The 72,089-nt window shown below is 40.5% G+C and overlaps 2 protein-coding genes across 2 annotated transcripts; both read right to left on the reverse strand.

The window, feature by feature from the left end:
- Positions 1-333: 333 nt before the first annotated feature.
- On the reverse strand, positions 334-51,802 carry grin3a (glutamate receptor, ionotropic, N-methyl-D-aspartate 3A). Its single transcript, XM_031298157.2, has 10 exons — positions 50,353-51,802; positions 40,442-41,178; positions 26,715-27,384; positions 25,344-25,727; positions 24,680-24,825; positions 18,344-18,459; positions 16,590-16,741; positions 11,855-12,016; positions 11,391-11,461; positions 334-1,595 (listed from the first exon to the last, which is right to left on the reverse strand). Exons 1-10 carry the CDS (start codon positions 51,118-51,120, stop codon positions 1,028-1,030), a joined length of 3,774 nt encoding a protein of 1,257 aa, XP_031154017.1. The 5' UTR covers positions 51,121-51,802; the 3' UTR covers positions 334-1,027.
- Positions 51,803-64,078: 12,276 nt separating this feature from the next.
- Positions 64,079-67,455, reverse strand: LOC116048919 (zinc finger BED domain-containing protein 4-like). Its single transcript, XM_031298231.2, has 2 exons — positions 66,743-67,455; positions 64,079-65,809 (listed from the first exon to the last, which is right to left on the reverse strand). The coding sequence occupies exon 2, from the start codon at positions 65,566-65,568 to the stop codon at positions 64,717-64,719; it is 852 nt and encodes a 283-aa protein (XP_031154091.1). The 5' UTR covers positions 65,569-65,809; positions 66,743-67,455; the 3' UTR covers positions 64,079-64,716.
- Between the last annotated feature and the right edge of the window lie 4,634 nt (positions 67,456-72,089).

A 72,089-nucleotide genomic window follows, 5' to 3' on the forward strand; every position in this document is an offset into this window, starting at 1 on the left:
GTCAAGAGGTTGCAAGAGCACCGAGGCTGGGTAAAAAGGTCCTGTTTTTGGATCCCTGACGGAAAGGCTGAATTCTCTTGGATTTATTATCATTTAATGTACTACTTCTTCACATCCCATGTTTATAACCCCTAAGCCATTATGAAGACGTAAAACATCCAGACCATAAGTCAATCTCTGACAAGTTAAGCAATGTTTGTATGTGCAGCAGAAACTAGAAGTGCATTGGTGAAGTGCAGGACATTATACATTGATCTCTAAAATTAGATTTTGTTCTATGATCCACCACAAGATGCCAACCAGATATTTGTGATAAATATAGGTGTCTTGCTGTCTTTTCTTTCCTCCTCAAACATAAAAGGTTTCAGCATGAGGCTATACAGACTTAACTGGATGGGTTCACCTTCAGGTCATTTACACTCTCAATGAGTCTCAATATAAGACTTAGGTGAATTAGCCCATTAAGCTTAAATACCATTCTTTATATCAATGATCAAGCTTATCATCACAGCAAGTAAATCTGTAGCCTTGAAGAGACGAGGCTTAGAGGGAAGGGATGAGAGGGACAAGATGAAGCAGTAGAGGGGAGCAGGAATGGAAGTAAAAGGCAAAAAATATGAAAAAAATGAAGGGATCAGTGAGGTGAAGAAAATGGGGTAAGGGAGGTTACGAAGAAGGAAGGTTTGCACAGCTCTTCAGTGACTGCAACAAGCTAGTGAAAACAGATTTGGTTCAGGGTCCCTGGTTCACCTTTGTCCAATGCCTCTTGTCTAAGTGATTTTCACGTTCCAGAAGTCAGGAAATGTTCTACTGGAGGTACACAGCAGGATCTGATCCCTAGAGAGTGTATCAGTCCAGCGCTCATGGGAACTCCTGAGCCAATCGGAGGATTCAGCATCCAGAAATCTGTGAAGGTTCCAACTCCAAAACTCAAACAAGGATCGCTTTCCAGAACCTATACAGAAGGATTTAGAAACTAGTCCCATGTCTAACCAGGTTTCTCTGGGCAGAACAAGGGAGAAAAGCTTCAGAACTCCGGGAGCGTGTTTGTGTGTTGGTTAGTCTGCTGGTGGGACTGGCTATACTGAGCCAACTGGTTAGACCGATGCGTAGTGGGCTGACTTGGTGCAGTCTGGTTTGCTTGCTGGTTTTCTGATTGGTACTGTTCTAGCTCTCGCTTCCTCCTCATGGCTGACTGCAACTGCTGCTTGATTAAGAGGATTTGACCCTCCAGTTCTGACAGCTCCTGAGCCAGCGGGCTTCGACCCACACACAGGCTGAGGCCGAAATCGCCCACACCCAAACGTGTTATGCCCTGCCCGGAGCCCCCCTGCCCTGGCCCCGGTCCTTGGCCCAACCCCCGCCCTAACAGGTCGGAGCGACCGTTAGAGTTGGTCACTGTGGGCAGGTGTTTCGCCAGTAGAGGAAGAGAATGGGGATGTGGCTGGGGAGATGGGGGTGGTGGAGAAGGAAGATCCTGGGAAGATGGGCGTTCCAGGTCATTCTGCATCTCTTGTGGAAGGACCCTACGCCTGTTGCAGTGAGAGGACTCTGCAGGATTCCAACATGCTGACTGGTTGTTTCCCTCATTGCACCTTGAGATAAGACAGATACAAAGAGAAATATGAAGTTGCAATTCCGTTTTTTTTCCTCAGCCTATGTGGGAGATTGTGGCTCATCTGACTGCATGTTTCAAGACTGAATGCTACGTTAAATCAGTGGCGCAGAGGGTATCTCTCTCTGCCCGACTATTGCAGCTGTGTGCAGATACACAGATGATGCTTCCACTCTTAATTGTGGCTGCACATACACTATAATAATATGCATGTTGTATGACAATGTGCAATTTAGGGAGAACCAGACTTTGATCAAGAACATTAAGTGAAGACAGATTTACCTTCACTGCTATATGGGAAAGTTCCAGACATTATTGTTAAGAGGCTCATGTTGAGATTCTTGGAGGAATACAACAACAGTGTGAATGCTTGCCAAGACACAGTACAAGTGTTCTTGTACTAAAGCAAGCCTGTTTCATGTGTGTCCTTGAGTGTATTGTTCTGCTATTTATTATGTAATATGTCATATTTTTTAGCTACACTAGTGGCTTGGCTCAAGTGCTGGCAATATCGGTGTGTCAGTCAGTCGGTTGGTCCACCATTTTGTTCCAGACTGAAATATCTCAACAACTATTAGACGGAGTGCCATGGAATGTTTTACATACCTTTATGGACGTCTCATGATGAATTGTATTAACTTTGGTGATCGCTTAACTTTCCCTCTTTAGGTCAGATTGTAATTTGTGTATTACAAAAACGGATGACATTCCCATTAGCCTGAGCTGTATTTAGTGCTAATTAGCTTATCATAGCTATCATGCTAATATGCTCACAACATTCTTCCAATGACAACTATGAGCATGTTAGCACGCCGACATGAGCATTAACTCAAAGCATTGTCTATGTCTATGTACAGCCTCACAGAGCTGCCATCCTGGCTGTAGATTTAGTCTAGTTTTAATCCAAATCCCATGCATTTTCCTGTCAAAGTAGTCTGAGAATTAATTTTCCACCTGGGAGTGTTATGGTGGGCCCATTATTTGATCGGTCCCTATAATGACATGTTGCAGCACATCTTTATTTAAAGTCCTCATGGTGTGACTAGCTGGCCTAATGGTCACACCTAACTATTTGGTCAGAACACTGCCATTATAGTTTAGTAAGTTAGTAAACATTGTGCAGCTCTTGATGAGGACTGTCTACAGGCAGAGCTGCCAATAATAAACTGCCTGATGCCTGGTTCCAGTCTTAACAACGTCATAATCATGTCATATATAATGCAAGTAAGCATTAATGAATGCCCCCTCCACAACATGCAGGTATTCATGACAAAAAAAAAGATCTTGACTGTCAAGGCTTACTGGTATAAATCAAATTCATGTCCAATTAATTTCCTCCGGAAACAGCACCCCGCCAACCTCTGCCATCCAACCTGGAGGTGTACCCTCGTCTTCAAGCTAATGAGCACCAGTATCAGTACCGTGGGTTGGAGATGTCAGCTCGACACAACGTCACTAATGTCACATTTAATCACGGCTTAAACATATGTTACCTGACAAATCATTTCTCTTGGGGCAGCATTTGTCCTGCCTTCTCTTCAACCCATTCATCCTGCAAAATCATGTTTCAAGTACGAAGTAAATATATATATGAAAAATATAATCCCAAAGCTATTTCATTGGAGCGTTAAAGCTACACAAACTTAAAAAACAGCCGGCTGTGGTTGTCCTTGGCCACATATCACTTCCTTTGATTGCGCTGACCAATAAAACTCATGCAACATCAAGTTACTTTGGACCTTTGCCAACAGCTTCGCCCTTATTTTTTATTTTATATTTTTTTACACAGCATCAGCACTTGATAGCGAGAAGAAAGTCGCATCTGCAATACATGATTGGATATTTCACACTGCTGGTTTCATGTTGGGTTTAGAGAAAATACCAGTGAGTGTCCTTGCTTTTATGCTTCCCCAAGCCATGGGGATGTTTTGGTGGCGGCAGACCTAGCTTCTGTCCGGATAATTGATTCCAAATATGTGGTCATGAAATATTGTTATGGAAATATTTATCTTAAAACATAATCAACTTTATGGCATTTAATTTGCCTCACTCAGTGTTGAGTTAGTTGACATTCTGAGTTCTTATTCAAACAAATCAAACAATAAAAGATTTTTACATTTTAGGGCAAAATTATATTCATAAGAATGGTAGAGTAGTAAACAGATTACTATTGGATTTCAATGGTAGAGTTATGATACAATATCATTTTAAAGAAAGTTTTTACAAACATAACCGCTTAGCATTATTTAAAGCCCCTGAGATCACTCTGTGCTCTCTATCACAAATGAAAACACAATCCAGAATGACAACTCTAGTCTATATCCACAACCTTCCACTTCCGGGATTGCTCCGTTGCTGCCGGAAATTCCATCGTATGTCCTTTTTCGGCCGAATGTCCATTACCTTACGCTTTCTTTGTTTTGGAATTTTAAACTCCAGTTTTTCCGGTTTTTGAGGACTATAGTTAACTGCTCCTCAGATCTCTGCAGGGTAAATCCAGACAGCTAGCTAGACTATCTGTCCAATCTGAGTTTTCTGTTGCACGACTAAAACAGCCTTTGAATGTACACGTTCCACCAAAACAAGTTCCTTCCCGAGGCTATTGTGCAGAGGCACCATTGCTTCGCCTGGCACTTAGCGCCGCCCATGACGATTGTGATTGGTTTAAAGAAATGCCAATACACCACAGCATGTTTCTCTCCCATCCTGGAATGCTGTGTGGACTAGCCAGACCCTCCTTCACAGTGCTGTGGAGGAAGGTCTGGCAAAGCGAGACTATGTCAACTCTAATGACCCCTGCAGTCATTTGACAGTTCTGACTTGCCAGAGAAAATAACTTCATTTGGTTTCCTCTCTCAAAAGGAAACGTTTCAAATTGGACCAGATCTGCAAGCTGAGAAATAACCATGATTTCATTTAAGAAATAGAGAGAATATAGATCCCCCTCATATGAACTGAAGCCTAACTGAAGAACTCTCTGAACCAAATGTGTTTTCACCGGTGATAAAAGAAAGTGACAAGAAGAATCTAATGAGATACTCCTGACATCAAAAGAGACCTTCTGCTGAAGGATGGGACATCAGAATATAAGAACATGAAAAGCATCTTATCTTAAAATGATACGTGCACCTTTTGACAAGAAGGTGCCTGTGCCTACATCATGGCTGCAGTGAAAGAGAGAATATTTTGTATTGTGGTTATCATTATCAGATCTCTTAAGCCTTACGTTTTAATTAAGATAATCCCCCCAATTTCAGCAAGTATTAGAAACATTAGGTATTGGTGTTAGTGTGCTAGACTTTAGAGTGTAGATGTTCTTTCAATAATTATCACAGCTGCAGCCTGATGACCTCAGCCAGGTCCCTGGTAGGCGTTCCAACATCTAGATTGAAAACAATTGCTGGCTGAGCTTTTGTCCCATTATATTAGAAATGTGGAAATGTTGGGCTTTAAAATCACTGCAAAAACTGAAATCTCAGACTTGCTTTTATGCTTTTCTTAATTATTATTATTATTATTTTTTTTACATTGTTTGCTTTGCGTGCATGGGTTTTCCTTTTATTGATGAATTATCTTTTGTTTCTTTTATTCAAAAGCACTTTGTGGCTGCTCTGAAAAATGTGACGAAAATATAGAAGATTGTTATCATTAGCAGAGCCTCTAGTTGTCCCCCATAAATTAGAAACCCTATTCATTTGTTGTTCTTCCATCCAGCCTCTAACTTGTTTTTCTTAGCATTTAGGAATCCATGTGTCACATATGAGAGAGGAGCTCTTTCAAATTCCTTGCTATGAATGGAAATGATGATTGAGACGGAGCACCTAATTTCAGCGGTAAATATATAAACACCAACTCATTGTTTGCCGGGTAGAGATTCCCACAAGAAATAATGACATCAAGGTCAGAAAGAGAGGCGTTGGCGAAGTGTATTCAGCAGATGAAAAGCATGCTGAAATACAAATCATTATCACTTTCTGCAATGTTAGGATGTCCTTAACATCATCATTAATTTCCAAGATGGCAAAAGAAGAAGTAAACATATAAGGTTTTAAATGTAAAGCTCATTGTTGTGGTCCCTTTAAGTGACATCAGAGGACGTCTCCATTTTTAAGTCTAAAAACAAATGGAGCTCTTTGTTTTACATTCTGTATGTGAAGAGGCTAGGAGCCTATAAACACAGCTGAAAGTCAGCCTATTTTTCTTTATCATTTACCAAGAGATTATTTATTACTGCTGAGGGTAACCCTGCTCCTTTTCTTCAGAGACCAGATCCCTCCTTCTCCACACCAGTTTTTAGATTCCTTAACATAATTTCTAGCGATATCTGGTCCCTCCTACTTCCAGTTTGCAGATAAATATACAAATGAATAAATATAGATTTTTTTTCTCCATAAGCAGTGGTTTTACACATGTCCTTTGCAACCTGCTGCAAAGTAGTTCCAGATTTGTTAGACACATGACAAATACTCACAACTTCTAGATACTTGTCTATCTCATGTCAACCAGTGCATCTTAAGAAGACATCTCATGTTGCCCTGCAGCAGTTCTCTACGCTGCATTCTTAGGCTACATTTGCATTGCTACATTTTGGTTTAAAAATAAGTATCTTTTGCTACGATTACACCACTCATTCACACTGCTCTGGCGTTTCAGGCCCCTAAACCGGACACATTTGAAAACACTTCTGACCCCATTTTGGTTTGGAATCTGCGGGGTTGTGTTGCTGTCTCAATGGCAGCAAACAGAGACCATTGGCAACACCAACCAACTGATTCCAACTTCCACCGCCTGATTGGGTCTTATCGGTTATGCCAGCATAAGTTTACATGCTGCCTCCTGTTTATGCCCAGTATACAAGAATGTTCATGAGATATGAGGTTTGGGGTATGTTAGTTTGAATGGAGATTAGTTCTTCTACTGGAGCTAAAAACACTTGTGTGCAAAGAGTTCACTTTTAACTCAAAACTCAGCTTAAAAAAAACAAAAAACATAGCAATGTAAATGTACAGTAGCCTTAGAGTGAAATTAGAACAGAATATATTCAATTCAAACAACTTTATTTATCCCTGAAGGCCAAGTCAATTAACCACTGATCAGTATTTACACATTGTAATTTGGGTATTGTTTTATGATCAGACTATTTTCATGATCATATTATTTATTTTTACTGTAATTGAGATTGTTCTTTTTATTTCTTTTTATTTGTGCTGTAACAGGGCGTCCTCGGAAAAGAGAGCTTGCTCTCAGTGGCCCTCCCTGAATAAATAAAGGTTATAATTTCCCAACCCATCTGTCAGTACAGATGTCTGTCAGCTTGTAGCACAGTGAAAAAGGCTGTCCTTCAACAAGCATGGGTGCACCAGAAAGACATGCACCCTGCTAAAGTGTCCTAGAGCAAGATATTGAATCCCGCAGGCTTTACAGTTTGGAATGACCTCTTGGCCACCCTGTGGAGGGTGTCAACGTTAAGGTCTTCTAGACTATAGGCGTTGATTCCATGGGTGCTTAAGAGTCAGAGTGTAACCTATTTTTTTCTGTGTGATGTGTGGTTCTCATCCATCATCAAATGAGCTGTTGATTGTCATATTGACATCAGTCTTGCATTGCCAGACCTGTGCTTGCAGTGGTGCACTATAGCAGCTGTGTACCACAGCCACAGTGGTCTCGGATTGAGTTGGATTGTTAACAAAATATTATCGGTGGCATTTATTACTTTCCCTGTGTTTTAATGGTGTGCATTTGTAGTTAAACTTTTGATCTCCAATCCCTGTAAATATTTTGTGTGTAGGTCGTCACTGTTAAATTCCTATGAGGCTGAAATACGTGCTTTTGACTACTTTTTTCCAAATCTGCATAGCCAGTCATGTAGGCTATGGTTATTGCAGTAGGTTTAGCTTGTGCGTGAGGCATTTGATTGTTTTGAGCCTCCACCAGCAGAAATATACATGACTGTTACTACTGTTACTATACAGTAGATAGATGATGTTAGTGATTACACTTCTTTTAAACTGTGGTGTTGATGTGCAATACAACAATCACACAGCAGGACAGACATAGGGAAGCACAATCCCTGCCCAATTATCTCGACACAGCAGCGCTGCTCTGGTTGCCTGGAAATTGAACTCTTGAGGGTGAATGTATGTGCCCTCAGAAGTGAGGAATCAAAAGCACAATACAAACTGTTTCCTAGACAACACTGACTATATTACCTTGAGAATGACACAGCTGGAATGGTGTACAAAACAGAACAAATAAAAAAAAAAAATATATATATATATATATATATATATATATATATATATATAAATACATGTGGAATCAAGGGCAATCAGGAAACGTAGGCCTACTAAACAAAACAGGAAATAGTAAAACAGCAAAATTGCTTTAAAATGGAAGGAAATATAATGTGAAAATGCTAACGTTAATAGTTATAACAAGTAATGTAAGTACAAACAGTGGGAGCAATGGTCCTATCCCAAATAATTTCTCTATCAAAAAGAGTATAGCAGCTGAATTGTAACTGATATTACTGATCTGCTAGAAGTGACAATTTATCTTGTTTCAGTGTCGGTTAAAGGTCTTTTCTAGAGCAACATGACCTTTCCACAGCGTTTGATACTAAATCAAAAAATTTTAATTGGACATCGGAGAGTGTTTCATTGTATTACAGACACTGCTTCTAATTCTCTCATTCAGACAGTTCTCTGATGCCTTTGGGCTTTTCTACACCCTTGTGAGTGCAGTTAGGAAATGAAATACTTTATCCTAAGTAGTCCTTTTAAGCCAATTCATTTTTTACCCATATGGTCCATTTGGTAACACAATGCCTCCTTTTATGCTGATGAAACGCAGGTGTATATACAGCACTTTTCTGTAAGATGTACTGTAGTGGTATATCTTGGTGTATTTTCTTGTAACCGACCCCAAGCTGGAAGATTTTACAGCACAAAATCTCATACACATGAATGGGGCTCATCCTATTTCAGCACAGTGCTTGCAAAACAGACATTTCTGACAACACGAGGGTTTGGCGGGACACTGACAATATGACGGTAATAACTTCTGACTCTTAGACAACGTGCAGGCACGATGTAGAAGAGCTTGATTGAATGAGCCTAATTATGCAGCAGTAGGCAATCTATCCTCATTACCACAGGCATCCCTCACATTGCCTTGGCTCCATAATTATTACGTGTATTTAATCCCCACTTTGAGTGCTCCACCTGAGTGTCCCCTCAGTGCGTGGTGCTAAGTAGGCATAGGTGTGAGGTAGAATAGACAGCAGAATCAAACAGAGAAAGATGAAATGGAACTCTTTTGCTGAGTAAAAGCCAGAGGAATGGTTTTTGTCCCCTCAAAATGAGTAATACATTACATATGTTGCTTGCCTTAATATCAGATATGCTTATCTGATGGCAAAGCTCCAAAGTGAAATGACAATTTGAGCAGTGGACAAATGTGAATAATAGGGGCTATACTATGACACACACTGTATAGTGGTGTCAAAATAACGGTCCAGATTAGTTACATAAAGTGCACCCATGCTATATTTGAAAAGACACGACATGATTTACCAAATCTCTCCCTTTTTCACCCACTGAGCCAAACAATACTCATCATGAGATTATTTCCTCAATTTCCCTTACTGATAATTAGCTTCCAACAGACAAAAATGGGTCCCCTAACTGCCATTTGGATGTTAATTGATGTCACTTATTCGCAGCCTGATCATTTGGCCAATGGGCTGTTTGGAAAATTGGCCTCTTGAAATACTTTTTCGGTGTGAGCGAAGGTTACGGCACATGTGCTCATATGTGATATGAGCACACTCCGACGCTCCATTGTTCCGACCTCTCAAGAATTCCCTTTGGTCCTACAGCCCACTAGTCTGACGTCCCTTTGGTGGTGAAATTACGAAACCAACTATGGCCACGCCAAGACCCGCCCTACGAAGCAGCTCGATTGGTTGGGGTTAGGCCTTTGACCTTGAGTGGTTAAGGTTAGGATAGCCGATTGGGCTGTAGGACCAAAGGGAATTTTTCGGGTTATTGAGAGGTCGGAACAGTGGAGCGTCGGAGAAATGACATGGCACCATGTGATATAGTGATACCCTAGTCTGGCTATCACCAGACCAAGCTCAATCTTTTAAGATTGAACATTAGTCTGGGGAGTCTGCTCTGTATTTTCTACTGCACAAGAGGCATGATCAACGGGCATAGTTCAAATGACTCTGTACGCAATTGGATAGTCCTTCAACCAATTAGACCAATCCGGTTGACGTACTTTGCAGAGCGAGGCAGAGGGAAAGCCGGTCGGTAGTAAAAAAAATTAATAAATAAAAAGAAGGCGGTCGCTAGTAAGGCAAACACATCCTTCTTTTGTAGGAATTGTTCCCGGGCAAGTTTCAGAGAAAATTTGCCTTTGAAATCTTTTAAAACAGCAGCGACAGGTTGCTGCGCTTCGGTGGCCGCCATGTTGAATGTTACATTACATTACATGTCATTTAGCTGACACTTTTATCCAAAGCGACTTACAGTTGCTATATATGTCAGAGGTCACACACCTCTGGAGCAACTAGGGGTTAAGTGTCTTGCTCAGGGACACATTGGTTGATGTATAGCAGTGGGAATCGAACCCCGGTCTCCCACACCAAAGGCATGTGTTATATCCACTGCGCCATGACCACCCACGTGTAAATGTAAATGAATGCTTGCCGTCGCTTCTCTATCGTCATCGTGTTAAACCCGCCAATAGCGTGCCAGGTGGATAAGCCAGTTTGTGATTGGTTCCCGCAAATGTGTAACGGAAGCAGGATAGATAAATGTACAGGTTTCCAGCCTGAGCTGCAGGGCGAAATCAAATCGCCGGCAGATCGTGATACCCTGGAATCAGCATGGCAGTTTTCTTGAATCTAAATAACTTTCTTTGTTTGTGTGCTATCTGTAATGTAGTTATGTTATGGTATTTTAAGATTTGAAGTGGTGGTAAAATAAATTGCATTTCTTACAGGGTGCAGTGGTTTGATACCACTCTGGGAGGAGTAAAAACACACAATAAAACAAGGAACACAGCATGTTAAATACATTTTTCCCATTCACCTTTATAATGAGCTTCGTCAATTTGAGTATTAAAAACCTGAGTGGAAATGCTGAAAATTCAAAAAGAAAATTAATCAAGAAAACACATTTTTACGCTTGGCTGAGGAGGACAAGGGTTAGGGTTAGGGTTAGGGGGTTAGTATCAATATGAGAGTTGTGATAGACTTTAGTACTGAACACAGGCATTTCAGTTTTTACTTTAGTGGTTAGGGTTAGGGTAATGATGCTAATTATTCAGTCAGACTATTATTACTTGTTGAGCCCTCTTCTTCTGCAGTGGTTTAATGGCACTTGTTTGCAGAGTTAGCGCCACTGACTGTGAACAAACAGTGGTAACCAATGGCAATGGATGGAAACATAAGCTACTTACATTTTGGAGCTGCAGTAGGTCAGTGGCGAGCCTGTTACTGATGTGTCTTTATGTAACAAGTTTTAATGAGCCTAAATCCCAAGTAACAACAACAAAATGTGCTAAATGGGTCATAAATTATTACAACACTACTGGGCTCAGTTCATATTAAGTTCAATCCATTAGAGATGGGATTTCTCTCAAATCAATCTCATAAAAAAACATTACGTTAAGCATGAATATATTGCAGCCATGTACTTGTCTGCTGGATTTATTTGATTGAAGTGAAATTGAATTGAGCCCAGCCTTCAATGATTCAGGACAGTACCTCTTCTCGGGCTTGGTAACAGTCGGTAGTTTGTCATCAGTGAAGACTGAGTTGAGGGCCCGGTGTAATCTCTGGAAAACAAGCACCACATTAGCTATCACATGCTGAAACGATTCCCTCTGTTTCCCTGTGATTATACTGTTTTATTTGGAACATATATTTGTGTGTTTTGCACGTGTGTGTCCATAGGAAATAGAGAGAGCGAGAGAACTATAAGAACCAAATATATCACTAAGTACAAATTGACTGCACTAGTAAGTAGGCTACACTTTGCTAAAGTAAAAGTACATAACATATACTTGCAATGGAGTATTTTGACATTCTGTTAAGGCTACATTCACTTACTGTAACAACATAATCAGTATACCTCTTCCAGTGATTATAATGTGGTTGTTTGCCAACTTGTGATAAAAAGGGTGCTTCACTGTGTTGTACATGTATGTATCTGTGTGTGAGTTCAGTACCTGGCTTGTGTGCAGCCAGTATTTGAAGCGTGGCTCCTTGACCCTCGGGATCACCAGCTTGTACACAATGTGTTCAGCTATTGTGGTCAGTAGAGATAAGGCCACGCCCACACAGAGCATCACAAACAGACCGGAGAAATGCTTTATCCCCATCTGCAGCGTCTGGGGGGGGGGCACAGGGTTAGAGAGTGAGAAAGAAGGAGACACAGAGAAGAAGAGATCTGGGATGCATAGCCATCTCTTCTGATAGAGAAGGAGGAGTTGTCTGAAAAAATCTATCCGGGAAGTACAATGATAAAAAGTCCCTCAGGTTGTGCTGCATGATTGTAAAACAGTCAGATAACAAGACAAGCCCTTGTTTGTATTTAATTATTGATCAAACCCTTTACCTTGAAAATCCCATGCTCTGTTTACAGTATGTGTATTATGCAAGCCACACCATACAATATATACAGCAGGTACAGGTTTAAGCTCAATGGATGCTGTGGATTAGCCAGACTCTCCTCCGCAGCGTTGTGGAGGAAGGTCTTGGAAGACTATTTTTAATGTAACGGGTGCAGTTTTAAACACGTAATTAACTTTGTGAAACGGAACTAGTTACGTTTAGGCAACACAAATAGTTCAGGGATTGGCTTAGAATGAGTAACGTTAAACTACCCAAATGATGACTCAAAGTGACATGATTGCGTCATGGACTAAGGTCGGTAAAAGTCGGTTCAAAAAGTGACAGTTGACTTATGGTTTCACACAGGACACAAACCTTTGTCTCCTGAGTAAATGTCCTGTGTTTGTTTGACCCATTCACCAGCCCGAACTGCGTCCCTACACGGAATTTGGCGCTCTTATACTAGTCTGAAAATGTTATTTTACCGTATGCTATTATTTTTCTTATGTTACGTTATTAGCAATCTACTGTCTTGTGTACTTGTGTTTTATGTTTGTATTGTTATAAGAAAATTAATTGAAACAATACTAGACGTTTTTAGTAGTAGGTGTGGCAGTAGATTTTGGTTGGTGTATGCAAAATTAACATTTTAACAAGATAACACTATAGTGTGATTGTATAATTCTTTTCCGTTATTTCCCATGGAATGTGTGAACCCGTTGATGTACTGTATTCACCACAGTCAAACATTCCTATCCTGTCTCTATTACATGTTTGGCTGACCTCCCAGGAGTCATCTGCATTCTTTTCAAAATTCCATTAAAAACAGCCCGCATAGACAAAACGCTGCATTGACAAATGTAATGTGCCATGTATATTGTCCCCCCCATTACTTGACTTTATAACACCACAATCACTGCAGATGCAGTTCTAAAAGCTTTCTGCAACAAAACAATGAGTGCGAGGAGACATTGCTCCTGCAGGTTTGCTTTAAACTCTATTTTCACTCCTATCAGAAGTAAACAACACCATGAAGCAGTGGAAAAGTGAGATTAGTCTCCAAACTGAATAAGACACAATTATAAAGTCACTAAAGTAAAAACAGCACTTTCTGTGTCCAGTACTGAATTCAGCATTGTCTTTCAAAAAAAGAAGATAGACTTTTCCAGGGAATTGGACATCTGAAATAAGTTATAACCTTCCTTCAGTTACTTCCCCTCGAAAAATACAGTTTCATTATTTACTTTTTTCAGATTTTCCTCAGAAAACCCCTCAGATTGTCTCATGCTGGGATATATCACACGTTTCCCCCCCTCACATCTTAATTGTCACTCATTGTATTCTAAATTTGTCACTATGGACAAACCTCTCCGAAATGTATCAAGAGTCGGCAAGTGCGGCCATCTCCTATTGTGATATCACACTTTTCCGAATTAAGCGGCCCATGCAGTTACTGCAGATATACATTCTCATATGAATATCTTTATTGCTGAGTATGGAACAGCTTGTGATACAGCAGCAGCTGCAATGATTGCATTATAAAGTCATGCTGGTAAAAAAAAAAAAAAAAAAAATACATGATGGATTAAATTCGTTATTGCAGAGTATTGTGACTTGGCGAGCTAGCTGTAATGAAATTTTGGAGAATGGGAGCTGATGATTCCTGGGAATTCAAGAAATACAGACTGTTGTCACATCTCACTGCTGGGGAAGACATTTTCAACTTTGTGGGAATTAATTGGGATAGGAAAAGATAAAATGTAAGTGGTATAATATAGTATAGTAATTATCCTTTAACAGCAAGACAAGCTCACCGAGGATAAATTACATGAATCTAATCTAATACTTTGCTCCAGTAAAAAGAAGTGTAAGTTATTGTGCATCAACCCACTCCAACATTCCTCACAGCTGAGGGCGTTCCTTGGATCAGCACATTTAAGCACGTATTCTACCAAAGTTTTGGCAACACACACACACACTTCCTGTCTCTTTTCACTGCACGCTACAATATAGAACAATCATTTTTCAAAGCAATATTATAATCCAAAACTCCACTTCTATTTTTTACAATTTTTTTTTATTACTTTCTTTGGTTCACTACACTCATTGATTAGTTGCATAAATTTGCTGCAAAAATCTATGAATAACGTCAATAAAGCACATAACACATTCATAATCTTCGTCCCTTTGATGGCAATTTATTTCTCGGTAATGTTAAGTTGGGTCCTTTTAATGTTAGGTAATTGAATAATATGTCATTTATTGGTATTGATTTTATTACTTCAAATGGGATCAACTTCTTTGGGGTGACAGAGAGCTGGACGGATGCCATAGAGTTTGGCTGACATCGCTGAAGCCAATGCGTCAGATTTTTCATCTTTTCAGAATCACAGGCTTGTTGCTGCCGGTGGTGATGTAGCAGTCATTTATCGGAATAAAAGATTGCAAAAAAAAACAACAAAAAATGCTGAGCAGGACTTTACTGAACCAGCCTGGTCAGTAATTCATATTGCTTATATCACATAAATTTCCCTCTGATGTTGTCCAGTGTTCTATTTGACAGCACATTGTAACTGTGCAAGAACATGCTACTCAGAGTTTAGGTTGATTCAATGTAATGATACATACTTTATATCACTTATTGTACAACATTATCTTTAACATGAAACTAGAAGTGTGTACATTATCATCACTCTGTGATTTCTGCACAGCACCTGACTGATATATAAAATTAAACGACACACAGGTGAAGCAAAATACGGGTCAAGCAGCTTTCTCTACTGTCACTGATGGCAGGTGGAGGCATGATGCTGCAAAATGAAAAGCACCTGGAGCAATTTAAATGTCTGCAACAGTAGATAGCATCTGTGACACGTCCAGCTGTTACACGGTGGAAAATGGTTCTCTTCAGCGACACTGAATCTGTTGCACTGCAGTGTGCTACTTCTGCTACTCGTATGAGACTCAGAAGTCATTAAATTTATGTATTTAGGTGTTTAGGTAATGCTGTCATTCAAAGGCACACACCATGAGTGCTTCTTAATTAGACATCATAATGAGCAACCGACAGGGATTTATATGCCTTTGCACACAGAAGTAGAAAAGAAGAAAGAAAAAATAAGGTAGGGAAAATAATTCCTTTTTTTGAAGACGAAGTTAGTGCATTCTTGATAATAGTGAGTGTGCAGTCAGCACCAAGCTAGGAGCCACTTTTGGGGATTCCAGAGTCACAGCTGGGTGGAGAGACGGCCAGCCTGCTAAGAGAGCTAAGTGCTCGGTAATAGCAGAACAGAATGGACCACGGAGCCTGGGCTGTTTGGGACTGAAGTTATGGGGACACAGCTTGGTTAGCAGCTGGAGGGTCTGGGGCTGCCGTCTGAATTAGTAAGGAGCAATCACTGTACATGGAGGTTGTGGAGGCGGTGCAGGAAAAGTATTCTGAGAGAACAGCCAGGAAAACGGCGAGGTAAGGACAGTGACAGGAAAGCTACTTCTGTACAATGATCAGGGGCGTCGGACTGGGGGGAAAAAGGGGACTGAGTACCCAGGGCCCTCATGTGAGGAGGGCCCAAAAAGATGCTAGAATGAATAGCTGTGGATGCGGGGAGGGGCCCATAGAAAATGCCTTTCTACAGGGCCCAGAATTTTGTGCTACCCCCCTGACAATGATGATATGTTAAGTTATGAATTCTGAATAACCAGAGAGAGAGTTTATTTAAGACAAGAAGTCCCTTTTTCTACAAGATGCTACTTGTTGCCTATTTACACATCCAGCAAAGTCTGAGCAACATTAGCATTTAGAGTGGCGATTCTGGCCATCGAACAAATATGTCCAGTTCTAACTCTCACTTTGATCTCCACTAACTCCTAGGGGGAATCTCTGGCTTTTTAGCTGCTAAATCCTCCGAATGTTCATCGGGTAGTCACTAACTTGTCTGTCTGCTCCTTTTTTGGGGAAAACAGCTGCCTGCTGCAGCGGTAGAAGAGGATGATGAGAGCAGTGAGACAAAAACCAAACAGAAACCAATGAGCTCGAAGATGCTAAAATGCTCTGTAGAGCTGAGGGGAACTAAAGAGTTGGGGGATAATGTTCTGCAAGGTTTGTTATGAGCGACCCTTTTCCCATAGTGAATAGCCATTTGATCCATTGTTAATATAAGAATATTGAGGGCAGCTTTAAACCAGTTTTTTTTTGTCTTTGACATGCTTGGCAAGAACTAAAAAAAAACCAATACCCATGGTTGGTGATATAACAATTTTATGTCAAAACACAATATGTATTTAAATGTGTCCATCATACACAACAATACAACTGCTGCTGTTGTTTGTAACAGGTGGGTTTGTTCCTACCTCAGTCACAGCGAAGCTGCGCTTCCCGCAGGGCACAACCTTGTACCATTTGTCATGCAGCGTGTCCATGAAGCCATCTGACTTGTACTGACTAACAAGCTCTGAGATGTTGGAGGTGAGTGGCGAGTTCTGAGGGAGTCCAATCCCATAGCCTACCGATGTACACACACACACACACACACACACACACACACACACACACACACACACACACACACACACACACACACACACAAACACACAAACACACAATGCAATTATTCCTCTGTCACAACATGTCATGTGCTCCCATTACATGTCTTCACCAGTTTGTAGCTGTGCACACAACTAAGGAAAATAACAGCTGATCAAAAAGAAGGGAGTCTTGGTAAATGTTGCCAGTGTTTCTCAAAACAGCACCATTGTCTCTCGAAAACAAAGCAGGTACCTAATATCGTGAGTAAATGTCAGAATTCCTTAGCATGCCGGGAAAGTGGGACAAATTCAGCAACAGAAGTACCATGCCTCGGTAGGAAGTACACTGATTGATTTGTATCGCGTCCTGAAGGCTTAAGGGTGCATTAAGTAATTAACAACAACACTGGAATCTTGGACTGTGGTGGCCTGTAATGGAAGCAACCACCATGGGAACATCTTCACAGTGGGAGGACGGAGATTGCTAAATGGACCAGAGATTAACAGCAGACAGTTAGAGGATCTAAGCTGTTGAAAGCAAGAAGATTAACTGCTGTGCAAATGTTGAGTGATATTGTTAAATTCAGGGCTGTCCTAAAATGATCATGGTCAGTTAATCTGCGGTCATGCAGAAATACCTCTTAAAATATATCCATATTTCAAATAACATCTTTATGAACACTGTTGTGATGCCAGAAATTGTATATACAGGGTGCGATTTGTGAAAAAAGCAGAAGGGGGAGGGGTTGTTTGGTCATGCACAACAAAACAAAACATGCAAGAATTAAATCCCCCTTTCAATACCATGGATAGTGGTAGCAAGGCATGCCAAAACACTTATTTATGAACTTTAATATTCAATGGAAAATAATCTCTAAATGAAAAAGCATAACGTGGTGTCAACATAAAACACACAGCTTTCAAGCCGGAGAGCGGAGTACTAATCACCCAGGAAACGCTCGTTTGTTCCTCGGGAGTATTTTCATCCAAACCACGATCTTTTCTCTAAACTTAACTAGTCGTTTTGGTGCCTAAACTTAACGATCATCGCCGCATGACGCTCACTTTTCCGGTTTAAATTCAACTAAATTCAAAACTTCCATGGCTCCTGAACGGACCGTCATCTGGCGGTGCCTGTAGCCGGCTTACAGTCACCTATCGGCGGCTAAACAACTGCCGCTGGTAGCCGGCATCCCGGAGCTAAATACAACCAGCAACTGACACTCAGATTTTATCATTCTATGGCACTATAGACTGTTTACGTTAAAGCGCTTTACTTAGTTTTAAATATTTCTATTTTAGGTATATAATAGCCTATGGTCTATTGGTGAAGTAGCATTGATTACTTTGAGCGGGAAATACATTTTGTCCCACCGGTGATAAAAATAATTCGGAGAGGGAGAAATCCCACGCATCCCCTTCGGCAAATCGCACCCTGTATATATACAGTATATATATATATATATATATATATATATATATATATATATATATATATATATATATATATATATATAAATAACATTTTTTTCTCCTAAATAAGCAGGATATTTGTCTTATAATAAGCTGCCATGTGTTACCTTCTATAGCAAAGGGTTTCCCGACCGTTAGTGTTTTACAGTCTGCATCTATGGAGACCTCATAGTCCAACAGAGCTTTGTCCATGATGAATGCATCCAGCCTCTGAGGGTCAGCCCTGTAAACACACAACAGATGTACTGAAAGTGCAAAGCAATTAGCAGATGTAGCAAAAAATGTCACACTTTTTCAAGTGTTCAGCTGAAATGCAATGACGGGTTCTTGATTGAGATGGTGAGAGCTCAGCTTTAATACTTAACAAACTATACAGCATTCATCTAATTAAACTTTTTTTTTTGTGCAACCACTCAGTCATTCCACAAAAGAAAGATGGAGTGTCAACCTAAAGTATGCCCTTGAGCGTTCTGACAATCTGATCAGTGGCATTTGAAATGTTTTTGACGGATGACTGGACAGACAAACACATGGACGGATGGACTGGGACTGATCCACAGTCACTCTTCCAAATTCATTGGGATGACAGATGTAACCATGGCACTAAGACAAATCTTACATCTTCTGGGGTTTTTCTGGGATTGACATTTTAAAGCAACCCTCTATAAAACTTTTTAAACCTCCTGATGCGCAAACTTAAATTAAACTTACTTTGTCATCTCACTCCTGCTCTGCTACCCTGAGGTTTATTTTCTCAGTTGTTGTCCTCATGTCATACCTCTGACCTCACAGAGTGTGTTTAAAGAAAAAGAGAAGTTTGTTTTTTGTCTGTTTGTTAGGTGTTGGATGAAAACTGTATATGCTTTCACTTCATTTTATGGGTAGGGTAAAGCTGAATGGATTAGTGATGGGTGGACTGACTCTTCACAGAATCGGTTCCGTCAAGTTGATACTGATGTAAATGTATCAAACCTTTCGAGTTTCGATACTTTTTGCAAACTATGGTTTTCGTTTCTCTGTGACACAGTCAATTATAGTACATACACTTCAGCTTCTACAACACAGCTGCTCCCCGTCCCACAAAACAACTCTTCAATGCATTTACCAGTCCTAATGAGGTTCATGAACACACCGAAGTCTGAAAAACAACCATCCGAGGAGCATGTGAATGCACCATTAGCAGTGACCACTACCCTACGATAACGGCAGCGAGTGGGACAAGTGAGGAATTTGTGAGCACTAGCACGTTCGGACAGTTTGACAGGATAACCCCATACATACCGGACACTAAAAAGAGTTGTTGAAACATAATTTTTTTGTTCATTTTTCATCATCACTTGAAGAGAGAGAAACACCGCTAAGAGGTTTCTATGTTTTGTGTCCAATAAACAAATTGGTTAAACAGTCCTTCCAGAAGGAGTTTTTTTATGATTGTTGCGGGCAAAAATCCTTGATTATGCGGCACGTTTTCTTAAAAAATGCGATGGAATATGCGGGATATTTATGGAATTTTATGCGATGAAATTGCGGGAACTTGCAACAATTGCGGGAACTTGCAAAAACTGCAGTTTCATCATGGCTTCATCGCGGGGTTTGCAGCTTTTCGATGATGTTCACGTCGCGTAATAACGTCACTTCATAACGTCACTTCATAACGTCACTTAATAACGTCACTTCATAACGTCACTTCATAACGTCACTTCATAACGTCACTTCATAACGTCACTTCATAACGTTCCAGTGGCAACAGGGGAAAATGGCTGCTCTTGTGTGAAGTAAACGCAACATTTTCAACTTTCTGCTAAGATATATGTGACTATATGGCAACGAAAATACGGGGATTATGAAATCATGCAAGCCCCGCATATTTGGCGCGGAAATCGGCAATTTATGGGGCGAAAGTGTGGCGTATTTGTAAAAATGCGGCCCCGCTGATTATGCATTGAATTATGCAATCGCATAATCGCGTTTTTCTGGAGGGACTGATTAAAAGTGAGGAAAAAAATTAAACTGAACACAATGCTAAGAGAATGAAGTATTTTGCTTTGTGCTTGTGTGTATTTTACAGAGACTTTCAGAAGGCCATTTACCACACTGAAAATGGGATGTAAAAGATTCAACAAACTTCTCCCTCAACCTTATGCCAGTGGTTTTCCAATACTTTTACTGGCCAAAAGCCAGTAAAATCACTGCCTGTCTGCAAGTTTCTGCCAATTTACCCACATTCCGCGCTCAAAGTGTGTTATACAGAGGTGAGATAATAATTCACAACACTTTCAGTGAGGCTTTTACAAATCAACTCAAAATGTCTTTACTGACAGGTACAGCCTACTGGGATACAAATGCGGCAAAGCCCTTTCTCAAGATATTCGCTTTATTTTTTTGCTTGTTATCAAGGACAGTGTTTGAAATCCTGCACTATCTTCAAGTCGCAAGCTGGCTGTTCATTATTACTGGTTGAAATTGGTTGGAGCATTTGTCCTTGGTCTTTTCACCATAGCACGGTATTGATGTTATGTATTTTATTATCAGAGGACTACCTTGACTTCAACCAATTACCTAACCTGTATGTTTAAAACATGTTGCCTGCCTGCATCATTTTCCTTCAGTAACGCTTGTAAAAGTAGCTGAATCATGTCTTTGCATCTGGATGGCATCAGTGAAAAACTGCACTATAGTGACAGGGCACATTTCTGTGGTGTGGCTTTACTTAATATAAGTGATGCGTGACACAGCAGTTCCATTAATGCTAAATCCCCGAGGTAGATCAGGGGAAAGTCTCCACATCATGAAGTAAGACCTGTTTTCGGTTAAAATACTCTCTAGTAAATCGTTCTGTTTCAGGTGTGAGCTCGTGTTATGCAAGACTCTATTAAAGCATATAAAAGCATTGTTCCGAGTGTCTCTGCCCCTTTAATAAGCAAGCCAAAGTTGCACAAGGCAGTTGTCCGACGGCTGATAATGCATCAGTCGGTGCACTTTCTGAAAATGCTCTAATTAAATAGCAGACAGGCTGCAGTTAGCAGTTGTTGCTTGTTTCAATTGCTGTCTATGGTGAGACATGTTCATTAAACTGAAACACGATGGATGCATAGTGTGCAGGGTTGAGAACCAACAGAAGTGGAAATAGACCTCTAAATGTCAGTACATTTCCACAAACAATGGTTTATAGTCATCAGTGTATGGATTTTTGTATCTACTTGTCACAGGGGTGACAAGTAGATACAAAATGAGATGTTAATGAGATTTCCTCACCCATCTCATTAACATCTCCTTGTCAACTGGCTGTTTCCCCGATGCTCTCAAAGAGGCAAGAGTGACCCCACTGCTCAAAAAACCAACACTCGACTCCTCTGATGTAAATAACTATAGACCCGTCTCCCTTCTTCCATTTCTATCTAAAACTCTTGAGCGTGCCATTTATAATCAACTCTCTACCTATCTCCACCAGAACAACCTTCTTGATCCCCACCAGTCTGGCTTCAAGGCTGGCCACTCAACAGAAACTGCCCTCCTTGCTGTCACTGAGCAGCTTCACATCGCTAGAACAACCTCTCTCTCTTCCATTATCATCCTTCTGGATCTTTCTGCTGCCTTTGACACAGTGAACCACCAGATCCTCATTTCGACACTCCGAAATCTGGGTGTCTCAGGCTCTGCGCTCTCATTACTCACATCTTACCTGGCAGACCGAACCTACAGGGTAACCTGGAGAGGGTCTAGCTCAGAACCTTGCCCACTTAAAACTGGGGTTCCTCAGGGATCAGTCCTGGGTCCCCTCCTCTTCTCTCTGTACACCAACTCTCTCGGGTCTGTCATTCAGTCGCACGGCTTTTCTCATCACAGCTAAGCAGATGACACCCAACTAATTCTCTCCTTTCCTGAGTCTGAAACTCAGGTAGCAGCACGTATCTCGACCTGTCTGACTGACATCTCTTCTTGGATGTTCACACACCATCTGAAACTCAACCTCGACAAGACTGAGCTCCTTTTCCTTCCAGGGAAGGGCTCTCCTACCCAAGACCTGACTATAACAATTGACAACTCTATAGTAGTCCCCACCAAGACTGCTAGAAACCTGGGTGTAACACTTGACGACCAACTCTCCTTCACTGCTAACATTGCTGCAACCACCCGATCGTGTAGATACATGCTGCATAACATCAGAAGGATACGTCCCCTTCTAACGCAGAAGGCGGCTCAGGTTCTGGTTCAGGCTCTAGTCATCTCACGTCTAGACTACTGCAACTCCCTCCTGATTGGCCTGCCTGCATGTGCCATCCAACCCCTGCAGCTCATTCAGAATGCAGCGGCTCGACTTGTCTTCAACCTCCCCAAGTTCTCTCACACTACACCTCTCCTCCGCTCTCTTCACTGGTTACCAATTGCGGCCCGCATCCGCTTCAAGACACTAGTACTTACATACAGGGCCACGAACGGATCAGCACCCGCTTACATCCAGAACATGGTCAAACCATATACCCCAACCCGCCCACTTCGTTCTGCATCAGCCAAACTGCTGGCTGCTCCCTCACAGCGAGGGAGAACTAATCACTCAACGAAATCCCGACTGTTCACTGTCCTGGCTCCCAAATGGTGGAACGAGCTCCGATATCAGGATGGCCGAAAGCCTACACATCTTCCGCCGAAGGCTAAAAACGCATCTCTTCCGACTACACCTCGGATAAAAAAAAAATAAAAAATCTTGAACTTGCACTTTCGAACCTGCACTTTCATTTGTTTCTTTGTAGCTTTGCCTATTTAAAGCTACTGTATTTGCACTTACTACTTGTGGTCTGGAGTTTGAACCTTCACAGTTGAAAGCACTTAATTGTAAGTCGCTTTGGATAAAAGCGTCAGCTAAATGACATGTAATGTAATGTAATGTAAAGGGGTGAGGGAGAGTGGCAACAGGGAACAAGCCAAATGCTTCTACTGGTGGAGGAAGCAGTGGCTGAGAACTGATGAGGGAAAGTGGAAACAGGTGGGAGAGTAGGCAGGGAGGGATAATGAGGAAAGTGGGAACAGGTGTGTAGATGGGTGGGGCAATCATGTGTTGGGGATAGGAGAGAAAGTCCGAAGGCAGGCGGCGGATGGATGGAAAATGGCAACGAAAGGACAGAGAGACAGAATGTAACACCAGTATAATAAAAAAAACCATCATGATCAAAAATATCATCATGATCAGGATTCAAAGTAAAATACAAAATAACAGCTGAAGAGTTTTGAAAAATGCTTCTAGTAAAAAAATGTCTTTGTTCCAAAAAAAAAGAAGAAGATGATTTTTAAAGAAATATAACCGGCTTTGAAAGTTATCAGCCGATTGCATGGGTGTTATCAGTTGTTGTTATTACCATAGATATGAGGCGTTTATGGCCCATCTCTTGGCTCAGTACGCTGTTATCATCTATTGGAAGCTGGATCACACCATCTCTGTCAATATTACGTATGTCATGTAAAACAATGTAGTATGAAGAGCAACTCTGCATTAAGAGGTAGGTTGGGGTGGTGGATGGGTTAAACAAACAGGATTTTCACCTGGGAGACTGGTGTTCATGTCCCATGTGAGGCAAAAAGTCAACATTAACTTCTTTTTTAATTAAGTAGGCTACGTAAGTTAACTTTCTTACATAACATTCCTTATTTAACGGTCTTCAATAACTTTAATCTAAACAGCACCTTCAACACTTGTTCTAAGTATAAAGGTAACCATAGCAATCCCAACATCCTGTTTTGTTTGGATTACAGTAATCTTTAGTTTATTCTCCCCATAGGGCTACTCCTGTCAATGCAGTATACAGTAGATGCATTTAACTACAACGTAAGATTTAAGTGCCCAATGCACCCAATTCACCCACTATGTGAATATGTAACCATGCCTGGTCAATTTGGGAGTAAACCCTCAGCACAGAGTATTAAAAGTTGCATTGCGTGTATGCTGTCTTGTTCCCCTGTTGTAATTTTCTAAAGATTACATTTTCCCTTGAATCCTCTAATCAGCATTTTAGAAACTCAGTAAAAAAAAAAAAGAAATTGTGTCCTCTGCCTGGGCCTTGCATTCAGCTGCTTTTTCTCACTGTATTCTGTTTTGCTCCACAGGGATGCCAGTTGAATATCGAAGCAGCTTAGGATGACAGCAATGGCAGGGTAAGGAGGAGGGTGAGATCTGAATGCAAACAGGCTGGCTTGTGGTGGAGAATGACCGATTTTTCTTGGAAACACAACTCACATTCCCTTCTTTTTCAAAGATGAAGTTTTTTTTTCCATATGTGAAAAGTTCATTTTCAGGGAATGATGAAAGGACGAGATGACTGGTTGGATAGTTTAGAAAATATCAGAGGACATATGGCAGTGTACCAGGATCAGCGACGACTACCACGAATGTTCAGTGTTTGCATGATGTACTGTATGTGGACTGTACGGTATGTATAAGATTGTCTTACTTGAGCTCATGTATGCCATCTGGTGTTGCCGGGACATTGTATCTTCTCATGTACTCGTGCATCTCAGGGAAACTCTTCTTGAGGTAGTCCTCTGCGCTGCTTTCTCTCACTGTGGCAAATCGGAATCCCTGAGAGGGATGGTGCAACTGCAGAAAAGAAGAAACAAAGTCATCTTACCATTAGAATGCATTCAAAAAACATTATTGCTGATTAATATTGAGCTCCTGTAAAACTCTATACTGATTTCTTCATTTGTTTTCTCTTTTCTTTTCTGACTCTCAATATCCCTGCACTCTTGTGATTCAGAGAGTTGGTGAATTGGCAAAAGCATCAATTACATTATGCCAATTGCCCTTACAAAAGTGGTTTAATAATTACATTTAGTCTAAAAAACTGCACTTTCACAAGGGCACAAGGGCACTACTAAAATTTAGAAAAGATACCTAATTTTCCAGTCTGCGGTTATATCAAGTGTACATCAAGGACATGTAAAAGAACTTGAGAGAGACAAAACAACCATCTTTGCAAAGACAGACAAAAATTGGTGTAAAACGGTGTAACAGAAATACAAATGAAACTATTTGTCAATTTCAAAACCACACTTCAAACGTCAACTTTAGAAACTGCCGTTGTTTGTAGTGTTGCACTTTCCTGACTTCTGTACCTTTGGGTCATGTATCCCTGACAGTTGTTCGTAGGTCTTCTCCCCGACCATGACGGCAGCTAGATTAGCAGTGTAGGTGGACAGACAGAACAGACAGAAGATGGCCCAGAGGTTCATCAGCAGGCGGCCTGTCCAGCACTTTGGCGGCTTGATGGCCACCGTTCTCCCGAAGAGAATGGCGTAGCACACATTTAGAGCTGAGGAGAAGGAGAACACCCGGTCGCGGTTGCGTCCACGTGGCGTCATACCAAACGGGCTGAACCACTCATACAAGGTGAGGAAGATGGCGGTGACGTGGAGAGAGACAAAGATGCCAAGCCACATGGACCAGTGCAGAGGCCACATGAAGGCACCAATGGGTGCAGCTGTGTCGCGAGTACGAACCTGGGCAGAGGTGGGGACGGGAGGGGGTGACACAGGATTGGAAAACTTTCATAAATGAAATTAGTGTTTTTAAGATATTGACGTTTTTTACAGGCTTCAGTGGGGTTAGGCCTGGACAATTAAAAAAAACAGGTGTGGCTGGAGTGTTTGTGTCTGGTATATACAGGATTACCTTTTTGTTGCATATACACCCTCCGTGTGTATATGCCACGGCTGTTTCAGCGTCGCGTAAGGTGTTTGGTTTTTTATTCATAAGAAATTCAGTAAATTAGATGGATCTTATACATAGGCTTGTTTCACCAATTGGGCTAGGAACTGAAACAGTCTCACGAAACGTCACGGAAGCATAATGAAGTAATACATTAGGAGCAGGCTAGATACAAATAAACACAAAACAGTTCACACAGGGATGCTATAAATTCAAAAGCCTGGCATTGACTAGACAAAACTTTCTTTCATAATCCAACAGAGTACTGGTTTCAAATGGAAATCTACTGGTAAAGGGCCTGTTTGAGACACTGGTGTTGGCTGGTGTGGTAGAGAGAGATACAGATAAAGGGGGGAAATATACTGTAGATAATACAAGAAACATCTATTGTAAATAAATCAGAACATCTCCCACTGTAGTGGAATGTTAAGAGGAACAGAGGGGAGAGTGATTACCTGTCAGCTGGGGAGACTAGGTATAGTAATTGTAGTAATAGGGTCCTCCCACATAGCTGTACGCTCACCAGTCTAGACCCATATGGGGAATTGCATCAGAATCCAATAACGTAGAGCTTGCAGTTATAAAACACTGCCATATTGATACTGACCAGCAGCATACCAAGCAGAGAGAGTTGAGATGAGGTAATTGACAGAGCGGTGAAGCATGGGGGCCAAAGAGTAACAAGAGTAAGATATATAAAAAGTGTAACTAAACAAGATCTGTATAAAATGAGTAAAAAAAGAAGTGCAGGAGAGGAAGAGCGAGATAGCAGTACTGACCAGTATTCCCAGACTGGTGGAGAAGAAGGGCGAGGTGAAGTCAATGACTTGGCTTCTGGCCGAATTGATGCTAAAAGATGTCACTGCCAGGTGGGCAGCGCCACTGAGCAGATCACCCACCAATCCTGTCCAGCGACCATTCTTGAACCCCCCATACTTCCCATCGCCTACAATATAGAGGTCGAAAGTGAAGCCCATGTCCTCTGCCAGCTTCTCCAGCAGGTCAATGCAGTAACCATAACAACACTTCTTCAGGTCTGTGGGAACAGAATCATTGCGTCCCGCAAGGTTCTGGAAAAATCCTTTCAAAACCGAAGATTCATTGGTGAGCGGGTCGAGGCACAGCTGGCCCGCGGGACACAACCCATCCCCGTCCACCTCTCGGGTGAATACAAACGGGTGCTCCACCAGCGTCACCACCCGCATGTGCAACCGCGTGGATCGGCGCCAGTCTCCTCCACCTCCAGGTCCCTGATAGCTTGGCCAGGCCCGCTGGTCCATCAGAACTTCCCCCCTGTGCCAGCGTCCCAGGCGGGTCCAGGTTGGCTGTCCTATGGGGTCCAGCTGGAGGGACCAGATGTAGTGATGGGCCTCTGAGATGACATTCTGGCTGTGAGTGTCTCTGGATATAAAACCGGTCTGGCCCTCAAATGATGTGTTGGATAGAAATCTGAGGGGAATGAAGGGAAAGAGGAAAAAAGTAAATGACAGGGGGAGAGGGAGGAGAGGTTGAAGGAGGATGAGCAAGAAACAGGATAGCAGAAGAGTTAGAGGAGGAAAGATCATTTTTAGTCTTTGCATAATTGAAGTTGACCTATACACACACACACACACACAGTATATCAGTATAGGGTTTCCTTCCTTGCAGGTGTGTCCTATAACTAAAAGAAATAGTCAATAGTCAGGAGTATGAAAATGTGTGGTGTGGTGTGCGGTTACAACCACAGTTTGAAGATTGAAATTGCTTTCTTGCTTATATTATGAAGAAGTTGTAGGACATCAAACTGAAATGGGTTTAAGCATTCAAAGCTTTGCCACTATTCTCTATGGAAAGAAAATGCATTTGACCAGTGTCAGAAATAATTGCATACTGCTCCTCAACAAAACACACATTTTGATGTATGTGGAATTAATATGATAGCTGCAATCACTACTGCAAAGTTGGGTTATATTAGGCCGAATGATACTCGTTGATGCCAATCGAAACGGCAGGCCAGATGTTAATTAAAATTAAAATAAAGTATTCAATCACTTGGCTATAGTTACTGAAAGATTGTGGTCATGAGTTAAAAAGAAAAAACAGAAATAGCAAATGAACAGCAGTCTCACTCATCAAAGCCACATGCTTTGTTGACTCATCTATCTACCGCAGCCCGCTCCCTGAGAGGCTTTGCTGTGCTGTGACAACATCACACTACACTAATTCCGACTTTCATGTCCTGACAACATCACGCTACACTACTTCGGACTTTTGTACACGTAAAAATATGTCCTTGCAGGCATTTAAACACAACCAAAAAATTACCAATGCTGCAGTTTTGCTTAAAATTCAGAGTATGGTTGACAAAATCTGAAATTTCATGACCCTCCCACTGTCATTAAGTTGAAGATCTTCTTGACGGAAATGATTTCGTCTTGTATCGATGTATACAGCATATCTTATTTATGCAGGCAGAAAGCTAACATGTCAAGTTAACTGCAAGATGCACAGCTGCTGAAGAAGTTTTCTGCTGGCTTGCTTTTTTTTTGTACAATTGCCAATAAGAAAAGCACCTTTTCAGAAACTTTAGGATTCCTGTAGCTGGGATTTACAGGCTTAAATCTACGATTATATTTTACCCTTGGATGGTTTATACAAAAATCCCAATTTAAGGGTGTAACACCAGCACCGGAGAGGTGTATTATCTAGGTGTCCTCAGTGGCTGTCTGGAATTTGTTTGTGTGTGTGTGTGTGTGTGTGTGTGTGTGTGTGTGTGTGTGTGTGTGTGTGTGTGTGTGTGTGTGTGACAGGATAAGAAGACAGACCATGGTCCAATGACTACGCCATCTCTTTCACTGAGCCATGCTACTGGCTGTCTGAGAGTGTCAGATACTGGAGCAGGCACGCACACACACGCACGCACGCACGCACGCACACACGCACACACGCACACACACACACACACACACACACACACACACACACACACTAAAAGAAAGAAAGCAGGCATCCATCCTGTGCAAGGAGATTCGCACCTCTCAAAATGACTTCAGGAGGTAGTGACGTAAATGATGTGACCTTTTAGATATCGCTTTCGTGTCACCTTGCTCGCAGTTTAAAAAATCCCTTTTCCACCATCTTGTCTACTTTCCTACATCTTTAACCGGTCGTAAGACAACCTGACAGCTCAACTAGTGTGTCTGAAGGTCAGTGTCTTCACCACGGCTTGTAGATGTTAAGCTACTTGGGGAGTGTCTCTTTTATCTCATACACAATGGAAGTGACATGCTCCTACACATTCCTGACAGTGCACAGTCTGTAGCATGTTCAAAGTAAAATGTCATACTGACTTAAAAGGGCACATATTGTACTAGTTAACATTTCGTGTTTAGTCAAGACATCAATACGATTTCAGTGTGTATTATTGTTGGAATGTGAAGTGACAGACGGTTTCAGACTAGCAGGGTATGTCTGCAGAGTGGAGTCTTATAAGGCGAGCTGAGTTTCATGATTTTGCCTGCAGCTGAAAGCAGCATCTTAGAAAGTCAGAGATGCTCTCTTTCACTCAAAGGTCACTCCAACATTGCTCTATCCCGCTAGTGTAACAAACATGACATGCTACAACTAACACTAATAGAAATGTTAAGTGAAAAAAGATAAGTGCTGTGAGTGTACATGTGGATTTTCTCATGGAGCTCTTTTTAAGGGATTTTATGGGCCATTTTCTGTCATGCATGAATGAGGAGCAGGCAGGGAGCAGTGAGTAGAAAACCCTGCAGAGTGGAGTGACTACACTGACTGTGGAGCAGTAATTGCTGCCACTCCACTCACATAATCAGAACTCCAGGGTACTCATTACAACCAGGCTCAATCCTTATTGGCTCCACAGACATCGATGAACTATTGATTTGCTCTAATCAGACCGGTTTGCAGTGGTCGGACTGACACACCCACAGGACTGCTGTGCCTGTGATGACGTAGAATGTTTGTGAAGTCAGGTATGGTCTAGAAACCAGAACATTGCATTACCTTCACAGTCTGGAGTCAGTTATTTCCTGTTCTATATTATTCATTTCCAATAGTGGAATGTAACTACACAATAACATTAATGCAATGCTTGAACTTTACTTGAGTATTACCATTTTATACTTCTACTTCGCTACAATAGGGAAATACTCTACTTTTTACTCAACTGCATCATTTTGATATTTGTTATAGTTGCTAATAACTTAACACATTTAGATTTAAAGAAATGCAATAGATGTATTAAATATGATGCATTGTTTTAGATTAAATTATGCAAATGTTGGTAAAATCACTCACAAAGGACATTTTTCTGCACCATGTACTCTTGATGCATAATATGTAATTTTCTGTTGCTAGGGGTCTCTCAAAAAAAAACAACAACAAAAGACGGAGCAATGGCATCACTGCAGTCAGTTTCTTACAGTTAGGATTCCTGCAGTTTTCCTCATTCAGGAGGTTTTTACAGCCTGCTGAATTATCTGCAGAGGTCTCCTCCTCTCCAAAACAAACAGACAGGGTGAAATAAACCAGTAAAAAAACCTAGTTTCATGTTACAAATCAGTGTTTCTCCATTGATTTGTGGCACATCGGGGGAGAATCTGGAGCCGAGATGCCGCTAACCTTTGCTCAGCTGGTCAATGACTTAAATCCTTTATCCAGTTAAAATATATAGTTGAAAACGACCAAGATCTATAAAGTCTATTGTACAAATGTGGCTGACAACTGAATACAAAGTAAATTTATGACTTCTGGCAGACAACCAGACTCGTACACAAAGGAGATATGACACCATTGACAGGCGACGGCGACCAAATAACAAGGACCATGTCCTTAAATGAAATGACAGACTTCTCTGGGTTTTAACATTGTTGGAAACATTTGGGATACTGTAAATACACAACTCAATACAATATATAACATGGGTCTATTCGTTTTTAGACATTTTAATGTGGAAAAGTTACATATTAGATCTTTAAGTTAATTAATACTTATGTGCTTGTACTTAAATAAAATGTTTAATAAAGGACAACATACAGGAGGAGTATTTTTACAGTCTGGTCGTGCTGCTTTTACTTCGGTAAAGGATCTGAATACTTCCTTCGCTCCTGGTGTGGTATGGTGCGTGGCGGAGGACGGAACAAAACCGGAACGCAGAACAGACGTGCCCAGTGGAGAATCAGGGTTATGGTCTTCAAGTTCTTAAGTCAAAAAGCTTTTTGTCCAGCAAGCTGATGACTCATGCAAGGACAGTTGCATGTTGGATACAACACATTAACTTCCTCTACATCTGCTACAGCACCTCATACTCTAAATAAAAACAACACTTTACATTTTTATACAAGACGACATGATTCATTTCCCCCCCATGAATGGAGAAAATGGTGGCGAGTGACGTCTGAGTGAATCACATCTATTACACAGCGACACTAACTCAATGTCATGTCTGCCTTGTGTTCTTTTCTCATGAATCACCCAACGAAAGATTTTGAGCTTAAAGCAGGGTATAACCATAAAAGTTGCATTTATGTTCAGGTCACTGGACATGTAAAAGGGGGAGTGAGCTAAAAAGCAAGCTGAGGAAAATGGATGGAAGTACACTCAAATTTTCCTATCGTATATGGCTTGCAAAATATAAATCAACCAATTCTCCCTGAAGCAAACTTTTTACTTACATTGGTTCAGAATATGTAACCCTCACCTCAAAGGGAACCTTTCTTATATAGCTTTTTCTATCTGTATAGCTCAGCTTGCAGACAAATCAGGGTACTATACTTAGCTTTAGTGGGCATGCATTACTTTAAAATGATTTTTATCACGAAAGATTGTCTTTGGTGAGAAAAAAAGAATAAGATAAGCTTATGACATTTATTCTGGCTATATCTTATCTGTTAATACAGGACTTTTGCCCCCTGGAGTTTATCTGTGTCTTCATCTCCAGGGATTATTTACAGTATTTACATGGTATTGTACTTTGCTTGTTATTTTCCCACTCTGTGTCTCTCTTTCTTTTACTGCACCCTGCTTTTTTCTCTTCCCCTGCTTTGTTATCACATCTTTTGCCACCTACCCAGTAATTCTCCTCCCTCAGCTTCTCAGTCTGTTGGACAATCCTTATCAGTGCCTCTCATAGGCTTATACACACTATAAATAGGCTGCAGATACTTTGGAATAGCACTGTGTTGTTCTTCTCCCTTTCAATAGGAGCATAACTATACTATACACACATCATTTGTAGGTGTAAGTCTACCACCATGCACACTGATATTTATCTGGCGAAATGTTATTAAATAATGGTTACCACAATTTAAACATTTGTCATTATCTAGGATGATATTGGGATTTATTTTCAGGTGTATTCACATATGTCAAAAATACACAATAAATCCAATTAACCACTATGAAACTTGAAAGGCTTGGATTTCTATCTCCATATTCCTTGATTATGGAAGCTGGTCCTGAAGGCTACACTTAGAGTGTAGGCTAATGTTGGCGGCTTATGCTCTATTGGATATGGTATAACTTTAAACTCCAGCAATCACAGCCACATTCGTTATCAGGGTTAACATTTTTAGGTTTACCAAAGACAAGTGAAACATACAATACTTTTCATTTTTCACAAACCCTACAGTGTGCCTTGGATTGTTTTTGTTTTTGCATTTGAGACCAGATTCTACCCATGCAATGAGCCCTTTTACAAGATAGAATAAGCACAGTACACCAGAAGTATCCATAGAGCACCTGTATGTGAACACCACAGAAACCCAGCAGCTACTCCATTGTCTTCGAGTGAAACATGCTGTTCAAAAATACGTACAATAAAACTCTCTCTCTAAACCTCTGTCTTGCTTGTCCAAAAGGATCTTAAATATCTAAGCAGCTTACAGAAATAATTAGAATGAAATGAACAATGCAATGTTTTTATTTGTCTTCATCAACTAGTGAGGATGAAGACATTTTTCCCTGGAACATAAAGCTACAAATAAACGACACAAACATACAAAATGCTCGCCTAGGAATATTCAAACCTGCAGGTAAACATGCCTCTGTGTTGTTATTTTATTAAAAAGATTACATCGCTTTATTACGTAATATTCACAGTCTGTGTGAAAGTACTTATGACAAAAAACAACTGTAAAAGAAAATATATTGACGTGCGAATTACTTGACTACAAAAAAAACCCGCCCCTGGTGTGTAAAGGCCTTTATTCTCAATTTTGTAAGCATGATAAATATAGCCACGAAGTGCATATTTAACTTGTTTTCAAAAAAGACAGCTGGAAACATTAAAATGTCACCTAGAGGCAGTGTTTTCAACCTACACATGAAGCTAACTTTAGCTTAGCTCAGCTATAAATGAGACGTCTTCTTTTGTCTACCCTCCTTTGAGGAGCATAAAAACCTAATTTAGATCACTGTTAGACTTTTATATTCCTAACATAAAACTGATTTTGACATTTACTTTGAAAGGCAGGACATTTTTGCCTGAGTCTTTGCCAAACAGGACACAGAGATCCTGTAAATGTGCCATCGCTGTGCAGCACAAAACGTATACTCCAGTGTCCCTTATGGGCTATTTTATAAATAGAATGGTAAGTGATGCACCTTGAATGATTTTCCCCATAGGACCAACTGAATGAATGACCAAAAAAAGGGCAGCTCTCAGAGTGCTCACTTAATGGAACCAAATGATAAATAAATATAAAATGTGGCCATCAGGATGAGGATGGTACAACCTGATGGAAGCCTGAGAAAGCAAATGGAGAGAGGAATAAAAGTAATAATAAACTAATGAATTAGCGAAGCAGAAAAGCCAGCAATAAGTGATTGACCCTGCTCAAAATAAATAGAGATGAATTAATCATCTGATTTCTCCTAATGGAATCCTAATCTTTCTACATTATTAGATTAGTTTTGCTTTATTTTTCATGCCATACATTATTTATGTCAGCATATTTAGTCTATGAATATTCTAATCATGCAGAAGAAAATTGATCTTGGGACTTTTTACATTTTTGGTCAGAAGTAAAAATTGGCAGGATTACACTAAAACACTTTCCATTCTAAAAATCAAACTTCCCCTCAGGCCCCTTTTACACAGCAGCCAAACATGACACATCAACTGGCTGATCAGATCTCACTTCCCTGAAGCAATTTCCCTAAAATTGAGCAAATTGAAATTGGGAAATTGCAATTAGCAATTTCAGTTGAGAGTTATTGCATACACACATACATTTGTTTTCACCAAACATTTCATATTAAATGATTACATATTTGTAGGGTTGGTGGGTTTTGTAAAGTCTAATATTGCATCCCTAGAAGGTTTTGAGAGGGAGGTGCAGGGTTTTACTAAATGGTGTACAGATAATTTCCTTGTGGTTAATGCGAAAAAAAACAAAGGAGATGACCATAGACTTTAATATAAAGGGAATTATAGTTCCACCTTCAAATATAAATGGTGTAGTGGTAGAGCGGGTTACAACATACACATATTTGGGTGTTGAAATAGACAATAAACTGACATTTAATGAATGTGCACAAAACAAGTCCAAAAAGTTACAGAAGAGGATGTTTTTTCTAAGGAAACTCAATAATTTTAGAATAGACAGCTGTATTCTTCAGATGTTTTACAAAGCTCTCTTGCAGAGTGTCTTATCATTTGGCCTTATTTGTGCCTTTGGTAACATGTATATTAAGGACCAGAAGAAACTACAACGAATAGTCAAAACAGCCAGTAAGATCATTGGAGTTGATCAGGTATCTGTAGCTCAACTGTACAATGACCTTAGCTTAAAAAAGATAGAACAAATTTTAAATGATTCAACCCATCCTCTTCACCAGAATTGTTTAAGAAGCAACAGGTCAAGTGGCAGACTCCTGCAAAGGAAAATTAGGACTACAAGGTACAGCAAGTCTTTTGTGCCTACAGCAATTAGACTGACAAACAATTAGACTTAAAAACTCTTAGGCATCTTAAACTATGAGCATACTGTATATATCAACACTCAACTTTTAAATACATGCTTGTCATGTTTCCTCAATGTTTTTACTGCCTTGTCTGTCTTGTCCTTGTTTTCCTGTCTTTTAATGTTTTGTATTTATGTTTTTAATGTTATGCAGTAGGCTGTATAACGATGAAGCGTGTAATGGTGACCACATGAATTTCCTACTTGTGGATAATAAAGTTTACCTTGACCTTGACCCTGACCTTGATTTAAAGAAAAATTACACTGAAAGTAAAATGCATTTAGACTTATTTTTAATGTTATTGAGGCTACACCCAAATCATTTTAATATCGGCAGAAAAAGCATGTAATGTTGGTGAGTTCAACTTCTGCAGTGAGCTCTGAAGGGGACATTTTATGTTTTACTCCTACATTAGGATTTACCACATACTTTACGGAGAAAAAAAAAAAAAAAAAAAACAGCCCCAGGACAAGTTGATCAAGTAGAGCCAACCTAATTTGTCTTAATTACGGTGGTTCTGGTTCACATGATCATCTTTTTCATTAAGTCTGAAATGACAGGAGTTGTTAACAACATGGCCTGGTGCATCTTGATGAATGAGGAACACACACTTATTTAACCTCTAATTACTATCTGATTCTATGTGAAATTTCCCAGTGAACCCCTCATTCATTACATATTAATCATCCTTGCGGAAGTCCCTAATCTGACACCTGCTCACCTGTTTTATTGCATAGCTTGGAGAAAGACATCTGGGTAAATATCTGGCCAAATGTTCATCTTATTCAGGTTTTTGCTCTTCAACTTGTCAATTATCTTTGTGCAGTGCGGATGAGGATTAGGTTGTACAAATTAATTAGGCCATCATCTTGATTGCTTTATTATTTTTTGTGGCTACTTATCTTTTTAGCTTTTAGCATCTTTTGTGGCATTCAAGATTTTACTTTCTTAATGTGTTTTACTTATGTGTTTTATCACCATACAAATGGAATAAAATAAAACTTAAACATTTTCAAGCAGCTGTTAACTGTGTGGATTTTTCTGGAAATGGTTTGGCATCTAGCCGGGGGTTTCTACAATGCATCACCTGCCCTAATCCTCTACATACAGTTATCTGATGACAAACACCTCTATACATCATCAGCTATTTCCCCCTGTGAATGGTTTATTGCATGGCCAGCAACTCTGCTGCAACCATAAGTCCATAATAATCATGCAATAGATTTTGTGGAGGGTTTCAAAGTCCAGCTCGAGAACCGCCAAAGCTGTTGCTCATCTGTCACACACTTTCTGGCTTCAACACTATTGACAACACTTCCCTTCCAGGTCAGCCCATGCACCAAGCACCTGGTGCCACAGCCATAACACCGAACCGAAGGGAGTCCCCTCACTGCAACAGAAATGTCTAAAATGACTGAAAGTGACAGCAGTTTTTTTAAGGGTGTAACATGTTGGTCTCAAGATAGTCTCACTTTGCCAGACCTTCCTCCACAGCGCCGCGGAGGAGGGTCTAGCTTGTCCAAACAGCACTCCGGGATGGGAAAAAAACGTGCCGTGGTTTATTGGCATTTTTTATACCGATCACAATCGTCTTGGGCGCCGGTCAGAGCCACAGTGCCGCTGCAAAATAGCCTCGGGAAAGAACTTGTTTGGGTGGAAGATGTGTACGTTCAAAGGTTGTTTTAGTCGTGCAACAGAAAACTCAGATTGGACAGATAGTCTAGCTAGCTGTCTGGATTTACCCTGCAGAGATCTGAGGAGCAGTTAACCATAGTCCTCATAAATCGACTGGAGTTTAAAATTCCAACACAAAGAAAACGTTGGGTAATGAGTGAAAAGAGAGAAATCGGGTGGAAATTTCATCAGCAACGAAGCGATCCCGGAAGTGGAACATTGCGGATATACACTAGTCTCAAGATAAATCTTAGATGATTAACTTGGTAGGAAAGAACAAACTATCTGTAAAGAAATGGATAATTTTGAGAAGGATACATTTCTCTTTGGCGAGCTGTTGACAACTTGCACACATATACTGTATATCCTGTGAAAAGAGGCCATAAATAAACATTGCTTAATTTTTTTAGACCAAAAACTTGGGAACCACTGATGCCGGAAAGGGCCAGCAAGCTCTTAACAGAAAAGTTGAAATGTTTATCATGATCAACCAACTTGATTTAAAAAAAAGACACCAATCTAGAAAAAAGTGTTTTTAACATAAGTGATTAAATAGGGGGTGACATAAGAAAATCCCTTGCTGGAATAAAGGTTTGCACACATCAAAGTGCAAACTTTTGGAACAACATACATGTGTCCTATATCTGCTGTAACACAGGAAAACAACACCACATTAAGGAACCATTTTGGGCTTTTTTATAATACAGAGGTGAAATAGGGCATTTTAATACCCCTTCATTATACTACTTAAAAACAATTGAAACAGGTGAACTAACATCAGTAGAATATATGTCAATGCACCGTGTTTATGAAAAACTGGATTTTAAGGTAAAAAGTCAAATAATATGCAGGTATTTATAACCTCTCTAAAATCTCATCCTATGCATTCTATCTGTCATTGTCCTAACTCATTCTCATCCCCAGATCCCTAGCTGAACTCAGACTTAATAAAAACAGCGTTATTATAGAATGATATCAAACTTTAATGTATCCAAGCACTTCTCCGGTGTCAACATTTCAGCCCTGAAGCAACATACATCAACACTGCTTTCAAAATAGATAAAGTCTGACTTTCAGCAACTTGCATGTGCAAATATCAGCTTCTTTCTCTGCAGAACTTGAGGACAGTCAACTACAACCTTTCACCACACCCTTAATTCGTTTATATATCTCACTGTCCCTCAGGGAGTCTGCAGCCCCTTGAGCTTTCTGTCATCGTGTGGAATATCATGACTTAAAGGGACAATTCAGCTATTTTAGACCTTATCTCCATCTATCTAAATGAGGGATATGTTGTGGAAAAAGCCTGCAGTTCTTTCCAATGTTCTCTTTGTCTCTGGGGCTCAGTCGGCCACAGCTGCAAAATTTGCTCTACTTTCAGACACCAGTTACATCACTGATGTCTGGAAGAACTACAGCTACTTCAGCTTTGGTAGCTGGGGGCGCAATGCCGTTAACAAACTTCCCTGATCACAGTGCAATTTCGGGGCGTTTTTTGTCGGCCTCTGAAGGAGTGACAGCCGCCAACGAGGAGCCAGGCCAGCAGAGAGAGACCACTGGGGGAATACATCATGTGGAGTAGGCAATACGTGAATTATAATTATATCTTTGAGTCACTCCCCTCTGGCAGGAGGCTGAGGTCCATCAGGACCACAAGAACAGTTTTTTCCCTTCCGCCACTAGCCTTATCAACAAGGCCCGGAACCCACCCTGACACTCTCCGCACTCCACCTCTGGCTCTATATGCCACCGTACTTACTCTGCTGTACTGCTCTTTTTTAGTTTAGACATGCACCTACAACACCAAGACAAATTCCTTATATGTGTAAAAAACCTACTTGGCAATAAAGCTTTTCTGATTCTGATTCTGATTCTGATTCTGATAAGGAATAAATTAATTATTTCTTCAATGGACTGCATTTACCATCAGTACTGATTGGACATCCACATTTAAGGTGCCGGATCTTCCCTTTTATGAAGCAGTCATGGCATTTGCTTAGTAAGAAACAATAGACAAGGCTTGGAGTAATGTCAAAAAACAACCTATGGCTATATGGAGACAACAAAAACACTGGTTTCCAGCTTCTTGGTAAGCACAAGAAACACTTAAAAAAAACTATAAAGCTCTTTGCACCCACAGGTCGGCTGCATTTAAAATCTGTGATATAACTGAAAAAAAGACACAGGTGACAGGTCAGCGTATCTGATTAGCTAAACTAGGCTGCCTCCACGATCAGATTCAAGATTTTAAAGTTTTAAAAAAGGAAAAGGAAACCAATAAAATTGTTAGACTGCACAACAATAGGTAATAGATGATGATCACGACCTTGATTGAATTTATCTCCAATCTTTACAACCGAGAGAGACATATATAAATTGGACTGTAGCGTGAAGGCAATGGGGCAGTCCAAACGATATCACGGTTTAACAAAAATTGAATTACAAAAGAAGGAATAACATTTCTGAGAGAATACTGCCTTTTTTCTGTCTTTGCAGGTTACATACAAACAGCTGGTCATAGTATCATATATTGCTATCTGATACTAATTTTCCTGAGCCAGGCATATGGCTGACTTTTCCAAATCTCAGGTGTGTGAAACAGCTTGGATTAGACCCACTATACATGGGGAGTTAACTCTCTTTAGGTGAATCCCCTGCCTTCACAGGGTCAATGACAGGGCTCTTATAATCCTGCTAAAAGGTCCTGTAACACATGTTCTTCGTTCTGTGATACGTAAAACACTGGCGGACTAATCAACACTCATTACATCTTAAAATGAACTAAAGAAATGTAAGCACAACCAGAAATGTCCTCCAGGCTCTACAAGCTCATCACGTTTCAATAATTCCCTCCCCTGGGCCGATCATCCTGCTGATTCAGGTGTTTCGAGGAGAATCTCGGTCGGAAAGGTCACACTCTTATGTAAATGGGATGGTGTGTGATCACACACTCTCCATCGCTCATATCTTACTGTAGCACTATAAAGTAGAGTGGCCCAGCTGCAGATTGTGGCTAAATACAATTTATTACACCTTATTATTTTACCACGCTGCAGCAGTTATTGGGTGTATGTAGTGTGCGCTCAAATAAGCTGTGCATGCACGCGCCTTTCACAGATGTTTTTAAATGTGTTTCTGTAGCAGATTCCACTCTGACATTGCAGCTGGGCTGTGACCAAACATCTGCACTATGTGAGAGAAGTACATTCTCCCACAACGAAAGGATTATAGAGGAGACAAAGTAGAAATAGGAAGCTGAATCACATACGTAAACAGCACCATGGAGTGGGGAGAGAATGAGGATTGTTGGTTGGCTGAATGTGGCAGGCATCTGTTTTTTTTTGTTTTTTTTTAGCAAAGTGGTTATAAGAAACCTCTGTATGCTCTCGAGACAACTTCCCACAGCAGACAGGCAAAGTTAGCTAGTAGCTTGCATAAATATTTTCCTCAGGAGTTGGTGGGAATCCAAACAGAGCTAAAAAGACAGATTATTGGACTTACATGTGCCAGGTTGCCAGAAACATAACTCCAAATGAATGCTAATGTCTATCTGTGTCTGCTGGATGTGAACATAGACAACTGTTTGCTAACAAGCCTATTTCTGCTGACTCCAAGTGGCCAGGTTTAAATTGCCATAATTTAAATAAACCATACGGAAATTAGTTGAAACTAAAAGATGCATGGAAGACAGACAAAGTGCATCCACATTTCTTAAACACAACAGCATGGTGTGCAAAATGGCTAACTGTGAAGCATCATCAACATAAAATTGTTACATTGTCACATTACTTATGTCATTGCATTTCATTTTATGAAAATGTGTGGGTGCAATCAGGACTGAAGCTTCCACGTGATTCCCTACCTTGACAAGTATTCCCCCGAGCTGCTGTTGCTCTGCTGTACATCCATACAGTTAGTAGTCCCAGGTATGAGTGCCAGGGCAGGATTCACTTGGGCTGCACTGCCCACCGCCCGAGCGACCAGCTCCACTGAGTCATGGACATAGTGATCCAGAGAAGGGGAACCCATGACTCCGTGTGCAAGTAGCCCCAGGGGCAACCCCTCTGTTCTCAGCTCCACCACATTCTGGCTGTCCCCCAAAACCCAGTGAAACTCTGGGAGCGCCATCCGACTGGCCAGCGTCCACAGACGCCGCACCTCACGGATCTCGCACCCAAAGGTCACCACTGCCCTTGTGGATGAAGGTTCCCTCAGGGCATCCAGCTGCCGCATGAGAGCTTGCTGCTGGTCCGATTTAACGGAGGAGGTGGACGAAGTAGCGGAGGGAGAGAAGTAAGGCAAAGACGACGATGAGGATGACGACGCCTCTGCTCCTGTTGCGACACCTGAGGCCACTCCTGAGTGTGATGATGAAGAAGAAGGCGGTGACGAGGTTGAGGCGGTAGATGTCAGGTTGACAAGAGTGCCCAGGTGGAAGCGGGTGTTGTTCTTAATGAGGAGCAGGAAGTCGCTAATGTCCCACTCCTGACAGAGCAGAATACTGAAGTCCCACCAGCCATTCATCATCAGCAAGGTAGAGAGGAGACGGGATGGTGGGGCCTCCACGGTCCGCATCGCCAGTTGGAAATGGAGAGGATTCTGTGGGGAGATTGGAAAAACAGGAATGGGTGAATGAGCAAGTCATTTTGACAAAAGAAGGGAATTAGTGTAGAAGGGATGGAAGTGATATGAGGAAAGACCATATGAAATGGGATAGAGATGAGGGACAGTTAAACAAATAAACAGGAGGAAAAAAAGAATTGAAATGTAAGGGCGATGGGAGTGATAAACAAGTAGTGATGGGGAGGACAAAGGGTTGGCGAGGGTCAATTGGATTTCATAGAGGCCAGAGAGATAGGAGAAAAAAACATTACATTAGAGGATGGTTCTTGGAATAAAGGTTAGAGGGAGGCAAAATAGGGACAATGGAAGGATGGTGGAGGAGAAGGTTAGGTGCAACATTCAGGAAGAAAAGTGTGACAATAGGAAGATGGGGCACCAGGAAGGAGAATTAGATGTAGTAGAGCGGCGAAGAGAAAAAAAAAGGAAGAAAAAAAAAAAAGACAGAAAGGTTATAAATCCAACAGCAGAATTACTTTCTATCTTAGAATTCAATTTGTTCCTAAAGAACAAACACAGTCTGCTATATGAAATGCATTTCAGCCTCCACTTACCTGCTCCCATGAATATAATTTTTCACATCATAAGAAGTACACTACATCTATCTTTATGTGTTTTCTATTTGTATTTTAAGCAACACCTAAAACCTGAAGAAACTCTGGGCCTTTCACATACTTTACTTGGTCAATTCCACCTTTTTTGAATTCACTTTTTAATTCACCACTGATTTGCAATTCATGAGTTCATCAGATGATTGATGAGGCCTGGGCAGATCAATGGGTATGAGCACGGCAACGGTGTGTGATTCCCACCTGGACCAGGAATGATAAGAGATGTGGTCTCATAGTGGTGTCAGGTGCTGTGATGAAAACCATCCACCGAATGGCTAAATGTTCAAGGAAGATACTCTAATGAGAAGCTTTATTATGCTCTGTTTTATATACAAAATGCATTTCTGCAAAAGCTTCGCCAAAGATATAAATGGGATGAATATCTGTCTGTTTTTCATTATATTCTGGTCTGAGTATGTAATGTTGGAATTCTGACATAAACAGGAACTCAACTATAGTTTGTATTATGTAAGAGGCTTGGTACTTGCTTGCCTTGTAGTTTGGGAAATGGTCTTGCTGGCTCGATGGTGTTTTAAGAGCCCAACGTCGACTTCAAGGCACCTAACCCTAACCATTGCCTAATCCTAGTGCCGACGTTGGGGGCTTAAAACACGAAACACCATCTGGCTGTCAGCGATGTTTTAACAATTAACAATAGAGTATATCCTGTTAAAGGGCCATGGAATTACATGTATTAGCCAATTAGCCCCAGTTTGTTATTCTCTATATTACTATTGACCATTTTCCAAATTAAATAGTACTTTTTTAGATTAATTTCCGACCTTCCACGCTACATCTGGTTTCACTTCATTTCAGTATGTTAAATCACCTTTGGGAGTCTCTAAATGTGCTTGAGATATCTAATCCATAGTGAAAAGCCCATGACCTTTATTTATTTATTTGGGTCACAGTTAATGCTATCTTTATGTGAGATAAAAAGCGCTCAATGGTGTTTAAAGCCCCCAACGTCAACTTCAAGGCAGTGCTGACTGGAAGACAACGTTGGAGCCTTAAAACACCAAACACCGTAAAAAGCAGGGATTTCAGAAGTCTCCTTAGTTGCTGCATTGATAACTATGTTATCAAAGGATCAACCCAGGAGACAAATGATAAGCAAAGGTTGACACTGAAAATGTGATCATGTGCAGAACCCCATGGCAATAATGTAACCTAACACTATTACAAAGTGTAATTCTTAATACTTTTTATATTAACCATGGAGGAAATGAGGAACCCAGCGAACATTATGTTGACTCTGTCCGATGTTTTAGTCATCTTGATGCACGCTGCTCTTTTCAACCTCGATGCTAGAATGTCAGCGAACCAGTCTCAATCTAGCGTGAGCATGAGCAGCGGTGGTGGGCGGGGCCATGCCAGATCCACAATTTCTCAAAGAGGGAGAAAGAGTAGATGTGCTCCCAGCGCCTTTTCAGAGTTTTTATTTTTTACTTTTATGTGGGAAAACCATGTTAAAGGTGATGTAGGTAGGATTGCGAAGATCCAGGACTTAGCCAAAAAAACTGAACATCAACAACTTCTCAGTCCCTCCCCCCTTTCTGCTAAAGCCCAAAACGGTCTCCTAAGCCCCTCCCCCCACAAGGGAGAATAAATGCGTGATGAATGCAGTGATTGACACGCAGTTAGACTGGCACCACGCCAGAGGAGCCAGATTTTTTTTTTAATTACCTGCTTCATGTAGTTCTACTGGAACATAGGGTCAGTTTCAGCAAATATGACAGGAAGTTAGTTTTATAAGTCTTACCTACTGCACCTTTAAAGTAACTATTAACCATAACAGTGTATTTCTTTTACATACTTTAAAACATGTCTGGTGACTAAACCAAGTCAAGCACTCATTTAACTGAAACAGATGTCTGCAAGGTTGACATTAATCTTAAAAAATATTGTTTTCTATGTGAAATGGTTGACAGTAATGTAAAATATGGATGATTTGTAGGTTATTGGACTCCACTGACTCCCTCAGTGCCTCTATGATCATAATCAGTGCAAACCCACTTTACTCTACATATACTGTGCACTGCTCCTACAGCATTATAGTAAGCCAGAAGATCAGAGCTGATGCATTTCAAAGTTGACACAGTCATCCCTGTAATATTGAGCTGCCAGATCTGCTTCAGTGCACTCTGGCATACTGTACCCAACAAACCAGCCACCCAGGCAATCAGTCTGTCATGCACTTGCTTGCACTTGCGCACAGAACCACACTTAAAAGGCCTCTCAGCGACTCTGTTTAATTAACTTTATAACTTTTCCACAAGCTTTGCACTAAAAGTCCATTAGATTAATCTACTGGTTAATTTCACTTATCCCATTATTCACTCTATCCAATTGGCATGCAAATAAGATAATCATTATTCGTCTGCTTATTGCATACACACGGATGGATTATTGCTGCAACAAAAGCAGCAACAAAAGCAGTACTACGTGTTTTATTTCAGTTTTGGAGGCCTTGTTTCAGGAAAATAAATGCTAATGCAGTCCACAGGGCATCATACTTTCACCTCCTCTCATCCCCCAGGAGGATTGGAGGATTTATTCTCAGCTGCGGCACTTTTGCACTCTGATCACCATAAATCTGTAACCTCGTCTTTGTTCCTCATGTAAATAAACAAGAGGAAATTTGCTAGGAAGTGCGGCTGCCTGCTCTCTTATGTAAGTACAGAGATCTGGTGCTTTCGACGCACTGGGAAATCCCAGCTTTGTTGTCCCTGTGCTCTCTTTTATCACTCTTCTCTCTTCAGAAATCAGTTTTTTTCTGTGACTTCCCTAGCCAAAAATAGTGAGAGTTTTTATGTGAAAAAAAACTTGCAAGCCTTGCTGTATGGTAAAACTGCAAGGACTGGCAGAACCATGAGCCAGTAGACAAATCAAATAAACTAGTAATGAATTGGTATTGATCTTTCCTTGATTAGATGATACATTGTGGGGAAAGTGTGAAAACGGATTAAAATGGGTTTCTGGTACTTTTCTGTTTTCAAGATTGCAGAAGTTTTCTTTAATAAACATATAGAACACTGTCCAGTCCTTGCAATAATTTACAAAAAACTGATGATTTAGCAAAAAAAACAGTATCTTTTCAAATTTTAGCGGTCTCAATTGAACAGAAGTCCATGCACCTACCTACCCATAGCTCCTATCCTTTCATCCTACTTGCCTCCTTATGTCACTGCAAGCTATATGTATGAAGAGACAATTAGAAACGCCAGTAACTCTCTCAGCAAAGCCCTATCATTCATCTGCTAATTACTCCTAATCTAAACATTCTAATCAGCATAATCTACACATTTACCAGCATCCAACTAAAAAGAAAATCCCAGGCTTACTTTGTGTAATTGTGCACACAAGTGTATTCTTTTATTTTCTCAGTAAGAGCATGCATTCCATAAATACCACCCTTCCATAACTTGGACAAAACTCACTGTCGGGTATATAAGAAGTATGTGATAGCTAACATATTTACACACTCCTAAAACACAGACGTTGGATAAAATTATCATTAAATAGGACTTTACTTAGTGGTAAGTTGCTATTGAAAGCACTGCAAAGACGGGTCAAGTTAAGTTGCATACCAAGTAGAAGTATCATCAATACCTATGATTGTTGGTAAGTTTTAATGTGTGGTTGTTGTCCATTTCCATCAGTGCAGCTGTTCTGAGGATCGATTCAGACAATTATGGGTTGTCAGTGATTTAGAGCTCACAAATTAAAAGGGTGATTATGATAGTTCAGAACAGAAAGATACTCTGCACATCCATAAAATGAGACGACTAAGTCAAAAGTTGCAAGGAAACTGCACACTGTCTATCTTGCAATGGTTAATTTAATAGCTGGCAACATTTCAGTGCTACACCTATTTTTCCTGATGAAGGTCTAGCACCGAAACGTTGCCAGCTATTCAATTTTTCGTTGCAAGTTATACAGTGTGCAGGAGTTTCTTTGACACTTTTGATTAAGATAGTTGACATTGACAAATTCTGCTAAGTGGCATTGAATATAACCCAATTGTGAGACTGTGTTAGTAACTGTGATGAAGTAGTTCTAAAAGCCAATGACATATTTACACTTTGTTGACTCATTTCTGTGCACATTGTGCAGAAATTGGCTTCCTTCTGTCCTGCTTAAAACATGTTCACACTGCCATTTAGTTACACTAATGAAGTTTCTAGTTAAACCTGTAAACACTAAGTCCAGTCCAGTACAGCACCATTAACTACAGCCCTACAAATTGCCATACGTATAATCAACACCTGTTTGATACTGTCAGCAAAAGCTGAACAAAACAAGTTTAGCAAAATCACATTTAGATTGTACAGATCAGAATCAGAATCAGAATCATTTATTTGTCATTGTAAAACATTGTAAAGACATTGTCACAACAAAATTTAAGTGCTACTCCTTCTGGTGCCTAGAAGTATACATTCATACGCACACGCCATACCCTTCCACAAACAATACCCTCACATACACATTTTTTTTTTTTTAAAAGATCACAATACTGGAAAAGTGCAAATGCAGTGCAAAACAGGCAAGATAATCATTTAGCATGATAAAGTCCTATTTCTGTAATTGAATGTTTAGAGTTTTGATGGCTGTGGAGAAAAAGCTGTCACTGAACCTGGATGTGCGGGTTCTGACAGAGCTGTAACGCCTTCCTGAGGGGAGTAACTGAAAGTGTTTGTGGCCTGGGTGAGAGGAGTCCTTGATTATGTTTTTTGCTCTGCTGAGGTAGCGGGATGAGGTGATGCTGTCCAGTGTGGACAGCGAGCAGCCAATGATACAGATGGTACAGATTTATCTAATGAACATGGTGTAAACATCTGTAATTTTCATTGCACATATTCTACATATAGTTCTGTACATATGCCCTTCGACATATGGGAATATCTGCAACATATTTTAATTTTGATGCAAAGAGCATACTTTTGTACATAATTGGATTAAGTAGAAAACAATATTTGCATTTATGCGTTACCTGTCTGTGAAGATGGTGTATCTTAATTTCACACAAGTTCTAGTGTTGTGGGTCAGCGCGGGATACATTTCCACATTAACACTAGGTCCTCTTATCAGTGACAACTGGTCTTTAATCTCAGGAAGTTTAATTTCCCTGGGACTTTCCCAGTCCCTGGTCTTTTATATGCTAAATTATCAACCCTTTGCTGCTTCCAAAGCCTCTCACCACCTATTCCCAACCCACCTAGTCCCTTTACTCTGAGGTCACTTTATATGTTGGTCCATAAGCTCAATTTTCTCATGCAGTCTCATCATTTTGACACTTACATAACATACTGTAATGAGGGCAGGATCCAATATCAAAGGTTGCTCACTGGTTCAGCATATTATACACGTTTTAACAGTTAACTTTGTTTAACCTAAACTATAAGCTTTGTTAGTAAAGAAATAAGGCAAAGGTCAGACATGGTCACCAAATAAACCCTAATGAGATCCTCTCAAAACATTCAAAATGTTTCACAATTTGAAAACTGTGTTTCTGTTTTAGCCAAACTAGATTGAGTCAGAGGGGAGTTAAGCCATCTCTCAGAAGTCACACATGAGTTCAGCACAATCTGTTTGTTTGACTGTCTATTGCCAAGTGCATCTTTCTGCCTGTTCATCCATCCAACCATCCATCTACCCATCCATCAATTACTGTAATCATTCTTTGTTGGTTTGTCTGCTCTATCTATACCTAATATTTAATTTTTAAGAACCAGTTTGGACTTCGAACACCTGCGTACAACAAAATTTTCCTTGTGCACAGAGCAGGAAGATATTACCCTATAAAACACACACACGCACACACACACACACGCACACACACACACACACACACACATACACACACACACACACACACACACACACACACACACACACACACACACACACACATTGCTATAGCTCAGTAGGTGGCAAGTGTCCCAGAACCCTTCAGTCTAACTAATGATACGGATGTGTGTGTGTGTGTGTGTGTGTGTGTGTGTGTGTGTGTGTGTGTGTGTGTGTGTGGTGTGTGTGTGTGTGTGTCTGTGTGTGTGTGTGTGTGTGTGTGTGTGTGTGTGTGTGTGTGTGTGTGTGTAAAACAATGATACTCTTTGCCCCACCCAGGAAGATTGTGCGTGGAAAGTCAAAAACACACACACACTCTAACTGCTAGTCAGTACTCACTTACTGCCACCTAATTGAAGAGATTTACAGTGTATAGTTTAACTACATAATGTGTGTGTGTGTGTGTGTGTGTGTGTGTGTGTGTGTGTGTGTGTGTGTGTGTCTAGTTCTGTACTGTAATTGTGAGAGAGATTTCTACCTGTACATACACACAATACACATACATTCACACACAAATACAGGCGCACACACACACACACACACACACACACACACACACACACACACACACACACACACACACACACACACACACACACACACACACACACACAAAACTCTCAGCAGGTGTCCTCTCCAGAGACTGGTTGTTAATGAACCATCCCGGGGATTAATTTAGAGTGTTTACACTTTTAACAAATTTTCTCTCTCTTTCATTCCAGCTGCAAACTCTATAGGTAATCTTCAATTAGAGTATTGGACAAAACAGTCACGTTTCAGTTCAAGAAATTCACTAAGCTCACTTTATGTCTTCTACCAACAGTCAAGTTGATTTTCATCACATGAAGACGATTTTTCCCTAACCTAAACCAAGTAGCTATAGTTGAGAGTGTGAGGGAGACGGATCAGAAAATGTTATATCATTTTGGAACGGTTATCGAAGGCACTGACAAAAAACTATTTTTTTTTCTTTCTTTTTTTTTCGGGTGCTCTATATGTAGATTTTGTTTCTTACAAATACCTAAAATCTCCAAATTTTCAGAACTCATATACCCAACCCTACCAAGTCCTAAAAGAGTTAATTTAAAAAGAAAATGCCATGTCACCATGTGTCAAAAATTGATGCTTACCTTTACATGTATTGTTGATTGCTCTTGATTAAAACTAAACACAGTAGTAAAAATATATTGCCATTGGTTTAAACAAATATAATGCCACTGCCGACTGTTCTTATTATGATGATGATTCCTGCCAAGTGGGTATATTGTTTAGTAAAAAGAACTGTACATTTACTAGTCTAGCCAAAGCTACAGTGACGTCTTTTAGACTACAGGTTTAGAGAACAGGTGGGAACAAGAACAATTTTGATTTTGTAGTGCAGTGAAATGCCTTTAAATGCCATCTGTGCACTATTCATCTTGTATTCACTGGAACAGGCCAAATGCCAAACGTGTTATCCAACTTGCTCTCGCTATGGGTTTCTCTGCAAAATGTTGGGTTTTTTTTGTACAGACATACAGTAAAAGTCAGACAGAATCTAGTCAGACATTTTACCTTAGATTGATGGTGCTTCTCCTTGCAAGCATGGGACATTGAAAGTCTTCTGATTCAGGTCTCAACATAAAGGTGTGAATATATGTGTTTCTGATAACTACGGATGGAGAAATCATTTCATTTTTGTAAGGAAATGAGTCAGATGAATAACGTAGATGTCAACACAACTTGACGTTAGAGTTACAATTCCAACTAAGTTATTTTCCAACACTATACTGTCTCCACGGTGGTGAACCTCTGCTTGTGAAATGCTGAACACCAACAAAGTGTGCATATATACCTCAGGGCATGTGCTACTGGGTGTACCTTTCTGCAAAGAGACACTCTGTGCTTCTTGTAGATTTCAGCACCATGGACAGAGTCTGCATGTGCTCCTTAATTTGGTCTCAGTTTGAAGCAACTGCAGCTTTTCTCAGACTCCAGGAGTTGATGCTTTTTGTGAAAATCAAGAACATCATCTTGTGTCACAAATTGTGTCTCTATTTTATCTAAAATTTGAGCCATTTAACCAGGACTGGTGAAATCAATACTGAACAAGAAAGGGAAAAAAAGAAAATGTTCTGACCTTCATCTGAATAAATGTCTAATAGGAGGAGGAGAGGGAAAAGACCTTCAGCAAGCAGATGAAATGTTTCCCCATTCTGCCTCTGTCTAATAGGTGGGCCACTGATGGTATTCAGGTCGTATGAATCCACATTAAGACCTTTTACTCACGTCTTAAAATTGAGATGAATATATTTATGTGTAACTTAAAGTGCTTTGTATTCATACTGCTGGGCTGGACTGACTTGTCACAACCAGCCTGTGCTTTTCTTTATATAACATATGCTACACAGGTACAGTCACGTCCCTCTGCATCTGTATGCCGGAGTGCAGTAATCAACAGTTAACAGCAGTTGAGATGTTTTTTAGTAATAACTTTGGTAACACTTTACTTGAAGGTATCATAAGAGTCACAGATACATACAGAGACACTGTCATGAACACATGAATCCTAACTCTAACCCTAACCATAACTTGTCATGACAAAAACCATAAACGTTTATGACTTGTTTATAATGTTTATGACACGTTCACGACAGTGTCGTGTCACTCTTATGTAGATACCTTCAAGGAAAGTGTAACCATAACTTTTTACCTCACTGTGGCGCGTAAACTCCCTCTGCACAACGCTGACTACTGGCACCCGAAGCGCAAGCGAGACGAACTCCAAGTTGACGAACTCGTCCCGGTTCCGTGGAAAGGAGATCATGGCGGAAACCCCCTGCACGACCACGGTGTGACACACGCTCTCCACGAAGGACAACGGGTCTTCGCTTTCGGGGCTGCCCGCAGAGGAGGAGGAGAACGCGGGCAGCTCGCCGAGTCCGGACCCAACGGCCATGACAAGCTCCAGGGATAAATTGTATGGCAACAAGCCGGCCCGGTTGAGAGCCTCGACCGCGAGTAGGACTGAGTCTCGGGGTGCAAACACGCGGTTCTCCCTCGAGCTGTTCTCCTCTCGCTGTCGTGCCTGGTTCTTACTCCTGCTGGATCCCCGCTGGCTATTAACGGCGCCTCTAGACCTGAGGCTTCCATATCCAGGCGCACCGGCACTTGTTTTAACCTGCTTTTCCAACTCCATCCGCCGCTCTCCCCTCCCTATCAAACCTCGATCGGTGTCCCAGTCCTCAGCACCGCTGTCGGCATGGGCGGGAAGCAAGCGAGGCTGAACGTGCAGAGCCCCGACCCGAACCGTGTGGCCGATGCGTTTCAGCACCTGGCACGGCTGCGGGTGAGAGTGAGCGCACGGCGTGAGGAAGACTAGAGCGCACAACAGTAAACATAATGGTGGCGAGACCCCGGTGCCAGCTCGAGCTGCCGGGCCATTCATCCTCATCATCATCATCACCACCGTCTTCATCATCCGCGCTCCACAGCTGCACCGGATGCCCCGTCCAACCACAGAACGGCGGAACACCGGGGCCGCTCCGTTGATCCCCCTCCTGGCCCCCTGCGTGTGGCCCTGGCGCGCCGCTCAGACCAGCTGCAGCCCCAACTCCAGCTCCGGCTCCAGCTCGCGGCAAAGTTGTGCGTTTCTCCACGGACACGGACAACAGGCTGCTGAGGCGCGAGATTAGACACGAGCCGCGCACAAGCAAAAAATTATCCCTAAAAGTGCTGTTTTTCATCTCAAAAGATTTTCATCATTCAAGCCTTTTGGTTATTGAACAGGTCGTGGAATCAAACGGTAATTTGTTTCATATATTCCAGCGGCAGAAAAAAAATGAAGCAGAGTGTGTAGGCAAGCCCAGGGGAGGAAATGTCGAGAAAAAAAAGCTTAATGCTCATCAAACATATTCCAAAACAATGAAATCCACCACTGGAAACATCTGATGGCTTCGAATGAAAATGATCCCATTTTTATCCAGAGCGCAGCAACAACTCTCCGGTACTCGAGATTAAAAAAAAAAAGAAATGTTCCCCCCCCCCCCTTTGTTAAACAACCAAGCAGAAGCTTTCCAGAGCGCGCGCTGAGCTTGGCTTTAGTCAACCTCTGTACCGGCACTTGTCCAGGCGAGACCTCCTGCACGAGAGCGCGGTCTTCTGCGCCTGCACGTTCCAATGAGATTAAACAACTCCTCACTTTAGCCCCCACCCCATCCCCTTCAACAGTGGCGAGGGGTAGGTTATGAATGAATAAGTTACATAAGGCAAAAAAAAGACACAACCAAATAAATAAACACATGGGGGGTAAATATACAAATAGATAGATAGCAAAAACAATTGTAAGGAAAAGGAAAAAGGCGACATGACAAAGGTCGGTTGGAGGGGGAGCCTGCAGATACCATGCATCAGATCAAATCATTTTAACCGTTGCTTTAGCTGTATGTAGCAGTCATCTAAACAGCAACGCTGCAATAAATACCAGAATGTGTGAAGCTGTCATAGAGGTGTTGATTCAGATGTATGGTATTTTTTTGCATACATAGTAGATTTACTGTTTGTGAAAGTATAATATGATGTCTGCAACTCTACTGTTCAGTTCATGACAAGGTTTTTGAAACCAGGCTCACATGTTAAACTGTGTTGTTTTTTTTTTTTAACAGTACACCCAGATTTTGTTAACAGCAGAAAATCTCATCCTGCAAATGCCAAAATGTCCCCTCAGCTCTGCTCACACATGTCACAATTTAGTTTCAAAGGAGTCAGCGCTGAGCTTGGAGGAAACCGCATGATTTAGGGGCGTTAAAAGTGAACACGTGTACAGAAGGTGGCAGGATTTAAAAGCAGCAGAAGCTCATCTTTTATGCATAATCCAAACATGTAAAAAAAACAACTTTGTGCAACACATTGATTAGATGTTATATAGGTGGATTTGTGAGATCTTTTTGTAGATATGGCCTGCAGTGTGTGTGTGTGTGTGTGTGCGTGCATGCATGTGTGTGCATGTGCTCAGCCAATGTAAACAAAACCAGACAGCCACCTGCTCTTAATAGCATTGTTTTTATTTAATCCTATCTACGTACACCCAATTAGCTCATTAACAGCTGCTGAAGGAGGGGATGTTGAACTGATGTGCCTCATGTTGCTGCGGTAACCCACAGGTCAGAGGTCACCATTGACCCAATCAGCAGCCTCAGTTTAAATAGCGTCCCAGATTAATGATAGGTTAATGGTCTGATCTAGATTAATGATTGGCTAATGGTCTGTCTTGAAATGAGAGGCACGCCTACCGGCGTATTGGAAGATCAATGGCCCTGATCGAACGGATACAGCATGACCTCAAAAAAGGGGACTGGAAGGAAAAGGGAGAGAGACAGAGATTATAGATTTTGACAGGAGAGGAGGGAGAGGAGGAGGAAGTGATGACCAAAGGGGACTGGGGGAGAAGGAGGAGGAAGAGAGGCAGAGGTGATGGAGAGGGAAGAGGAGCATAGGTGGTAAAGATGGAAATGGGGGGGATTGATGGGAGGAGAAAAGATTGAGAGTGAGGAGAGGAGAGAGAGGAGGAGCAGATGTGGAGGTGAGGGGAAGAGAAGTGTATGCCGTTATGACGGGAGAAGAGGAAAGAGAAGAGCAAGGCTGAGGAATGAGAGGCGATACGAGCGGCTGCTTCAGCTGCAACCTCTTCAAAGAATCGAGGGTATTACACATACAAGAGAAAGATATGTTATTGAAGAAGAAGAAAACAACAGAGGGAGGACAAAAAAGGGAGAAAATTGCATTGAGTGAAAGATTCAAGGTGAGATTTAAGAGTGAATCTTTGAAAGAGCCATCATAGTTGTTGTTGCACCAAAAAAGCAATTCCTTTTAATTTATTTTTTTTGCTATCACATTTTGCACTGCCAGAACGGGATATCAGGCAGCCGTACAGTATGCTGCAAAGGACTTTCTAAAAGGCGTCAGAGTTAGGGTGTTAATTCTAATTCCAGCTCTTGATGAAAATACAGTTTAATCACACAAATGGTGAAGATTACCTCCGCCATTTGAATTGAGCTCAGTGGAGGAAGTTCCCACTTCATGTTTTTCCACCATCTTATCTGAGCTAGTTTCCCCACGGGCCTCTCATGGGACATTTTAGGGACTAAATGAACATTTATAAGGGGACTGAAGGGGAGGGATTTTTAAGTTTTGTTTCTGCTGAAGGGAGAGTAGCCTGAATTTTTGGGAGAGCCGTTTTATTTCAGCCTTCCCTTGTGAAATGTACTGTACTAAAAAGAAATCAAATAATTACATCATACTGTACAGTATACCCCTCATTACAATCTAGTATCTATTAGCAATCTAGATAATACAACCAATATATCAGATTTCTTTTGACTCTAGGGATGCAACGAATCCAGATTTTTGGGGTTCGGCCGAATACCGAATCCACTGGTTAAGATTCTGCCGAATCCGAAACCGAATACCGAATCCTACTCCCATCCTCAGTCCTTAACACAGTACACATTAATGAAGTAAACAACGTCCACAGCAGTGTATTTTTTAATTTTATTTTATTTTAATTGTAAAAAAAAGAATATACATATAGAGTATATATACATATAGAGTATATATACATATATATATATATATATACTAAAAACTTGTGTTAACCAGACAATTATACAGTGTTTATATATATATATATATATATATATATGTTTATATATATATATATATATATATATATATATATATATATATAAACACTGTATAATTGTCTGGTTAACACAAGTTTTTAGTTGTGACTGTCCTTCCTTTGCCGTACCTGAAGTTGCTGCATTTTGGCTGCTGTCTGTAGATTCCTTCATGCACAACTCGTTTTCTTTCGGATGTTTCATACGCAAATGTTTTAACAGCGGCGATGTTGTATATTGTTTAGGGTCCTTGTCACCACGAGACAAATCGCCATTGCAAATTGAACATGTAGCTCGACTTGAATCGCCTTCTTTTGACTGAAAGTACTGCCACACAACACTTTTTCTTCTCACGAGTTCCATTTTCACTTTCTCACAGCCTACTGCATTGAACAGTCCGCCTACACAAAAACCTTCCCGTAATCAATGGCGGTGTCATTACGTCGACCAGCGTAGTGCAAGCGTAGGGTTCGGTTCGGTGGAAAAAAATTCTAAGGTTCAGCAGAAACCGAACCCCGTCAAAAAGCCCAATATCCGTCCGAATCCGAAGCCGAATCCTGGATTCGGTGCATCCCTGTTTAAAACACAATACATGCGGATGCTATTAGTTAGTAGTGATTGAGAGTTATTTCTGGCAAGGAACATGTAATTGTTTCACTATACATCTTCACTGTGTCAGAGAGTTGCAGATGATATATAGAAGTTAAAAGTAAATATAGTTTGCTGCCTGTAATTCAAGTTTAGCATCACACATTGCCAGCTACTACTACTACTGATCAGTGATTCTAAAGTGAAATTAAAGATGACAACGCATGTTTGCAGTTTGGAACATTACTAATATGATCAGTTCTCTTGAACACACACTTAATCGTTCATTCTTCCACAGTTAGTTCCACACGTAGAGACTTGTGTACATATGTTACTTCTTGTAAAACTAAACCAGCTGTGTGTCAAACAGGAGCTTGCTGGTGGTGCGAGCGCCTCGCACACAGCTGCCTCCCTTTCTCCTTCAGAATCAGTGAGCAGTGGATATGAGACTTTTTCCAACTGTAATACACTTGTGTTTTATTTTTTGTGTTGTGATCTCTGGCTCAGCTGTCTGACGGAAACAACACATTTTCCTTCAGTCCCTTGGGAAAATACATGCCATTGTCTCCGAGAAACTTTGTGACTTAAGATTTTTTTGTATTTTTACATAAAAGTCAGTGAAACCAAAACGTAAAAACATACATTAAAATGTTTTTTTTCCAGCACTGCCTTTGTCTTTATTAGGCTACTTTTTTGTTTTCCTTTCTTGGCTGCCAGTCTGTCTGTCCTTCCACTTTCGATTTCTTTATCTAACTTCCTGTTTGCCTGTCTTTGCTCTGCAGCCTTCCTCCTGTCTTCCTGCATGCAGGCTCATCTGATTTCACATGCCATGTCCTGCCGCCTGGTTGGAACACATATAAGTCTGCACTCTCTTTTGTCCCTGTCTGAATATCCATGTGACCCCTTGTCAGATTGCATATTCATCGACATTCTTTGGTTGTCTGATTTTCCGACCATTTCCTTCACCTGTCTCTCTTCTTTCCCTGTCAACATTGCGTAACTGTCTGCTGCTCTGTCGCTCTGCCTCCCTGCCCGCCTGTCTCTCAGTTAGTCTGCTTTCCGTATAGTGATGCTGCAGACTCTCTGACCCTTACACCTGCCAACCGAATTCCTCCATGGTTCAGTTCCCTCTCCAGCAGCGGGGCTTATTGGCAGATGAAACCTGAAGCCTCACACACACATAGAGAAATCAAGGTTAGAGCACCTATTAGACACACACCTGATCACATGGGCCTAAATGCACCAACACGCAGCACAGCCATGCATACAGGTACATTGATTTACTTGAACAAATAGAGGCCGCTGTGTTGTGAGAGGCTGACACAGGCATCTGAAGATAGGAAAAGCTTTATAATTAATAACACTTTATAATTAATGGTCGATGAATTATCATGAATTCATGCATGACTTCATGCATGAAAAATCATGCTTTCATTCATGTAGTACTTCATTTACTACCAGTAATGTACAAGGATTCATAGTATCTCATTCATGACTTAATGCAGGAACAATACGTTAATTAATGCATCAATCACGGTATTTCAATCATCATGATTTCTGATTTATTAACGATGTTCATGTATTCTTCATAGGTATATCTGTAGTTAAAGTGACAGGCTAAAGAAACTGAATCATAGTGTTGTGACCTTGATTAACTACAGTAAACCTTACTTCTTCATTACTTCAGCATTGTTTGTGGCCCTTCAAGTAAAGGGCTGACCTGCTTCATCTTTAACATTGATAAATAAGATATGATTAATGGTGGCATATGCCCCAATCTCTGTGACCCCTCAAATACAATAAAAATGTCAAGACATTTCTGTTGTTCAGACACTTAGAAGTTAGTAAAAAGTAAAATTCATAAATATCCTACTTGGGTGAGCATTGTCCTCAGGCATTACTGTTTAAGTGCCGTATGTTGTGAATAAAGCAACTATAAAAATGCATCTGCAGTATACTGTATTTGTGTCAATGTAGTGACCTCAGTATCATTTTGCCAACCCACCCCTTTAATTCTTAATACATTTATGTTATGCCACCATTAATCATATCTATGTCAAGACAAGTCAAGTTTATTTATATAGCACATTTCATACCTGTGGCAATACAATGTGCTTCACACAAAACAAAAGCAACGGCCAGTACATGATCATAAAAACAGTTAAAGATAAAAGCATAAAATAAAATAAAGAAAAGAATATTAAAAATCCTCGGTCTACCACAATAAGTAATAATGCTTCAGTGAAGCATTAGCAGAAGGCATCTGTAGTTGGGTTGTTTTTGATGCCTTCTGGAAGTTGGTTCCAGAGGTGAGCCGCATAATGGCTAAGTGCTGCTTCACCCTGATTGGTGCGGGCAGTGGGTTTTTCTAAAAGATGTTTCTGCTCTGATCTGAGAGACCTGAGTGGTACATACTGCAGAAACATGTCCGATATATACTTTGGCCCTATTTCATTAAGTGACTTGAAAACAAGCAGCAATGCTTTAAAGTCAATCCTGTAATTTACTGGGAGCCAGTGCAGGGATTTCAAAACAGGGTTTATGTGCTCAGTTCTTTTTGTTTTTGTAAGAACTCTGACTGCTGCGTTTTGTATCATTTGAAGCTGTTTAAGGGTCTTTTTTGGAAGGCCAGTGAACAGCCCATTGCAATAATCAACCCTACTGGAAATAAAAGCATGAATCAGTTTCTCTAAGTCATCTTTTGACATAAAACCCCTAAGTTTGGTAATGTTTTTGAGATGGTAAAATGCTGATTTAGTAATTGCTTTCATGTGGCTGTTAAAAGTTAGATCGCTGTCTATGAGGACGCCAAGATTTCTAACAGTATCCTTTGTTTTAAGTCCTTTTTTGTTGAGAATGGTGGCAATCCTATCTCTTTCCTCCTTTTTACCAAAAATTATTGCTTCAGTTTTGTCTTTGTTTAGCTGGAGGAAGTTCTGAGACACCCAGTGATTAATTTGCTCAATACAATGACAAAGAGAATCAAGAGGGCCATAATCATTAGGTGTCAAAGCTAGGTATATTTGGGTGTCGTCAGCATATGTATCAATGTTAAAGATGGACCAGGTTCAGCACTTTATTTGAAGGGCCACAGACATTATGAAGTTATTAATAAGTCATGTTTAGTTAACAATGATAACAACAATTCAATGTTTTTAAGAATATAAGAAACCTGCTAGGACTGGTCAGTTTTTTTGAAGAAGACATGAACATCATTAATAAATCAGAAGACATAATTATTCAGATACCTTAATTGATGCATTCATTAACGTATTGTTCCTGCATTAAGTCATAAATGAGAAACTATTAATCCTTGTACGTTACTGATAGTTCATGAAGTACTACATGAATGAATGAATGCATGCTTTTTCATGATAATTCATGTACCATTAATTATAAAGTGTTACCGAAAAGCTTGTAATCAAAAAGGTAAATTTACATTATTTACACATTTAAAGAATTACAAATTATATGGAACGCTGTGTGATTTGGACAGAGGTACAAATGGATCATAATTAGTGTGTCTGACTTTGCACCTTCGGCATAAATGAACAACAATCTGTCCTTGTCAAATGACTGACACGCATAACTGTTTGTTTTACCTTGGTTTGGCGTTGAAGCCTTGATAAAGTCGAGCCAGCATGAGCAAATGCCTGATTTTAAATATTTAATCCCACAGCCTCGAACTGCTGCCATAACTTTTTAAGTGACTTTTTTCTTTGTAAAGTTTTTTTTTTCCCTCACCAAATATCACTGTTGTTCAGAGGAGTTTTCTTTTTATTTACAGGTATCTCATCAAAAAGGAATTTTCTTTTCTTCTACATGTGTCTCGTCACAAGTGTCTTGCAATGCATCATACACACAAACACACACTGTGTTTTTTGCCATTTTCTTCCCTCTTGAGTCTTAAGTGAAGGGATTTAGTCAAGCGAGTCAGTTGGTGTCCAAATGCAAAACAAAGAAGGATTTCTGTTCTCAGAAAAATCCATGATTAGGCATGCGTTGAGTGATGAAGTACTGTATGTTCAGTGTGAATCAGACTTTTATAATACACACCAATAAACAATTTCAAGACTTGGATTTTTTACCCTTTCACTTGCAAACAACGTTCTCAGAAAACAAACAAGAAAATAGAATGAAATAAAGAAATGAAAGACTGATACGCTTGCAGTCAATCAGTCCCCCGCGGCGTGACATAACATTTTACAGCACTGCTCTGTCAAGGTCAAGTGTTTGAACCAAAAAACATGAAATAAAGTACTAGCTAATCCATATGTTTTATTATTATTATTATTATTATTATTATTATTATTATTATTCATTCTCTAGAGCTTAATCTGGTATGGTGTGCTACTTTTACCGATGAAGTGATCTTTTTTTTTTTTCACACATCAAGTAGTCTCGCTTTGCCAGACCATCCACACGCAGCGGAGCGGAGGAGAGTCTTGCTAGGTCACACAGCAGTCTGGGATGGGAGAAAAACATGCTCTGGTTTATTGGTATTTCTTTAGACCAATCACAATCGTCATGGGCGGCGCTAAGCTCCACACGGAGCCCCTGTAAAATAGTTGTGCGAGAGAAAACTCAGATTGGACAGATAGTCTAGCTAGCTCTCTGGATTTACCCTGCAGAGATCTGAGAAGCAGTTAACCATAGTCCTCATGAAATCCACTGGAGTTTAAAATTCCAACACGAAGAAAGCGGAAGGAAACGGACATCGGCGAAAATACATGCATCTGGCGGAATTTCCTGCGGCACCGGAGCAATCCCGGAAGTGGAACGTCAAGGATATAGACTACACATCAAGTAACTAAGGAGTTCATTCAACATGTTAGAATGCACAGAGTGTATTACACCTCATGCAGCACCTGTCATGAATAAAAACCTGAGTGAAAGCGGTTCTCTAAGGGGAGAACAATTTACATTCAGATCTTAAATAATAGCTTTTTATGCATGGGGGCAATAGTCCTTCACTCCAAAGACTTATTTTATCTCACAGACAGGCACTTTCTGTCAATCCCCCTTTGGACCATTGCCCCCGATTACAAAACCCAGATTCGGCAGAGGAAATCAATACCCTTGTTTCAGCCATCCACCCAAAGGACAGCACGGTGCCATGCAGACCAGGAGTCATGGAGTGCTGAGTCCTGTTGGGTTATCTCCTCTGCCTGGTCTTATTTTTTTTATTCCCCCTACATTTTCCATTGCCTATACCTTAACCCTCTTCCCCATTTTTCCCAATTTTCATCTGCGTATTTTAGAACCTGTCATTTAGTCTATTGAAAACAGCACTAACGGAACAAAGACATGCGAGGCATGACGAATACAACAGCCAAAATATCGGAAACTGAACATTGCCTCAGAAACTCATGTCGCAACTGATATGAAATTTAAAATTCAATGAATAGTTAATTTGACAGAAAATGGCAACAAATCCCTGTTTGGCCATGATCCCTAAATTGAGAGACCACAAATATTCCCAGGTATGATAAGATAATTCTCAAGTGAGAAAAAAACAGTGAGCAGATATAAATGGTATTTTCAGCACCTTTTCAAAAACATCCCTTTTAGCAGGCAGACGTTTGAGGGAAGCTAAAAGATAGCTGGAAGTGGTTTAAATCTCTCTGATTGGATGATGATAAGGGGCACTTCTCAGATTGTTGCAGAATCAAAGTGGTAGATTCAGGAAAGAGAGAAATGAGCCCAGTTATTCATTTCCTCACATCCATTTACTCCGCAAGGATGTTAGAGTGCCTGAGTGGAGTCAAAGATTGTCTGTGAAAGTAGAATGAAGTCCTGGCAGGGCATTTCTGCTGCGACCCATTTCTTGCCCCCTATCCCTAAAGTCTGCCCTTTCTGATTTTGCCACACCTTAGATACAAAACTTTGCTTAATCAAGGAGCTGCACAATGCACTTTGTACTTAAACTGGAATTATGCTTCTCTAGGCTGTATGTAGGCGAACGTGCAAGGGCTCAGACGTGGCATGTCGACATGGCTGTATGTTATATAGAAGAATGTATGCTTCAATTCATTTTTTTTTTTACTCTGTAGTTCTATTATCACACACACGCACGCACGCACGCGCGCACACACACACACACACACACACACACACACACACACACACACACACACACACACACACACACACACCCCTGTATACATGCATTAATGTATGGAGAGATGCCAGTGTGAGGGACCGCCTCATATGCCTCAGATAATGCGCAGGAGGCTAACTGGCACCTTTCCAGCAGCTACCATGCTCTGGCAACATTTGTATGTTTATTTAAAATTTAAAAAGGATGCCCATTTTACTTTTTCATGGCATCAGTATCAACATTTTGCTGCACAGATCCAAAAGATGAGTGAAAACATTTTTTTATTGCAGCAACAAGTGACTGTTTCAGAGTAAGAACCTGTTTTGTGACCTTAAGATTCCCCTTATGCCACGGTTAATCTGCCATGTTTTAACAACTTGGAAAAACAATTTTGACTTGATTCAAGTAAAGCGTTCAAAATCTGCAGTCTCATCCGAAAATGCCACGTCGTGATCCATACTGTGTTAGGTAATTGCTTCTGCAAACATCAGCAATACATAATCAATACCTCTCAGTCATCTCAGTAAGATGCTTATTACACCAGCTCATGTGCATTTTAATTTTTCCGGCAGGTGCCACCAGCAGAGACAAGATAATACTAATATTGACACAGACCAGAAGCCATCATCCCTGCAATGCTAATCTCATGCTGACGTTAGCTTCATGCCAATCGCTAGCATGTCACTATCTATTAGAAAAAGGGCAAAGCTTTCTATAGGAACAGAATACTAATATTGGCAACAAAACATAATATGATGACCAAATTGGTAACACACTGTAATGCTACAGTATATGGTAAGAGAACATTTGGGTCATGCCTGTCTGAGAAATTGTCTAACCTAATCTCACTTTTGCACAATGTGTTATGTTATAGAACATTGTTATAAAGGTTGCATAAATGCAATGAAATATTTTAAAAGTAAAATGTATGTAAATGTTCTTGCACACCACTAAGGCTTAGTGAGGGATTCATAAGACCAAAAACTTTGTGGACTGAGAAGCAAAGCAAAAAATCCCACACACTGTTGATCACTTGAATTAACGTTATTATATTTCACTAGACCTGTATCTGGTAAAAAAAACTTTGTATAATTTAGTGGTGTGCGATACTACAAAAATTGGTATCGATCTGATACCGAGTAAATACAGGGCTAGTATCGCTGATACCGATACGGTACCGATACGTTTAATAATTAAGGTGGATGCATCAACAAATTGCTAAATCTGAATGAATTTTCGTGACCTTTAAGTGGTTTTGTGATTTTTCCTTTGGTTAAAGTTAAAACCCAGGATATGCTTGTATACATTTGTTGTGTTAACACTGTATCTTACAGCCTTTTTACAAATTATACAGCTTGCCGTTCATTTTTGGGATGAAAATATAGCCACACAGCGCTCCTCTTCCTCTCTGCCATTCGTCTGCTCCGTCTCTGTCCTGCTCCAAAACTTTGAAGAATTCCAGCACTTGAATGTTCATACATTTTGTATATAATAAGATGCAGGACTGGGAATCCTATGTGTAGCAATGGAAGGAGATAAACATCATTATTTTGCAAAGTAGATGAATGGAGAGGGAAATAAGGCCTATCAGAGCACGGTGTACCCCAGACGTGATGTTACCTAGCAAAGATGATGGATTGCGTGTCATGACAGATGGTTGTACTGGAGAGATGGGATGTGAGCCAGCACCGTGCTCAGCTTGAAATGTACAAGCATACTGTTAAACATGAGGAACACTGAAAATATCATAAAGTAATTATGTGTTTTAATTCATGTTGAAATTGTTTTGGTGCCCCTATATAATATTCATGACCACAAAGCAACCATGTACGCCAAGACAGAAGTAATGGTCATTGCAAAATAAACTGCCTCAATATATCAGGACAGTTAGAGCCGTTTTTTTAAGGCAAATGTGAAAGCAAAGAATAACTATTGAAAAGAATAACCTACTATTCTTAAAAAGATTTTTTTTTTCTTCTAAGAAGTATGCTTGGGAGTCCTCTGACAGATATGGGAAGGTCAGTACATCATTGGCAATACGCAGAAGGGTCAAACCTGTCTGAAAGTGTCAGAATGCAGATCACAACACTGATGGGTTTGGGCACATTATGGCTGAAAGGTGTATACGGGCATAGGGCTGGATCATGGCCTAGAGATATGCAGGTGTCAATCCCCTTGCAGTACTGCCAGAGGAGGGGCTCTACGAAGCGAATGACACATGAGATTTAAGAACGGTTGAAGCTGACTCCAGCTGCAGCATTCTGTAAGTATTTTGAAATATATTTAATGTCACTTCCATCCCTCTGAGAGATGGGGCCTCAACATTATATGATAACATAGGTGTCACCATGTGCCATATCATGCTCATTTTCAGGTTCATACTCTACTACTTTTGGTTTGGTTTCTACTAGAACATGTTTACATGTTTTAATGTTCATAAAACATTTTTTTTTTTATACTGTCTGTCTGAATATACCTGTGTTCACCCTCTGTCTGAAACGCTCCATTTTAATTCCTGTCTCTTTAAGGCCCCCTCTCCAAAAAGCCCAGTCTGCTTTGATTGGTCAGCGTTTCCGGGTCATCTGCATCTGAGCTCTCAGAGTCTCCGGGGAATGACAGTAACGGCACTGTAGCGTCACTTTTTACCTAAATATAGTATAGTTGTGACCAAGGTTATTATAGTTTTGCATTTTTCATTAGTTTTTATTTTTATTTCGTTTTTACTTTTTGTTTTTAAATTCAGTTTAGTTTGAATTAGTTTTTAAAGTGGGTTTGCTAGTTTAGTTTAGTTTTAATTTTTTGAAAATGCTTAGTCATTAGTTTTTATTTTTATTTCGTTTTGACTTTTTGTTTTTAAATTCAGTTTAGTTTTAATTGGTTTTTAAAGTGGGTTTGCTAGTTTAGTTTAGTTTTTATTTTTTGAAAATGCTTAGTTTTAGTCTTTTTTGTAATATTGATTAATTGTTGGGGGCAAGATTCAAAAAGGTCAGAAAAAAAGTATTGTGTAATAACAACAAAAACATCATACAGTTTTAGAAATATGTATTCACACAGTATTCAACAATAACACAGGTACATAAAATGTACATATGGGCAATTATATGTAAACAGTCTACACAAAACGCCGCAGTAAGTGCAACATCTGTAAGTGATGTGTGCTAGGAAAAAACCTAAATAGCCAACAGACTACAGAAGACATACATGAACAGCATGTATTCAACCCATTTTTGAGCCACACATGACATTGCTGTCAGAGTGTCAGGGAGCTCAATCTGAGAAAAGAACATGAAAAATAAAAATAAACTCTAGAGGGTCAACACATTTTGATGAACCATCTCAAAATGAACTTGGCTACTCAATGAATTGGACTGCCCAGCATTATGTGCATGTGCTGCAGCTCTATGGCAATACAATACTGCATATGTTGTACTTGACATCATTAATTAAGAGTGAATATTTTGGACACTTCAAGTACACTGAGATCCAGACAGCTGGCAAGATACTGCACCATCTCAGCTGGAAGCTGATGTGGTTTGCTTTTCTATGTTAAGTTTACATAGACTTGAGTCCAACATGGTAAACAAAAGAATGTAAGTCCCTTGCATTAATGAATCAGCTGTTTCAAATACAGCTTTTCAAGATTTTTAGTGCGTGTGTGCTGTGGGTGCGTGTGTGAGTGTGCATGGGTGAGAAAGAGAGAGATGGCTTTACTTCAGTCAAGCAATAATTTCTTATTGATCTTGAGAAAAACTCGTTGCTCCAGAGATGTGGTTGTTCTGTTTCTCAGGCCAGATGACAGCAGTCCACACAAAGAGAAGATGCGCTCCACAAAGGCTTGTGAGGCAGGGGCACTAACGAGATCCAATGCCACAGGGGCAAGTTTTGGATACACAGCTTCTCTAGATCTCCAGAACTGCAATGGTGTCTCATTAAACACTCCCTGTTTGACTTCGCAGACATACTTCTCCATTTCGATCAACAGACTATCGGTCAGATTAGGCTGATTTGTGGAGGACACGTTGACCTCTATACGGGATGCAAGGAAGCGGTATTTCTGAAGGACAGCAAAAGGGGCTCCTGTTGGAGTTTGAGTGGCCCTTGCAGTAGCACCATCATACTGAGAAGCAGCTGGGTGATACTGAGCTGCCAGGTTCTGCACAAAGGACTGTGCTGCCCTCTTCAGTGGCACTGTGTCTGGTGATTGAAGAACCAGCGAAACACTTGGATCCATTAGGCAGGCTGCTGCTGGTGTTGCTTCAAACTGTATGGAATCAGGGCTAAGAATGCCAGCGAAACGTTCTCGCAAGGACTTCTGCAGTACTTGAGCTAATGGCTTTCCAACAGCAGTCATCAGCAAGTGTGCCTCAAGGTTGAGCAGGCATGGCACTACTTGTGAGAGTGACTGACTGTCACTCTGAAGCTGGTCAGTGTGAACAGCAAAGGGCTCAAGCAGCTTGACAAGGTTCTCCAGCTTAGCCCAATCGCTTGTGAGAAGAGTGTCCATGCCAAAATTCTCAATTAGTTGGTTTAGTTCTGCTCTGGTCTCCAGTAGTCTTCTCAGCATATCAAAAGTGCTGTTCCAGCGTGTGCTACAATCCCGGACCAGAGTTTTGCCACATCTTTTGATCAATTCTTCATTAGCCGCTGACGATTTCTTCACAGTGTGTACCTTTTTCTTGCTTTTGTTATGACTGACTGAACACTTATGTGTTTCATGGCATCTTTAAGTGTGAGCTGAAGGGTGTGGGCCAGGCATGGCATTCTCTGGAACTTGTTGTTCTCCCCATCTTCTGGCAGGTCAAGTTCTTAGCAAAGCAAAAAGAGAAAACAATTAAATAATTTCAGCATTAAATATAAAATGCACAAAAAATAGTCATACATTTCTGTAATAATCCAACTTAAGTAGTTGACAAGACATTTCCTTCATGCGTTCATAACAGTATAGAGTTAGTTAATATCCACAACAGTTTTACAGTTTTTCTCAATCACCTTAGTACATGTCTTGAATCATTAACATTTGCAAAACAGTAAGTGTATTTCTCTATCTCTCAAATGTAAATGTCAGTGAACATGTCAGTGCATCAGAATGACAAGTCCTTGTGTCAATGTTTACACACAGTCAATATGTTTAGCATGTTGTAACAGTGTATTCTGTAAGTATTTTCTGATATAAACTATGGCTAAGATTTTAATGAGAATGATTAAAAATGCACAAGGCTGCACTTTTTCTGTATGTAATATATCAATTTCAACAGTACAAAGTTATACACTGCAAGAGATTGGACACGTCACAGTTACACTTTTACTGTTTGTACTGCAATTTGTTGACAGAGCGTGCCATTGTAATGCAGAAAAGAAAAACACAATGGATATCTTAATCCATTCAGACATGTATAGAAAATATGACGTAAGATTAATCAACAGAGAACCAGTAGAATACATTATGATCAACATGATAAGCACTTGATAATGTAGGAATTAGAAACAGCAGACAATTGTACATAATCATTTGCATAAATGTGTCAAAGCATTTGATGTGTTCAAAAGAATAAGAACATTGCTTTTATTATGTGCTCAAGTGACTACATGGTGTGGAAGATGAACAAGCAGTTTTGAGAATTTCAATTCTGATCTGAAAAATGCACAAAAATGACTGAGAAAAAACTGCCAATTTAATGCCCTAAATACACTGCATTTTTAACATTAAAAAATACATTTGTCCCTCTAACCACACTCACCAACGCCTCCAATCTCAGTCTCCTCCTCATCCTCATCCTCCTTGTCTGACCCCTCCGACTCCATCCACAGTTCATCCTGCTCGTCTCCTACACCTCTTGGCTACGCCTGAGAGACAGCACCATCTGACTCACGGCTCTGTTCTCGCTTTTTATCCCTGACAAGCCGGACAGCCTTGACGATGTTGGAGCCGTTATCCGTTACAATGAGCAGCACCTTGTCTTCTCCTATACCCCATGCATCTAATGTCTGATCAATGCAGCGAGCAATGGACTCCCCTGTGTGAGGGTGCTCCAATTGGTGCAGGTTAAGCAGGGCATGGTGAACCTGGCCTCCGGGCGGATGGTAAAAACAAGCTGACACACCCATAAAAGATGCTGTTAATCCTCTCTTGCTCCAACCATCTACACATAGGGTCAGCTTCCTCGCATCCTTAATGATCTCTTTTAATTTCTGCTTTGCCGTATCCATCTTAGCCCCAATAAGGTTGTTGACTCTTGCAGCTCCAGGTGTTTTGAACTTTGGTTCGAGCACATTGGCGAACTTTTTGAAGGCAATAGACTCACACAGTCGTGTAGACATCCCAGTATTAATAAACAGATTAACCAACGCTTCCTCCCGCTTGTGGTGTTCATGCGTATTAACTAACCAGCAGCTATCGGATCTTCGGTGAAAGCACTCCTGTAGTGTTCTCTGTCCTGCGGGTGTCTCCGTCATGCTGGGGTTAGCTTCTTCTGTTGCATTCTCCTTTACCTTATTCAGGTAAGCTAGGTTAGCCTCCTTGTGCGCGCTTCTCAAATGAACTTTCAAATTTGTGGGATTTTTCCCTTTAAGAAATTGTCCACATATTATACCACCTTCCACTGCAATGCACTTGCTTTTATCTGACACACAGTCATATTGGACTCTGCCGCTTTCTACCAACTTTCGGTACCGCAATGATGCCAAGCGAGGGGCATGGACTATGTTGTGTTCAATTTAACAATGGAATATCGGAATTTCTGGGTTACCAGTCGGAAACTGTATGTCTATGGTCGGAAATGTCAACTCTGAAAGATAACGTTATTGCTCTATGAAAGACATTGACAAAGACGAAAACTAAGGACATTTACTCGATAATTTTATTTTATTTTAGTTAGTTTTGCAAACAGACATTACAGTTTGTTAGTTAACGTTTTTTTGAAATGCCTCGTTTTTTTTTATTTCAGTTAACGACAATGTGTTTTCCCACCTAGTTTTCGTTATTTCGTTCGTTTTCATTAATGATTATAACCTTGGTTGTGACATCACAACAGTACAGAAGTCCTGACGGCTCGTTTAAAGGTACCGTTTCTGAATACGGGCTGTGTGCATTTATCCGTGGATTGAGCGTTTTAATACTTTCACAGTATTTATAAAGCACCTCTACCTGCTTTTTAATAAAAAAAAAGACATGAAAATATCACCTTTTACAATATGGGTCCTTTAAGGCCCCTGACATTTATTTTGTGCTTTTTAGTAGTGCATACTTGCCAGAAACATATGTAGCTCAGCGTAAATTCTTTCAGGAAGACTTCAATAACTTTATCACTTCTCTCCTAAACTGATCAGCTGTTTTCGAGGGAGTCACTTTTCAGTTAAACCAATCAGAATCGGCCATATATTTCACAATAATACACACAAATCTCTTCTCTCCTCTGCGGCTGTCAGTTGTCAGTTCAGGAAGATTGCAACCCTCCTCCTCCCCTTCCACCTCCAGGCATCTTTACCCACGGCACTCTCGGTCTTCTTCCGGCTGACTGCTCCCTTCGACTCCTTTGATCCGGTCTTCGTGCCCCTTCATCGCACCACCAGTGTCTAGACTCCATCGGGGGATATGTCTGGGTTTTTCTAACCCTTTAAAACATATATACATTTTATACGATGGAGTCTAATCTCCAAAGACTATGTACAATTCATATTTTGCATATGTAACTTACAAATAAATCTTGCATATCTGCAACCAAGTCTCTCCTGATTGAATTACAATTAGCCAAATTACCACAACTACTATGCCATACTGTGATGCTGAAGCCTTTGGGCCATCTCAGAGTCTGAGGCCCCACGGCAGTTGCTCACTTGGCCTACTTTGAATATATTCAATGTTCTTTTAAGTTTGTAAATTGTCATAACAATATTAGTGGAAGGTTATATTGGGGCACTATGTAAAAACATTGCTAATATTATGGTAAGATTGTTCCTAGAAAGCAAAATAAAGAACATTACACAATGTTTTCTTTAGATTCAAACATATTTTATTCCCAGATGGTAACTTACTATACTTGTGCGTGAAGGTCTAATAAGATTTGACAGATGTTATGGCATATGCACAAGTGTCTGTGTTATTGGCACTCCCATATGCTCCACCAGCACTATCAGTGTGTTTATACGCGATGTGAGCGGTTGCACGTGACCAGCACACATTTCCTTACTGTTTTCTGTCGACAATGAGAGAATGTTTATCCAGACAGATTGTTATTGACAATACGCATTACCCCATCAGATAAAACCAACACATCTGTCTGAGAATGTGGACCCATAACCAGAAATATTTAATTGGTGGGTAAACTCTGAGAGTAAACCACATGACTAGTGTAGGACTGTTGGGACCGTCGAGGAGGTTAAACATTATCTTTTTCAAGCAAAGGGTTTTCAGTCAACATGTGACTCAAAGACAAAAGACCCAGAGACCATGTGGTCTTTCAGACAAAGGATCTTGGCCTACGGTAAAGTCCACATCCCTTGCTCCAAACTCCTAAATGAAGGAAAGGAGCTAAGAAAGACGCAAAATGGCGTCAGGGAGGGGCCTGCAGATAAGGTTCGACACGTTCAACTTCACTTTGACTCTCCCATTGGTTCAGAGGTACCATAAAACCAGCATGGAGCCAGGTCTGGTGGCCTGAGCTATAAAACTCCATGTCACCCCCCACTTCTCGTCTTTGCCCTGTGACTTTGGTCACTACAGCATGACACACAGAAACAAATGCTTTCCACCTCAACTCCAGTTGACGACAGGTCAGCACTACAAGTTTGTGCTAAAACTTCCATTTTTGAAACAAAGTGGATTTAATTTTGGTGCTGGGAGCACCGTGGATCCTCTGAAACCACTCGCCAGTGTTTTCATATCTGCAGGAGAAGGAAACAACGTTTGTCTTCTCAAGTCGACTCTAGCTCCCTTCCGTCTGCTCTTTTTGGAAGGAGAGCTTCCTCTGATCTGCTGACGAGCAGACACGGACCCCCGTTTCTTTCGTGGAAACCTACGGACAAACGGACTGAACACACAGTAAGAAGGCTTACGTCTGGGCAGAGATACATAGTGTGTTTTATTAATGAGTAATTTGCTATTGCTGCTACTTTGTGTTACCATTAATGTGATCTGATTAATACAGCGCTACTGCTGCGCGTGTAATGTATTAATCTATGATTGTGACCGCTGAGTCAAATCTATTCTGTGAATGTACTCTGATCACGGTGCATTGTTGATATGTTGTGTTGAATATGTAGCTAGCTTGTTCAGGCTGTAAATGCTATTTTCTGCTTCTCCCACTGCTGAGGAGTTTTAGGTACTGTTAGATCCAAGTATATATATATCTTTCTTTCCTACTTCTCTAACCTTTCTCTCACACACACATATATGAACACATAGCTAGTTACACACACGCACTAAGGTGAACAGCTGGCCAACAGCGAGTCACATAAACTGCAGAGCACGCACCGCTCCACAGTTCTGCGCTCCTGTGTGTCTCCCTCTGGTCAGCCACACGTGTGCAGACACGTTAGCTTAGCAGCTAGCCTATTGTTGTTAGCACATAGCTTAGCCTGAATGAGCTAACGGCTAATCTTAGGCCTAGCCTATCAATACCGCCCTCTTGGGGTGAAACAGTTTTGTGCAGCTCACAAGAGTAGCCATTTTTGTAGTCTTTGGCTAGACTACACCTCGTCACCCCCTACTCTTTCACACTCACTCTCTCACATCCACACACACACACACACACACACACACACACACACACACAGGGTCTCCCACATGCTGTTTTGTTTTGCTTTGTTTTGTTGTACTTAAAAGAAACGTATATTGGTTTTAATTGCTTAAAGGATTATTGATTGGCCATTGATAATTTTGATTTTAATAAATTCTACTATACGTTAATTAGCAGTTGTTTGTGATTATTTGTATACTTATTGTATTAATTGCTGGTTAAACACAGGTCAGTGCTCGGATTTCACCCTTCCACTGACAAATGAGACTATTCCACAGTTCAATATTGGCCCCTGAAGTTTCAGGGTGGTGCCCCGTTTTGATTGTTTGTTGATTTGATAAAGTTATTAATAACCATATTCATAACTTTATTAATATTGATAAACATCTTTGATAATATGCCAATAATCTGATCTGTACCCCTACGTGTACCCAACAGACATTTATAGAAAGGCTTAAGACGTATTCTGTACCAGGGATAAAATGGCAGTCTTTTGCACTTGCATTAAGCATGTTTTGGGAGCTGTGTAGCAAAACACTAATGACCCTGGTTCCTGACAATCTGTTGTCAGCCCCTAAACTTTAATACACATCATCGTCATGTGCTTTTTTTAGCAGCCAAAAACTCTGCATTGCCAAAAAAGTACTCTGCACACTATGCGCTGCAGAGCAACTGCACCTCTGCCTTTGAATCCAGAGAAGCAAAGTTGATTTTCTACCCCAATTCCTCATCATTACTGAGTCATTTTCACTCAAAATAGATGCAAAACCTGAGTGAGCATAATTACACACACAAACACACAGTCATTAGACACAATCCCCGATCAATAGATTTGAGAGCATTTTGCCACCTCACCCCCACTGTGTTATTGTGTTTTCTCCACCATCTAAAGCACCTGTGTGAATGACTCAGAGCTCCAAATCAAGTCAGTCAGGCACATGTTTAACAGAAAATAGATTGTTTTTGTCCCACAGACTGGAAACAGCCAAAAGATAAGGTAAACAACAGGAAGGAGCTTTTGGGCGATAAGCTGCATGTAAGCTGAGAAAGCTGCCAAATTACTTTATTCTAATGAGGCAAATGTGGGTGTAGCATGCCACATGAACGACAAAACAGAGTCAAACTGTAATTCAGAGTCAGATACATCATGAAGATGTGTTTGCAGGCATTTCAATTGTATCTGCTATCTATCATACTGTTGATACTGCAAAGAAAAACACTATATTCAAGCAATTAACTCTTAAAGGTTTTGGGTCACAATAACTGATATAATAACACAATTACTAACAATAATGGGCATACTCATTTGCATATTGTTTTGGATGACTTTGCTTATAGGAAAATATACCAA

The sequence above is a fragment of the Sander lucioperca genome, chromosome 1 (assembly GCF_008315115.2).
Source record: "Sander lucioperca isolate FBNREF2018 chromosome 1, SLUC_FBN_1.2, whole genome shotgun sequence".
Taxonomy (NCBI): domain Eukaryota; kingdom Metazoa; phylum Chordata; class Actinopteri; order Perciformes; family Percidae; genus Sander; species Sander lucioperca.

What these genes read in the sequence shown, in the direction of transcription:
- LOC116048919 (XM_031298231.2), bottom strand. Translation starts at nt 65,568, where the DNA reads ATGCTGAGAAGACTACTGGAGACCAGAGCAGAACTAAACCAACTAATT.
- grin3a (XM_031298157.2), bottom strand. Translation starts at nt 51,120, where the DNA reads ATGATGAAGACGGTGGTGATGATGATGATGAGGATGAATGGCCCGGCA. An exon ending in CCACCAGTCTGGGAATACTG is followed by an intron (nt 25,728 to 26,714) that starts GTCAGTACTGCT and finishes ACCTCTGCCCAG; the next exon opens with GTTCGTACTCGCGACACAGC. An exon ending in GATGGCATACATGAGCTCAA is followed by an intron (nt 18,460 to 24,679) that starts GTAAGACAATCT and finishes GTGTGTTTACAG; the next exon opens with GGCTGACCCTCAGAGGCTGG.